Raw genomic sequence first — 72,089 nt, 5'->3', positions numbered from 1 at the left:
TTCACCTTCCTCTTCATTGGTGGCAGGTACCAAACGCTGCAGACGATGGCCCAGCTGCTCATCATCCTCAGAAGGTATCTCACCAAACCAAATTTGCTGCTGTTCCAAAAAGCGTCTCCAAAGCGAGGATCATACTGAAAGACGAAACATGCTCTCGCACGCTAAACTATGAACAACACCGGTGCAGCAGAATACGCAAACAACCATGTATACCTTAATGGCAGCAGGATAGATGGTGCAGCCAATTTCAAAGCTCCCCTTCCTGAACATCATCACCGATGTGTTGTTGACACAAGTACCTGTAAATGAAGTAACAGGAGGAATTAACAAAAATACCAAGTTACTTTGAAAATTGAAAAGTTAAATATTGTAGTTTAATTTTTTTGTCCGTATTTGAAACACATTTCACTGCTTGCCTGAAATAGACTTAAAAAATCCATTCTATCATTGTTTTAAGACATTAGAACACATGACAGAGCTCCCTTTAAAAGTGCTTGCTTTGTCGTGGATATTTTGCGCAGAGACAACAAAGATTATCTACATAATCTACACTCATTGGCTCCTTTATTAGGTACGACTTGATAGTACCAGGTTGAGCCTCTTGCCTTCAGATCTACCTCAGTTCATAGCGGCGGTGATTCAACAAGGTGTCACAACTGTTGCTCAGATATTTTTTGGCCAGATTGACATGATAGCATGCTGCTGCAGATTTGTCTGCTGCATGCATGACACCAAGCTCCTGGTCCCCTGCATCCTAAAAATGCTCCTTTGGATTGAGATCTGGTGACTGTGGAGGCCATGGGAGTACGGTGAACTTAGTGTTGTGTTAAAAAAAAAAACACTGTTGGAGATGATCTGAGCTTTGTGACATGTTACATCATCTTGCTAGAAGACGTCATACATTTTTTTCTGAATTACTTTATTTTGAAAATGACATATGGTTTGAGGGGAGAATGTTTAAATTCCTTTAATAGCCCACACGATCTCTGGTTATGTATCTAGTTAAGTAACAGGATTTCCATTCACACCTTCAGGGAAGATTAGGACAGGATGTTTGTTCTCATCTGCAACATGATCCCTAAGCCTGAAATGACAGAATTAAGAAGATTTTAAAGTATTTTAGTATCATTCATTATACAAACGAATTAGTTCTTGTCAAAGCATGTTTGTATATTTCCTATTTCTATTTTGTGATCCTAGGAAATATTAAGTTGCCAGCTTATTGCATGTGTCATTAAAACATTCTTCATCGGTGAAAGTAACAAATCAGAAAGTCTAATGAGTCTAAAGTCTAAAAATGTTTTTGAAAAATTAAATTAAATTAAATTAAAAACATATTAATGTATTTTTTTTTTTTTTTTTATTTTTTGTCGAATCAGTTTCTGCGGAACTCGAGAGACACTTTCTAACACGGACACTGCATTGTTACCTTTTGGCCACTAGGTGTCGGTCTTTGACTTCAGCTCGCTCAAACCATATGTGAGGAGAGGACTTCACCATGGCTCTCTGGATCATTCCCAGCAAGCCTCCGTGTAACTGGCCAACCTGAGAGAGGATTTCTCTCTTAATTCCCCTCATGCATTCATGAATAGTCTTCCCATGTAAAACAAACTCCCTAAAATTATAAACTACACATTTCATACCAAAGAGTAACAGCAGTCATTAGCCAGGATGATGCCATCTATTGGTGTGGTGTGATTGGCCACACATATGCCATCATTCTTTGGTTTGTTTTCCCTGCAGATAAACAAGACACACACACACAGAAATGATCTGGACGTCTCTGAAAGTAAAAATTTGACAAGAGATCAAGTACACCATGATGCAAGAACTAGCATTTTCCAGTGATATTACCTCATATTATCTCAAACAGGAATATCAAAACCAAGCTTTATCTATTTCTATAGCTGAACCAAGATATTACATTTTATTAAAAAAAAATATAGCTAACCTCTATTTTTACTGTCTGTTTAAAATAAAAGACAAAACCTTTCTTGTTGTAGGTCAGTTAGGATTAACAAAATTATTTCCATTTGCTAAATACCAGTATGATGAGACAGAGAGTTTGAAACGTTCTTCAAATTCATAGTTTCACAGTCTCTTAGTATTCAGAAGCTTTATATTTTAAATGTTTTAACTAAATTGCAAGTGATGGGGTATGTATATATTAAAATGTATGTAAACGCACTACCCTGTGTAGATCATATTAAATTCGAAATAATTTAAAATTCTTGTTTTCGGAAATTGTTAAAGTTGTATGTTGTGTGATGATTCTCCACTGGAAAATGAACAGGTAGGAAAAGCCAGTTAAAGGCCAGAATAAATTAACACAGAGGCCGTTGTTAGATGAACTTCTTACTAGAAACGTTTATCGCTAAAGTATATTTATTGTTAGCACTAATTATCCCATACCTGTTATGATAGGTGATGATTCCAGTCAGCGATCTAACACACAGGCGATAACCCATCAGATGCACCTTGTCGCTGAGGTAGGTTCTTAATCTAGGGTCATACAGGAATGATGCCACAAAGATCAGTTTAGTTGCATCCAGACACATGGTTAACCTTGTTAGGGGGGCAGCTTTGTTATTAACCAACGTTAACATCAACTCTATGCATGTTTGAAGCATAAGTAGAACTGATTGAACTCACTTTGTGCTAGGTAGGAATCCCACCATGGTGCTTAAAACAATAAACAGAAAAATTCCTGCGACTGCCACAGTTACTCTACGAAAAAAAAAGAACAAACTGATTATTTAAGACATACCTAAAAAGCTTTACCCACTTATGTGCTGTTCTGACCTGAAAGGAAGTAGTACACCATAGCGGATTAAAACTCCCACAACCCACAGGGCTAAAAGTTTCACACTTATGTAGCGGAAGTTGTGGTTGCTCCTAGTCAGCAAGTTCCAGCTCTCCAGCTCCTGTGCCGAGAAGCGCTTGGTCACGTCATCGTCGATGATGCTTTCCAAGGCTTTTCGACAGAAGAAGAAGACATCAGCGAGGTCAAACCGTGGCTCCAAACTCAGACGATCAGCACTGTGCCGAAGATCCTGGATCTTTCGCTGCAAAGTTGCATCTGGATTTTTGTCTATGATGCCTTTAGGTAGAAAGATGTTTGTTATGCTTCATAGTTAAAACAACATAAAGTGATTTATTTGTAACCAGTACTGCTAAAACACTGAAATGTCAATATTTTACCACTGGTATAGTGTTTGTAGAGATGATGATTCTTCTCTTTTGCCTTTTGCTCCATTTGTAAGGTTGCCCACTAAATAAAGACAATTAAACAGACTGTTATCTAAAACGTAGCAAGAACCTCTCCAGGTCACCAGAATGGAATCACAGTTCAAGATTTAAGTAGAACATATACAGCAGAAGGCGATAATATGAAATGAAATAAGACAACAAGTTCCCTCTAGAGTACAACTATGTTCCACATAAGGTTTGGAGAGCATGTGCTTTACAGATGAGGAACACTATTGTGGGCCAATTTTAGCTTCACACTCTCACTGCCCAGCTAGGTCATAAACTTGAGGGAGGAGGGTCAGATATAACATTTATGAAGCCATGTGGAGTTAAGCTGCCAGCAGGAATATTTCTCATTTCAAATAATGTGACTACCTGAGAATTTCAGGTCAAAAAACATTTGGGCAAGAATCAAGCCCTGCTTTCTTCAACTGTATTTTCTTTGGCCATGAATCTCTGTTGAAATGGCAGTTAGCCACATGCTAATGTTGTGCAATATTTTGTAGGTTTCTGACAGTTGTGTCTTACATTTTATGTTGTGGATGGTTGAAAGTCTGTTGGGGATCATTGTTAAATGGGTGGAAATTATTTGCAGCGTTATTTCTTGTTTTCTTGTTTGAATATAAAGAGTAATATGTAGCAATATGTCGAAACGTTCTTTCATTAGCTGATTTGAGGTGACAGATGAATTTGGAGCTGAACCCCATCTTTATTATTCTGCCTACATTTTGCCAGTGTACTATACTAGCACTTGCAAAACAGATACATGGTATGATGCTTTAAAGTACAGTATTCTTCAATATTATCATGACTCCACCAGGCATACTTCCTGTCATTGAATCCAAACAGCTTAAATCTTATCATTAAACCTTTAGCCAGAAAATATTTGTCTTGTCCTTGGGCCTTGTTGCTGGCTACAAAAAGTGGAATGCACTAAGGGATATTTCACCAAATTATAGTGGAGGTGTATGTGTATAGATGAGCCTGTGTGTGTATTTTTGTATAGTTAACATTTTTAAGAACAAATGAAGAGTAAACACTGCAACATGATCAAATATTCAAGAATACTCTTTGTTTTGTTTTGTTTTCTGTGTTTCAGTTTTCTTAAACAGAGCTCGGATATCATCTGTCCTGTTATATTTTCTGCTCGTTTGATTCAATCTCACTCCAAGGACTGGGGAAACTAAACTGCAATAGCTCCCTAAAATGACTGGAAATCTCCAAAGCAGCTGGTAGAGAGGACTCCTCCAATCGTCCAAGAATAAAATTTTGCTATGAATTTGTTCACTTTTACTCTAAGTGAAAGAGACCAGGTCAGATTGTATTTAGCTTCCATATATGCAGATATACGACAGGGACTAAGCTCATTAAAGAAACTGCTATGAAAGTGGATCAACCACTAGGAATCTAAGACCGCTCCGATATCAGACCAACTCAGATGGTGATCCTGAGGCTTTAAGCTTTTCTTTCACTTGGGAGGGTGTTCCAAAGACTAAATCCTCGCTGAGAAACATGAAATATATCTAAAATTATATATTGAGATTTGTTGTTTCAAATGTAGTAAGGTGATATTTCAAATTGCAGGCAATTACTTTAAAAAAAATGGCATCATTGCAGTTGAACAAATGAACAACTAAATCTCATAATTTAGATAAAAAAAAACTTTATTATGCAACTATTAAAGATGGCTCTAGTGCCGCCAGAGAGTACTAAGAAGGCTGTGGATAGATTTGTTGAGCATAAAGTTTTTAACTTTCAAAATGCATTTTACCCAGTTTTTTATGCACGCTCTGTTACTCCAAACTTTTTGCTTTTTTATTCAAATAGATATATTTCTCAAAATGTTTCTCTGTATGTTTAACAGCTCTTTTTTTCTCCTTCACTGAACCAACTACATGTGTAGCATAAGCACAAAGGGATTTATTTTATGCCAAAACGTATTGTTGTAAGAAAACTGAACTTGCTAAGTCTAAATGGTGTGATAGATCATGTCCTCAAAGGACTGTTAAAAGCTCATGAGTAAAGATACGGACAGGTTATGTGAAAAAAACAGTGGGACTTTCACCTGCTTCCAGAACTGAAGCAGAAATTAGGTATAGGCCTACCTGAATTTTGCCAGAGTGTTAGTTGTTTTTTTAAACAGATTTACAAACTGCTATTCAAAACTGTGATGAATAGTAAACAACTTGGGCTCTCCACAGAGTAGGCTACTTTTAAATCCTTAGGTGGAGTGCTGGTTTGTTAGACCTAGAAGCTATTTCCCCTAGACAACATTTTACGTGACTTTCTCCCTTTCTGACAAATTGCAATATCAATCTTGCCTTTATGAACACCAAGCTGGTGTTGCAGACTTTGTTATTATCTCATGGCCTTTGTGCTATGCATTGATGCTGTCAGTGTTCAAAATGTAATGTTATCACTTGGTACATTTTCTGCTGCATTATTGGCTTCTTTTTTTCTAAGTTTCTTTGTTTTTATGTAAAAAATAAAACATATTTCTTGCCTCTATACATTCATATGAAAAGAATTCACATGGGCTACAAGCCTGAGCATAATTGAAGAGGAATAATTGGTAAAATAAATTATGATATATGCAACAATAACATTGACATTAACTCCAATATTGTTACACCACAGGTGCGTCAATCTTACCTCAAATACACTGAGAAGCGCCATCATGTAATATTTGTGGATGCCAAAAGAGACTCCAAGTACAGCTGGCACTATTAGGAAGCCAAATACAAGAGTTGACCACACATCGACTGGTAGGCCAAGATATTTAGACAGCAGGTCATCAAAAGCCAACATGAACCAAGCCATATGTTCTGGGAGGAAGGAGAAGAGAGTTAAGATAAAATCCCTCAGCTTTACCAAAACTTTTCTGCTTTGTTTAAAACCATGACGGCTGTGGACGTCGCTGAGTCACACATTTACCATGTAGATCTAGTTAAAAAGAAGAAAATTATCACAGATAAAAAAACACAACACCAGACTTTATGATGTCAAGTCATTGCTTCTAGATTAGTTATCAATTCAATTATCTGATTCAATTATCTGTTAAAGGTGAAGGTCTCTCAAGCCAGCTTAATAAGAAATTAAGATAAACAGCAGCATAACATTATTGAAGATAGCATGATGAATGAAGCAAAATGTGCAAACATAGTGCTTCATATATTAAAGCTATAGTTGGTAATCCTGTTCAGAAACACATTTTTGTTAAAATGGCTAAAATCCATCCAGAAAGTAGTCAATGCATTATGTATTCAGAAAATGGAGGTTAAAAATTTATCTTTGTGGGAGCTGCAGACCAGTAAAAACTCTAATGAATCACTGCCCTTTGGTCCGAAGGGCAGGGATTTGTAAGAGTTTTGGTCCTGCTTTCACCCCCCTATGCCTCTCAGGTTTCGGGGGGTATCGCCTTATCTATTGGTTGTCCCACATGCCAATCACTCTGACACTCTCACATAATGCCAGTGTGCGTGGATGTTCCTTGTTAGTTTCCGCTAGCTGGCTGTGTATGTGCACTTCTAGTGTTTAAGTATCCGGTTAGTTTAGCGGTGAGCTTAGTGGTTAGCTTCGGTGTTAGTTGTTCATTGTTGCTCCGCTGCTTTCACTGTGTACTTTGAACATGTCTGAGAGTCACAAGAAGCAAACCACGTTCATGTTTATGAGAAGAAGAGAAAGGCCAGAGTAGAAAGAAATGAGGCCAGAGTGGATTTGCAAGATTTTTTTTACACGATCCCCCTGAGGAGTGGAAAAGCAGGTAAGATGGTCTTGCGCCTGCGCAGATATTCAAAAAGGGACTTGGGGAAACTTCCGGAAAAAAAAAACCTCTGATTCTACATTTAAAGTATTTTATCCAATTGCAATGGCTGTTATGACATTTCTACACCTGCAACAGATGTGTGATGTTCCTGGTCTGACGCAGATGTAAGGGGCTGGAGGTTGGAGGTGTCCAACAGGATGAAAGCGGCTTCACTGAGGAAGATATGAATCCTTAAACTACATCTCATTATTTTTGTACATTTTAATGTGGTCTTTAGCAAACCATTACCATTTGCAAGAGTAACTGAATGGTGATTTTTGCATTATTCAAACCGGGAAAAGGACTCTTAACCCAGAACCAATTTAAATATTCTCACTGACAAGAGTTGAGCATGAAGCCAAGCAGCTTGCCCAGGGCACCACTGACAACAGTGAATAGATATGGGCACTCACACAATGTGAACCTGCAGGGTGATATCATGGGTTTGCTCCATATTTGTGGTCAGTTGCATGATACAACCACCCAGCATGACATTGAGACTCAAACTCATCAAGAGGGGCTATTTGGACTTATTGACTGACGCTCCTGAGAAACTCATCCACGCATTTATCTTTAGTCGCATTGATTAATGCAACAGTGTCTTCACAGGTCTACCCAAAGAATCATTCAGACAGCTGCAGTTGATCCAGAATGTGTTCTCACTAAAACCAGGAAGGTAGAGCACATCACCCCAGTTCTAATGTCCTTACAATGGATCCTTGTAGCTCAAAGAATAGACTTTAAAATACTTCTGTTAGTTTATAAATAAATAAATGGTTTAGCACAAAAATACATTAAAGACCTGTTGTTGCTGTATCAACCCTCAAAACCACTCAGATCTTCTAGTTCTGGTCTACTCTGCATACCCAGAACCAGAACCAAACATGGAGAAGCAGGATTCAGCTTCTGTGCTCCACAAATCTGGAACAAACTTCAAGAAAACTGCAAATCAGCCGAAACACTGGGTTCCTTTAAACCAAGACTGAAAACCCACCTGTTTAGAGTTGCTTTGGTCCATAATAAAACAGAAACATTGACCAACATATTCAATGAGTATTGATGGTTTCACTTAATACAATTTAATGTTTGTTACTGCTCTCACAACCAGTGACTCTTTTAATGTGTTTATGCTGATTTATGCTTTCATGATGTAAAGCACTTTGAACCATCCTGCTGAAATGTGCTATACAAATAAATTTGACTTAACTTGACTCCTGCAACCGCCTGTAATGCTTCCCCCAAACTGCTTTGATTCCTTGGTGCCCATTTACAGATATACCAGTATGTACAAATCAAGTCCTTGACATACTCAATATTGGCATACAGTGCCTTTCGAAAGTATTCACATCCCATAGATCTTTTTTTCATAAATATAACAAACCCCTGAGGCCATCACAGAAGAGCTACATTTAGCCACAGCTACAATTAAGTAGACATGCATGCCACACTTTTCAGATTTCCATTCATAAAAACATTTAAAAGCTGTGTTGGTCTGTCCTGTTTTGTTTTTTGTCTGAGAAGGGTGCACTGCACTGTGGGATTTGGTCAAGAGAAATAAATGAAACATAAAAAAAAAAAAAATCAAAGAAGAAACGTGGGTTAGGAAAAAGACACTCACAAAAAAGCGAACAATTAAAAATGCACAATAAAAGATGAACTACAAACAGTATAAATAGGTTGTGGAAAATTCATGGAATTATAAAATATAGATCTAAAGGTGTGTGAATACTTTTACAAGACACTGAACATGTGCACCAAATAATAGTCAAATCAGTCCATTCCCTCCTGGCACTGAACCTGGCCGTGAGCTTTTTTTCTGAATTTGGTACTTTTCTAAACATTGTTGTCATAATGACACTTTATAATTTGTTTTATATGAAACATAATAAAAGTGCCATAGATAAAACATAATCATTAACATGTCCATAAAGCCTCCTCAGATCTGTAGGGTGAATTTTTCTCCTCTCTGTTTTATTCAGATGTTCAGTTCAGCAGCCTTAATAGTTATTTTATGTCTTTCTAAATGTCAAATTATATAAAGACACTCAGCACTCCATGCTGAAAAAGTCAGCTTTAAACAATGTTTTACCAGAAAAAGAAAGAAGAGCATTAATATGAACAAATTCATTAATAGTACCTGTTATAAAATATTGTTTCTTTCTGGCCAGGGTAACTATGCTTGGTTTTATAGTTTAATAATCGTTAAATATAGAGAAACAGCACCATACCTTCATTAATCTCAGTTTGATTGGCTCCAACCCATGCAACTCTAATCACATCACTGATCTGATCACGTCTGTTATTAATAAATCTCTTTAGCCTTAATTTTGACCCACAGGTTAACAACTAGGCGTTAAAGAAAAACAAAGTGACCTACACAGCTGTCTCTTACCGTGCTTCGGGTATGATGTTGTACCTGAGAGGATGGCAGGTGATCACGTGGTGCTCCATCTACAAGAACAGTGTCTTCTGACGCAGGGGGAATCTGCGACGCTGTGCTGTTTGCTTTTCCGACAATCAGCTACAAGTCACCGTGTAAACATTTGGTAACAAGTGGCCGACCTGAGCTGCAGTCACTGCGCTGTGGCCTGGGAATAAACCTTAAATCTGATTATGGTGGATTACCTATGCACTGTGGCAGAGCTGTTTGTTAGCACCAAGAAAATTTAGGAAGTTTGTTTCATTTTTGTTTTTTAAATTTAATTGATCAAAAGAAACGTGACAGCAGTGATTAAATGTTTTGCTTTCTAGAATAATTTTGAAGGAATTTGGATGTTTTTTTTTTAAATGCTAAAATGTCAAGATCAAAGTAGCAGTGTTGAGAATAAAGCTGAATGATTTATTCTATAAACAGAAAAACATTATTGCCACACTGTTTATGGCTTTATTTTTCCCTTTTTTTTAAGCCTGTCAAATCGTTTCTGTTTTATCACAGGACACTTTCTTTTTAAAGATGGCCAAACCATGCCTGTACAGCAATTTAGATTTTTTTCGATATAATCTTGAAATATAATTTCTGTCACATGTTATTATCCCCAGGTTTTTGCTATTTTTAGATTGATGTGGATTGTACAGTTTGTTCAGTTTTTCACCTCTTTAGTATTGTTTATTAGTCATTTCCTTCTTGGTCCCTGTCATGATTAGTTAAAATCTTGCCTGCACTTTAATTCACAAACAATAACTGAAAATATGACGCCATATTTGTGTAAGTAATATTATCCTTTTGTTCAACGTTTTAGGTTTGTCCCCATAGGTTTTATGATGTTTTGAAACAACAGTATTTTTAACTTAAATTTTATTTGATACAGGTTGATTTGTCTTGACATCATAACTTTAAAATCTATCTTCAAATATCTTTTTCTATCTTCAAATATATTTTTCCTCTCACAGAAACGCTGGACCATCTAAATTTAGCCAGCTAGCGGTAGCTGGTTAACCCTGCCTGCAAGCTGAGTTATCGCAGTATGTGTGCGTCACAAACGCACAAGAGTCCATCTTGTCAAGCTCCTGCCTCGATCGTTCGACCCAAAATGGGTCAGCCAATCATGTAGCAGTATTATGGTTTAAGGCAGGACATACAGCTGTGATGAAAACAAGAGCTGCCGATGAAAACACATCTGTTTTGTCAGGATCCACAATCGTTACAGGTGTCACTATCCAAATAAGCATCCCTTGAGTTAAGGCAAGGCAAGGCAAGGCAAATTTATTTATATAGCACAATTCAGTACAAGACAATACAAAGTGCTTTACATGATTAAGATATACCAAAATAATAAAATGTAGATAGAAAATAGAATAAAAGCAAGTAGGGATAGAATGTAGTAACAAAAAAGAACATTAAAAACAGTAAAACTGTTTAACTAGAACAGTCAAAGGCAATTTTAAACAGATGTGTTTTTAATCTTGATTTAAAAGAACTCAGGCTTTCCGCACTTTTACAGTTTTCTGGAAGTTTGTTCCAGATAAACGGAGCATAGGAACTAAATGCTGCTTCTCCATGTTTAGTTCTGGTTCTAGGTATGTGGAGTAGACTGGAGCCAGAAGACCTTAGTGGTCTGGAGGGTTGATACACTGATAACAAGTCTGTGATGTATTTAGGTGCTAAGCCATTTAAGGATTTATAGACTAACAGAAGTATTTTAAAGTCTATTCTCTGAGATACAGGGAGCCAGTGTAAGGACTTTAGAACTGGGGTGATGTGCTCTACTTTCTTAGTCTTAGTCAGGACGCGGGCAGCAGCGTTCTGGATCACCTGCAGCGATCTGATCCACTTTTTAGGCAGACCTGTGAAAACACCGTTGCAGTAATCAATTCTACTAAAAATAAACGCATGGATTAGTTTTTCCAGATCCTGCTGAGAAATCAGTCCTTTAATCCTAGAAATGTTCTTCAGGTGATAGAAAGCTGACCTTGTAATTAACATGTTGTGGTTTCGCCCATGTGTTGCGTGGACAATTTTCAACAATAAGTGCCTATTTTTCTAAGCAAGGTTTGCTAAACTGTATTTTGGGTTGTGCACATTATGTTGTTAATCTAAAAAACACCCAACAATGTAGGTGTTTTTCATTCTTTACAAGCACATTCACAACATAAGGGAGACTGTGTGGACTGCTGCAGCTTTCTGTTTTGGCTGTGTTGTGTGACCTGCTCTGCACAGTGCTCAGATTGGTATAGAAGAACGAGCTGAAACATTAGTCATTACATACTGCATTGTGAAATTCAAAGGAAGACGTTCAGTTAATGTAACCATGAAAATAACTTTGTCCACATTTTTTTTTTCAAACTTCCACAGACAACACGCAATATAAAGGTTTAGAAACAAATTATTAAGCTATGCTTGTTTTCACTGACATGTTTTCTGAATACTATAGCAGTTTTTTAAACTGAGTTGACAAAATCCTGAAAGAGCATTTTAAGCCTGTCCTGCAGAAACACATACAGGGACAAAACAAGAAAAAAATCTTATTGTCAAGAAAAGTGCAGCATCCAGGACGTTTTTAGTGAGTTTGTAGGTGTAATGATTATGACGTATACTCTGTGAATAAATAGGAGCGTAAAGCCACTGAGTGATCAAGCCTGTACATGACAATGATTTTATTACCTATTGAATTAGGGTTCAGTAAATGCCTAAACTGTGTACATATCTTTATATTCTGTTTGGGTCATATTTGTCAAGTCATTCAGTTTTCTCTACTCTCTATTACATTGTTTGAACAATTACGTCACAGCTTTTGCAGCATAGGTGCTAAACTAGGTCATCAACCTCCGTCGAACCAATTTTGCAAATCCGTATTTATTTTTTTTCACCATGATTTTGTAGTCCAAGCTCAAGGATGTTAAAGCTACAAGTGGGTAAGTGAAAATTTTCAGTTGTTGGGTGTATCAACCCACACAGTTCATTACACCATCCCCCAACATACTAAAGAACGGCTGAATGGGGTGGAGTTGAATGCTCTGTGACCTGGGGTGGGTGGAGTGTGAAGTGCCTCCTTTGCAATTAAAGAGACAGCTATGAAACAAGTTGCTCAGGGACATACCTGAGAACAGGAGCAAAAGAAGAGCTATGGGGGGACAATAAAAAGGAATTTAGACCAAAGAATTGCAGTTCCACTTTATATAGACCACGAATGAATGATTTAAATGAGAAAAGCAAGGATTGGAAAGCAAATATTGCCTTTAAATATATATGGTCTAACTATATTATACATTTTTCTAATGTTTCTTGAGCTGGACTTAAGTTTTTTTCTTTCACTCTTTTAGTTTTTGCCCAAATGGCGAATTTTGCCAGTCAAACAGAAATTCAATCTCAAAGAAAGGAAGAAAATTAGGTTCCACATGAAACACACATTTTTCAATTGAAATAAATATCTTTATTTTTAAATATTCTGCTACAAATTGCAGTAGTTTTCTGTCATGCATAGTTTCATACAGTTAAGACACATAAAACCACAAAATTGGATTTCCCTTTTCAAAGTATAGCTTAAAGCATGCATATTCTCTAGTGTCCAGTCTTGAACAGTCAATGCTGTCCCAGTGTCACTTATTAAGCTAAATCAGACCACTAAACGTTCTTTGGCTTTTATGCATAAAGAAGCTCACCCTGCTTCCTTACACTTACTGATAATAAAGTAATGCCACAAGTTTTAGAGACTGGAATATGTTTAGGGAAGTGAATGGAGGACATTTATGGTTTAGTTCACTTTGAGTTATTTATTGCTGACCACAGCTGCACTAAAAGGAAAATGTTTAATTTTCAAAATAAGAAAACTTAAATAAAAAAATAAATAAAAATAAATAAAAAAGAATACACATTCAAAACATCTAAAACCATCTGTTATAAACTAATCTGTTAATTGAATCCCTCAATCACAGATTAATGCTCTGATCACATACTCCAGTGTTGTTATTCATGCAAGTAATAATGAGAATTAATAAAACATGAAAAAAGTCATTGTATGCTACTAATGATGTTTTTTTCTTACAGGTGCTTGCAGCTAAACGAGTGTCTTATGCACACTGAAAATAGCACGTTTATGTCACAGAAAAATCTGTGCTACATTTACACATTTACCCAACAAGTATTGGTTTGTCTAAAGCCAATTTGTCTGTGGTCTGCATCGACATTAAACATCAACAGTACATAATGGTAAAAAGAGCAATATTCACAAAACGCACACTGACATGACTAGTTGACATGAATTGTTTCTATATTGCTTGTTTGTATTTGTGCTTAATATAACCTCCGCATTAAAATAGATTGCACTGAACTTTGTGTTGTTTGCTTCGGACAGCTGTATTAAACATAATTAATCTTAATTGCTACCATCAGTGATAAGAGGGTGATCAGGTGTTTGAGGAAAATACTTCAAACATCACATCTGCCTTTACCCAGTGGGTCAGTAAACATATAGAAATGTTGTAATCCGTAAAAGGAAAACATGTTTTAAAAATGTGCTCTGCAAAAGTCACGAGTGCAGCCATTGGTTTTGTTTATGCTCGAAGGAACAACAGCAGCAGTGTGTTATTAACAGTGATGCTCCCGGCTGCACTCGTCAGCCGATGTGCTTCAGCGAGGCAGTTTCGGGGCAAGGTTGATATGTTTTTGCCGTCTTCACAGTTCAGAAAAGTTGGAGACCTGTCGGTTGTCTTCGCCAGACTTGCTCCGTGCTCCTCCAGGCCCAATAAAACGTTGCGGCTCTATGGCAGGAACTCATCGAGACATCATTCGAACAAATTCTGGGTGTTATGGAGAAAAAGAGTGTTTGTTTAGCTTATTCTAAACAAATGAGGTCAAATGATTACAGCATTTTATAACTGCACTATTCGTTAACTGAAAACCTTGACCTTCCCTTCTAAACTTAATTTGGTTATTTTGTTGCCTACAAAAGCATAAGACACCTTTCTTATAACTACTAAAAGCAATCCTAAACAATATTAATGTATTCTTTATTTGGCCACAATAGAAAATATTAAACATTTAATGAAATATGTAAAAGGTTTTGATATAATGTCTTGGGAGTGGAAATAGAAAACAACCTGAATCTGAAAAGTGCATTAGAAACAGTTGCACCTAAAATTATTCAATCCCAACTACAATAACTCTATTTATGAAATATTAAAGTTACACATACAAGTTGAAAAAGTATGTTTATTATTATTATTATTATTATTATTATTATTATTATTATTATTATTATTATTATTATTATTATTATTATTAAGAGAATCATCTAAACAGTTCATAGATGAGGTCAATGTCTTTCACTAACTTAAAATGATTACAGAAAAGTAGAAAAGACCCTGGTATGAAAGATTGAAATTTAGACTAACAGTGGATGCGACATCTGCTGGGAGAAAAAAATAAAGCAACCACCACCTTCCAGAAGAGGCAGGTAGGCAAGAACCCTCGACTGACTTCAAATTTCAGATACCTAAAGCTGAAGGGCTCCTTGTCTGAACGCGAAACACAAGAAAAGTCTTTTTCAGTTTGCTTACACTATGTAAATACATCAAAGAGGTTTTGGTATTTTGTTCTCCAGAGAAGTGCCTCCCAACCCTGGTTCTTGAGTACCTCTGTCCCGCATGTTTTAGGCATCTCCTTGCTGTCAAACTCTTGAGTTAAATGAAGAGATTTCATGCAATCATTTAAATCAGGTGAGCTGGAACAGAGTCACGTCTAAAACATGCAGGGCTGGGGAACTTGAGGACCAGAGTTGGGAACCACTGCTCTTGAGCATCGAATCAAAACAGGGACCTTTCTGGCCTATTGATTAGCTTAATGTCTTAAGGAAAAAGATTGAAGCATACACTGAAAATACACCTTGGTTTAGGGATTCCCAGGGGCTGCTTCGTTTCCTCTGCTACTGGAAACCTGCGGTGCGGGGGACAAGATGGAACTGCACCAGAAGATGGTGTCCGGCAGTGTTTGCAGCCAAGGTCATTCCGCTAAGTGCTAAAGAGGTTTCTCATGTAGGGGTTGGATAATTTTGAGAATGCAGTTGCCATTGAAAGTCAACCTGCAAGCTGAATTCTCACAGTATTTGTGTGTTCACAAACAAATACGAGAATCCATCTTGTCCCTTTCCTGCCTCAACCTTTTGGGACCGAACTAAAAATGGTTCGGGCCAATCACATTGCAGTATTATGGTTTAAGGTGGGCCATACAGCTGTAAGGAAAGCAAGCGCTGCTGAGTCCACAGCCAAACCAAAATAAACATGGCAGTGCACGAGGACGCAAACGTAGCTGATGCTATCATATCTGTTTGCTCAGAATCCACAATTTTTTCTTTGAAAGAAGAACAGCAAGAAGTGCCTTAACTAGCTTATCTTGTCTTTTCTCAAGGCGCCTGCTGCTTACAACATATTCATTTGATATCGTAATTGGCTAAAACCAACCCTTGGTAGGCAAGTTCACTGCTGAATGTCCCTTCTTTCCCCAAAAGGATTCAGTAGAAGCGAACCCAGATTGATGTGCAGAAGGTAGAGTGCTACACATAATTGATCTGGCTGGCCGGGTTCACTGAAAATAGCCTTTTGCATTTAATTTGAAGAAACCACTTGGAATATGTGGAATATATGGTAATGTGAATTTATTTAAAAATTATCTTTTGTGTTAGTATGTGTTCTAATTTTGACAATAACTATAGTTTGCAATGGGGGTTGAATGATTTTTAGTCCAACTGAATGTTTAGTATTCAGTATGACTTTATGAAAATTGAATGCCACTTTAAATGTTCCAGCTGGGTGGAAATATAAAACAGTTTGTGTTTTCAAGGATGGTGTGATGTGCCATTATCCAAAGGAGCTCATGGAGAAAACAAGCTCCTCTCAAACTGTTTGAATTGCTGTTGATTCTGCTAAAGCATGAGGTATATTTTCAATTGCTTACTAAGAGGACAAAAGCTCCAATATCCACAGTCTTCTCACATTAAATGGGTCAAAAACTGCTATTTCATATTTGAGCTCACATGTTGTTGCAGCCGATTCACAGAGATTGTTAAAACTGAGTTAATTCAAGTTTACTAAATCCATGATTAGTATTGCTTTATGCAGTAATTATAACATGAATGTGGTCTGCCTTCAGGTTCTACTTTGTAACCTCTTAAGGCTTTTTCCCCTCCTCACTCTTATTAGAAAACCCCCAATGAGGTCCATATCAGCCCAGTCCAGCATGTCTGCGCTTGCTGTCGATTCCTTCAACTCGTCAGTAACAAACAGAAGATAGAGTGCAGGACATTATTTTTCCAGATGTAGAGCAGATTAGCTGAGAAGAAGTAGCATTTCTTGCTTATTTTCTACCTTCACAGCATGTCTCCATCTTTTTCTCTGCAGCTAATCTTTGAGGTGAAGTAATGTGTTGCCTCAGAGATAAACTGACAGACGCTGATATCATCCCTTAAATCCGACATCAGCATGGTACGAGATATCACCGGACAGACACACCCTTGTATTTAAATACATGTGCATGTGTGTGTAAAGATAAACGTGCAACTGTTGGGAGAAAAAGTGGAACCAGATCATAGCTAGATTTCATGGTACTTGGTGTTTTCCCATGTGCGTATATGGTATATGAGCACCATATTAGCTATTTTACCTTCAAAGTCCACATGTCCATCTCCATTTAGATCAATGTCGCGTAGAATTTCCTCCAGATCTCTGTGTCCCACCTGGGAAAGTTGAGAGGAAAGTGTGAGCTTCTGTGGCATAGAGTCAGACCAAGTTTACACGGCAAAAGAGATGGACAGAAATCAGTCGGACACTGATTGATGGAGAGCTACAGAGAGAAGGGTAGTCTCTTCCGAGCGCCTCTGTACCTGCTGTCCTAATAGTTTTTTCATTGCTTCTCTGAGTTCTGCTGTGCTGATCTGGCCATCTCCATTAGTGTCGAACTGAAAATAAGGAGGATACATTCATTAAAATAAGCATCTGGTGTAGCGCTTGACTGCTATTTTATTTTTATTTATTTTTTTATTCTTTCATCACTGCAGACTAAAAACATTACAAGCAACACTGAAGAAATGCACTTGATTCTGTTTTTATCTCTGACATCCAAACCAGGATCTTGAAATAACATCCAACTTGCAAGTCTGTGGGATTTACTGCTTTTTGCAGTTTTATTAGACAAAATTGAGCTATTTGACCCCAATCCAAAAAAGCATGTCTGATAAAAGTCAATCTAAGAACATGGTAACAACTGTCAATAACTGTGGGTGTGGTATCAGAGGATGTTCCAGTATTTTTTTTTCCTGACTTGTAGTTAAGAAATTACAAATTTGAAATTCAAATGAAGCTTAGCATCCCTTCAGCATCACTTAGCAGTGGGGTCGATTCTCACCTCCTTAAAAGCATCTCTCAGCTCTTTGACTCCAATCATGTCTGCTGTTTCTGCCAGAAGTTTGGGCCCCATAAGTTCAACAAAGTCCTCGAAGTCAACATGTCCTCCCACTGTTAGGAAACAACAGTTAACTTCAACATCGCATCAAATGGAAGATACTTTGGAAATCTGTGATGTGAAACAATTAAAAACTCAGACTTTCTGCTCACTGAGTAGCATCAGAAGAAAATGAACTAAAAACAACAACAAAACAAACAGTTACGGTTCATGTTGATCTGCTGGCTCAGTTCTATCAGCTCCATCTCGGTTGGCATGTATCCCATAGTCCTCATGCAGTTCCCCAGGTCTTTGCAGCCAATAAATCCATCTTTGTCTTTGTCAAACTCCTTGAATGCTTCACGCAACTCTGCAAACAGAAGAGACGTGTTACAACTCATTTGAAAATGCTCTAATAAAGAAAACTGATTTGGAATGATGCTGCTACATATAAAGCGTCCTCCACAATTACTGGCAACACTGGCCAAAATTTGTCAAAAGGCCTTTGATTGATATTTTCTTGCACTAGCATTGTTGCACATTTTGCTTTTGTTATGGTTCTCATGGTTGTGTCACGTGGAGGAAAAACAAACTTGGATCCTTGCCCAGACTTGTTTGTCACATCATCCTGGAGGTAAGGTGATGTTGGGAAGTTAAAGTATCTAAACTGCACATCTTATTACCATGGGGAGTGTCTTTTTACTGGGGAGCTGGAGAGCAGAGCGGCTGAATGCTCTGCTCTCCAGCTCCGGAATTTACTCCCATCTCCGTAACACAGATTCATTACCACATTTCAAATCCAAACTTACTGTTTAAAGTAAAAGCTTTTTCCCTGCTGCCATCAGACTGTTGAACTGCTGAAGCTAAAACTGGACTCTGTACCACATGTGTCCTGCATTGTTTACATTTCAATTGCTGTACTGTGAAATCACTGCTGCACTTTTTACTGAAACTATCCTGCAAAGTAACTTTATTCTGAAATCCACTGCAATTCATTGGAATTCTCAAGCTGTATGCAAACGAAATTTTGTTCTGTACGCAATCTGTACAAACAAAATGACAATAAGGTTTGTCTAAGTCTAAGTCTAAGTCTAAAGTAATCTGCTCACTGGGATTGCAACTGCACTTTCTTATTTTCTACTTATTTTTGATGTGTGTTTTAATATTGTGTCTGTTTTTATGTTAAACTATGTAAGGTGACCTTGCGTGTCAAGAAAGGCGGCCACAAATAAAATGTATTATTATTAAACATGTACTTCGTAGTTGAGTGTCATGTTCTCTCATCTTTCCTATTTTGGTACTCAGCAGAAATAGGCCTGTTTCACATAACATTTTTACATGAAGTTCCCAGACAATCCAGTCAACCTAAAAATTACATGTATAACACATGAAGTATTAAGACAATACATTTTTAACTTCTTTTGATGTGGGATTAAATGTACTCGTGAAAAATGTTGGATTTTCAAAACTTTCCAGTGAAAGGTCATCCCACTACAGTAAAATATTTTTTAAAAGCTTTATTTTCTTTAACAGGGCTGCCAATGCGTGCTGTCGTCTGACATACCATCCAGCTCTTCTGGTCTCAGCTCTCGGTCCTGCAAAGGAATCACAATGCAAGGTTATGGCCCAAAATGCAGCTGACATATGTACAATCTCATGCCAACAGCCATCAGTCCTCACACAACATGACGCTGTAAAGAAACCGAAAATAGACACTTTTGGGTGTGTGCCAGCAGTTGTCACAGGAGGAGCTCATCCGTGAGATCACAAACAGATGAAAACACGCTGAGAGTCTTGGCAGTCGGGTAAAATTTGGCATATGGGACAAAGGGAATTAGACAAACATCAGAAATGTGGGATTTTTAATGTATGTTGTCCAAGAGAGGAATCCGTTATTCTATTACACTTAATTTTCACCATGTGAGGAAGAAATGTTTTGTTTTACAGCTATTAATAGATTGGTATAACTTGTACATACAGTGGCTCTCATAAGTGTAGGCTCCCTTTAAAATGCCGTGCTTTTCAATGCAAGAAAACAATTAAACTGAAAAATGTATCATGTAATAATAATTAAAAAAGGGTTTCATAAGAATTCAAAGGCTTAAATTAATACTTCGTTTAGGTTTTGAGTCAATTTTACAATTTAGTCTTCTTTGTTAGGAGTCTGTCAGCTTCCCAGATCTTAGCTCATTAATATTTGCCCATTCAGTTTTGCTGATGTCCTCCAAATGTATGAGACTGTTAGACTTGGTCACACCCCTACTGAAGGTACCCTGCAGATTTTCTGTCAGATTCAACTTATGTCGTTCAAAACTTTAATTATCCTCTCACGCAGTCATTCTATTGATGCGGATTTATGGTTAGATAACTTCGTTTTTAGCATCCTAGCAAACACCAGAAGATTGTAGGTCAAAACTATCTGGTGCCTAAACCTGTTCATGAATTAATTCACGCAAAAGTCTTGTGCTGTTGTAAAAAAAAAGTAACCCTACAGTTGCTGCTTCATCAGCTTTGGAGAACCGTCCAGGTTCTTGTGTTCTCTCCGTTGTCCCATTTGTCTTCTAGTGACTGCTTTCACAGTGCCATGGGACAAGCGTAGTGTGTGCACAAATTTGAGACAAATTTTATGTTGAATTTTTTTCCCGTTTACAGCTTATACAAAACTCTGCCCCTTGCCTCTTCCCCAACTCATGTAAACAGGAACATATCACTGCTGTCCTTTTATCTCTGCACTGGCTCCTGGTTCAGTCCAGGATACAGTTTCAAATGCTGTTGTTTGTTTTTAAAGCACTAAATGACCTGGCCACATCCTATTTATGTGAACTGTTAGCTTTACGCTCTGCTGGTCACCATCTGCTGGAGGTCCCTCGCTCTAGATGTGAGCAATGGGGGGGGGGGGAGATTGTTCTTTTTCAGTGGCTGCTCCAACATCGTAGATCAGTCTTCCCTATGAGCTACGCTCCATCACTGACCCGCCTCTATTTAAAGCCAAATTCAAGACCCATTTATTTAAAAAGGCTTTTAACTTTTAGTATTTTGATATTTTTCTTTTAACATATTTGTATTTCTAGCTTTTTACTTGATACTATCTATGTTTTAATGTGTTCTGTATTTATTTGTTTTCATGCTGTAAAAAAACCTTGGCCAAAGCATGGTGTTGTTTAAAGGTGCTATATACATAATGTTAGATTTGATACATTTTTTAAATTATTTTTCAAATTCAGGTTTTTCACATGTCAAAAACCTGGCATTTTAACAGGAGTGTGTGTACTTTTGAGAGCCCCTGTAGGTTCTAAGCAAAATATACAGCATTATTTTACTGACTCGGTCAGAATACCTGCATTTCCAACCAATGCTATCTGACAATTTGTAAACCTGTAGACAAATTGTTTTTGTGCAGGCAGGCAAAAAGAAATAATGATGAGTAATAGTGTATTTCTACCATCACCATACCCCCTCTTCTTTACATGTGCATTTTACCTCAAGTGCCCGGCATGTTTATGTCCAAATGTACCCCACATAGACACAAACACACCATTCTGCCTCGTTTTTCAGCAAGCAAGAAAACTCCTTCCATCAGAGAAGACTTTGGGATGCCCCTCAACTACCATCCTCTGAGCAACACAACATTTTGTCAAATGCTTATATGGTTTAAACAGTGATGACTAAACCTTTTGCTGATGGTTATTGTGCATAAACTGCATTTTGTGCTAATCTCCTTTGCAATGCATGCATTTATATGTTCTGGACTTACGTACAGCCACCCGGCTCTCAGCGAAGCCCTTGCGCAGAAAGATGCATGCAGGCCCGAGCACGTTGTGCATGTTGGCTCCGTTCTGGGCCAGGGCTACTAGTGGCTCAAGATAGCCCCCCCCAGATCCCCCTTCCTCACTGGATTGCACTGCTTTGTAGTTCTTCTTCTTGTCCTGGAGCAGCATCCAGGGTGAGGGGCCAGAAATGGGAGCAGAGGCAAAGACAGGGGTAGAGACTGTGACTCAGTTTGTTGATGTGTGGTGTCAACAAGGAGTCGGGGGGAAGTAGAGCGGGGTGAGGGGTTCAAAGGAAGTGCAGGTGGGAGGGGGGGGGGGCTGTAGCCTGACATATGTATGTCAGTCATTGGAAGGTGTGAGTTCAGGTTAGTTATGATGGATGAAAAGCCCAGTCAGACAAAACAAGGTGTAACATATGACAAAGCAACTGATGCCATACTTGAATCTGAAATATACTTCATCATCCTGCCAAGCAGAGCTGTGGTAACTCTTCACATCATGTGGAACTAGTTCAAAATTGTCCAACCCTTTCAGGCTAAAAAAATCTGTCATCTCATGCTCCTAAAACATTTTAAATTGTTGTGCATTCTTAAAAAACAAACAAAAGAAATTCACCAGTTGTTTCAGATTTTAAAATTGGTGCTGCAGTGAACATGGGCGTGAAGACCATGTTTCCATGCAATGGGAAGAATGCTTCAAACAGAAATGGAAAAAAAAAACAAAGCTTAGATTCCTTCATTTGAATGTTGGACCCGGGTGGTTATAGATATGTCATTGTCTGCCCTGAACTGGAATTGTTTGTATTACAAAGAAATGATAGCCACAAATGCAGAATGTTGCAAAGGTATGCATACTCTTTGAGCTTTTTCACATTTTTTTTTACATTATTACCACATATGTAAAGTATTTTCTTAAGATTCTATGTGATATACCAACAAAACGCAGGACACATTTGTGAAATGGAAGAAAAATGATTCTTGCCGTTCAATTCTTTTTTAGCTAATAAAAATCTGAAGTGTATGACATGCAATTGATTTTAGCATATATGAGTCAATTCAAATCTTTTAGTAGAAGTCATCATATCTTGTGTTTTTTGCACATTCTTCTTTGTGAAATAGCTCAAGCTAAGTCAGGTTGGAAATGTAACGTCTAAACTGAAATTTTCAAAGCTTTTCGCAGATGTTTCAATCGTATGTAGTGAATTCACCTTCCAGACCACGCTGGTCTTCAGACTCAAGGCTACTCTGCATTCCCAGAACCAGAATCAAACATGAAGAAGCAGCATTCAGTTCTAATGCTCCACTTATCTGGAATAAACTCCCAGAAGAAAAATTTCTGAAACCCTGAGTTATCTATTAGTTTAGAGTTACCTTTGAATGTTAATGTTAAACTGTTGTTGCTCACTGAAACTTCATTAGATTAAGTTTGTAGTCCAACTTGTCTTAACCCGCTGCTACTTTTCTACTGTAATGTACTTTCCTCTGTATGTTTTCGTTTCTTACGTTCTGTTCATGCAGAGCACTTTAAATTGTGTTGTTACTGAAATTTGCTATACAAATAAACCCGCCTTGCCTTGGGGGATGTGCCGTGTTAGTTTTCCATTTCATTGCTAATTTTGCAAGTAGGTCAAAAAGTTCAGTTTTGGTGACATTGGCCACAGCAATTTTATGTCTCTCTTTCCACAATGACTTTTTTCTTGCGACTCTTCCATTAGGATGAGATTTATGAAAAGCACAACTAATAGCTATCCTATCCACAGATTCTCCCAGCTGAGCTTAGGATCTGTGCAGCTTTTCTAGAGCTATCATGGCAGCTTGGCTGCTCCTCTGATTAATGCTCTTCTTGCCTGGCCGGTCCATTTAGGTCAGCGATCATGTCTCGCTACGTTTGCAGATGTGCCATACTCCTTGCATCTTTGGACGATGAATCAGACAATGCTTTATGAGATGATCACATTGTTTTTCGAATTGCTTTCCTAACCAAACCTGTCTTTAATCATGGACACCTGTCTGCCCAGGTGGACTTTTTTTGTTTTACTAATTAGCTCCAGTGAATCCTATTTGGAGATATCAGTGTACAGGTCCCTTTCTATGTGTTTTTATAATAAAAAAAGAAAGAAAGAAAATAAGAATTTGAAAATGATGTGTCTTTTCCTTTACAATGATGGGTTACCTTGTGAAGCTCTTTCATATGAAGTCCTAATAAGATAAACTGAAGTTTATAGTTGTATGCATACTTTTGCAAGACCTTGCAGTTGCTGCATTTCTTGTATAATTACTGGGACCACGAACCTAAAAAATGCACAAATAATTGTATATGTTTCCAGGCTCACATTAATGTGTTTTATTTTGCCAAGTTGCAATTTGATATTTTTGTCTTGTTTCCTTCTGGGTACGTTGCACACCAATCCTTGTCCTAAAATAGTTCAGCTAGCCATGAAATTATAATTACCAATTAGCCAATAAACCTTCAGGCAAATGTTGTTGTCCCCGCAGCAGTCCCAATTAATGAGAGAACTGCAGGTTAATTAAAAACAATCACGGCCTGCCAGAGCGGAAGCGTCCAGGAGATTAAATCAAACAAACTCCTACCATCATCCAGTTGGAGCTTAAAAACAACATTTTATGTCTTTTATCAAGTTCAAACATGAAATGTTGAGTTCTGCTGTAATAAGTACAGAAGAGGATCATCATGTAACTGTAAAAAGCAACTGACTCAACATCTCAGAGAATAACCAAACATCCATTTAACTGCGGCTTAAACTCTCCCTGACGTGAGCTAGTACGCTCTTTGCACAAACATATAGGCAGCTGAAATATTTCTATGCATATATGATTTACTTGTATGTCATTCAGCAAACAACCTTCACACTCCATCTGTCACCCTGCCATTCCCAATACCAATTTGTGCATTTCTACAGTTCTCGCCACAGGAGCGGATGCCCACTGGGTAATCTGAGCAAGCGATGCATGGAGCAGGGCTGTCTGCGGCTACATGCTGCCAGAAAAGTACTACGAAGCCTCGTGCTAGTTATATAATCTAAAGAGAGAGAGAGAGAAAAAAAGTACAAACACATTAGAAAAGATTGTGAGAAGAAACTCTACAGTGCTTCTCCAATCCAGTTTCGAACAGATGGCATCAACAGTTGCTTGTCATATTGCGCTTCCTCAAGTATGCACAGCTGCAGATACGAAGGAAGTTGCTGCTATGATGAGAGTGTATTCAAGTATAGGGTTGATACGACCGGAGCAGCAAATTGGGAGATGAATTTGTTTTTCGGGAACGCTGTGATTCAGTTCTGGTTGTGCGCAATTCATCTGACAGACTGATAATTGAAAAGCTGATCGCAACACGCCTGATGATTGGTCAAACCCCCTGCAAGGAGGGAATACATGACATGATCCTAATCATGTCATGTAGAGATCTTAGTTTAACATGTAAAACACATGCACCACTTCTCATGTCCTCTGAAAGCAACTCCGCAGCACAAATTCTCCTTTACAACCCCGTGTCAAATATTATAACTAAAAGCTATAGCGTGAGCAAGCTATGATATTAATTGTATCTTTGCAATCCTGCTCCAATTCCCCCGTTAGATTTGACTCAAGACCTACAGCCTGGGACTGAACCGTCGAAAGGAACATGAGGGATCAGTCAGGAGAGATTCAGTCAAATATTACAGCCACTGGTCCGGTTGGTGACACACCGTTACACAAACATGCACTGGGGGTCAAGGGAAGACGACCACAGGGTGAAAAACCTCAGAGCGACGCTTACCTTCTTGGTGAATTTTTTTAGTGACTTTACAGAGTTTCCCATTGCAAAAAGAAAACAAAAAGAGGCAACAAAAACTCCCTTTTCTTTATGTTTTCTCTCTAACTGTCCCACTGTGTCTGTTCGTGAGTGCACATGTCGGCATGCATGTTTGAATGGGCGTCAAGGCGCGCATTGGAATAGAAGGATCAGAAAGGGAAGAAAGGTTCGGTGGATTACTGACTGACATAAAGTGACATTTGGGAAAAGACGGAGGAAATAACAGGGGAAGGGTACGGCAGGACCTGGTGGACGGTACAAGGACAGGGGATGCTGAGAAAAAATAAATAAAAAAGGACAGGTCAGGGAAACAAAGATTACTTGGGAGAGGAAGCATGCATGTGATCTGTGCAAGATGCGAATGCCTGAAGTGGAAAAGCAGGATTGCTTATTCATTCCATCCTCTTTCCTACAGTGTCTTCCCTCCCTCCATCCTTCCCTCCCTCCCCTCTACCCTCTCTATATCTCGTTGTGTGTCCGTCAGTCTTGCTCTTTTTCTCGCACACCCCCTCCGCCTCCCAAACTCCTGCTAACTCCACACTTTTAAACCATCTTTATTTGAATGTGGCCAAAGAAGTTCTTTTGGACAAGCATATTACCTTCTTCTGACCAAGAGGCTGAAGACACTAATCCAAACACACACACACACACACACACACACACACACACACACACACGTACACTTGATTAAACACACTCGGATGTGGGGCTACGAAGCTAAAAATAAAACTCTCTCTCTTTCTGTCTCTCTTCTCCGCCCCTTTTCCTGACTCTGCCCCCCAGCATCCATACCCGACTACATGGAGGCAACACAAAGTCATGATAAGCTTCAAGGGCTGGGATTCAGATCAAAGCCAGAATGGTACAGAAATTACACACGGATGCCGAATTACCCTGACGGAGAGAGGAGCAGAGCAGCACGTGCAAACACAAACACCCACAGACAGGGAAAGATGCTTTCCAGCGGTATCTCTCTCTCCCTCTCTCTCTCTCTCATACACACACACACACACACACACACACACACATACATTTGTCACTGAGCATAAAGGTTATAAGACAAATCCAAATACATGTAAAGAGTTTTATTTCACTCTCGTGTTTCCATTTTTCCTGCTGAGTCTTTCTCAGTTCTGTTCTTTTGTTTGTTTGCGGTCTCTCTCGGCACAGAGATGTAAACTCGTTTTTATTTTTAATGTTATTCTCATTTTCCGTACTGAAATAAAAAGATGGACAGAGTCCTCTTCCATACATTAATATTGGACAGCAATATCATAACACTATTTGTTAAGATAGAATTAACTTTTCTGTATACTTAGAATTTATTTTTCTGTGTTGAATTTATATTTATTGTTTGGGATGTTTAAATTAAATCATCAGGGTAAATCTCTGTTCAAATGTGGTCTAAACATACAGCTGTTGGCCATATAATTAGAATATCATGAAAAAGTAGATTTTTTTTCAGTAATTCCATTCAAAAAGGGAAACTTGTATATTATATTCATTGAAGACTGACACATTTCAAATGTTTATTTCTTTTAATTTTAATGAGTATAACTGACAATTAATGCTGAAGTTGAGCAAAAACAGCCCTTTTAGAGGAATATAGATTATTTAACTCTTGAAAAAGTACTATTTTTCCTGTGTAGAGAGGCTGATGCCTATCTCCGGCGGTCATTGTGAAAGAAGGGAGGGTACCCACTGAACATTGCTCCAGCACAGAGCTACACAGAGACACTCAGGACAAACAACCATGCACATACAAACAGACCTAAGGGAAAATTAGAGAAATTAATAAACTTAAAATGCATGTTTTTAGATTGTGAGAGGACCCAGAGTACCCTGAGGAAACCCACTGCTCAAAGGGAGAACAAGCTAACTTAATGCAGAAAGATCTCAGCCGTTGTCCAAACCACAATCTTTTTGCTGCAATGCAACGGTGGTGGCAATGGTGCTTAAAGGTGACCTATTGTGAAAAATTTCCTTTTTGCACATTTTTGTACATCCGTTTTGGTCTGTGCTGCTTCTAGAAACAGCCCAAGACCTAAAAGAACCCATCCAGCTGTTTATATATATATATATATATATATAAATATATATATATATATATATATATATATATATATATATATATATATATATATATATATATATATATATATATATTTTTTTTTTTTTTTTTTTGCAATAGGTAAATGTTTTGTTGGTGTCTAAAAATGAGGCATTTCAAAAACCTCCTGATTATTGCATCACAGTCAGTGGGCCCTGTTGCCTCACCTAGCCTCACTTCATATTTAGAAGAGGAGCATGTTTACCGGCATATACGCTGCATAATGGAAAGGACAAATGTTTTGTATTTGGCTGCAATAAACAACATGTGGACGTGCACATACTCCCAGTCACGGAGGACAGAGATGTGTGATTTGATTTTATTTTTGACGGCAATCTCCCAGCCATGTTTTTAAAAACTACCAACAGTACACGGCAGGTTTTAACGAAAGGAAAGTAGAGTGCTATCACAGTGGCCGAGCAGACAGAACGAGTTAGCATGTTGCTGTAAGCTGTTATGGTGCTCCTGTTGTAGGAGGGCTGTGTGGCAGCCGCTTCTAAAGAACAAGAAATAAAAGGGCAGAGAGCAAGCTTGTCACCACCGACAGGGAACTGTCCTGTGATATTATGTGCAAATTAATTACTTTTGTTTTGACTGAGCTGATCTTTGCTGGTTTTGCAGGAGGCTACACTTCTGCTTCTGGGTCTCGCTCAGGGTCAAACACTGCAAAAATGGATCTAAAAATAAGTAAAATGTTCTTAAAATGAGTGTATTTGTCCTTGATTTGAGCAAGTGAATAAGATTATTTGCCAATGGAATGAGTATTTTGACCCCTAAAATAAGATTATTAGACATTCTGCACTTGAAATAAGATGATGGAGATGAGTTGTTCCTATTTTAAGTGCAAAAATCTTTTTCCACTGGCAAATCATCTTATTTACCTGCTCAAATCAAGGAAAATAAACTAATTTTAAGAACATTTTTACTTATTTTAAGTTCCGTTTTTGCAGTGAAGATGTACGGTTGTACCGTTGTGCATCTGCTGCTAACCATTCTCATGTGTATAAAGTGCGAGTGTAAACGTTGAGTTGGGGGGGGGCGCAGCCAGCAACAGCTTATTTGCGTATAATAAAAACTGTACATTTTAAATAAGCTCAATTTAGGCAAAACTGGGGAGGTGAAATCTCATTATGTGAGAATGATTTTTTGCAAAAAATGTAATGAACATTTGGTATGGCCCATAGACCTATCCTAAATGTTTGAAGGAGGAATAACAGATCAACTTTTTTTTTTTAACTATCACCTTTAAAACTGGCACTGTGAAGCCCTTACTGTTTCATATTTCCTTCACATGTGGAATTTAATAATTATAAAAATCCCTAAAGGATCCATATACTTTTATTTTCATTCTTTCTGGCTGCACAGTGGAAAAATTTTGGCAAACCTCTGCCTTCAAAATCTCTTGTAATCCTTCCGTTCCTAAAAAGCTCTCACTGACCAAGGTCCGCCTGCAGAAGCAGAGGTATTTCTCTCACTTCAACAATCGCCTGGTCAGACACTCAGTAAGTGAATTTCCACATTGAATTAACCCAGAGGGTTACTCTTTAGGGACAAGAAGTGTCCCTAAAGAGAAAGATTTCTTCTTTCAAGAGCTTAAATAGGACCAAATGTGGAGACGAACTGGACAAGAAAATTTACTGGGCACAGCACAGTGTTGGCACAGAAAACACGAGTTATCCTAAAGCACAGGGAACATCTAGAGTTCTGTATGTTTTTATTTATTTTAATGTTTGATCTTAACTTTGTGGTTGTTCTTTGGTATTAGTTGTGCTTAAGATGATGTCTTTCATCCTTTGTTTAACCCTCAGTCATATCCGTCACACAAGGTCTCATGAACCAGGACAATATTTAAAGAGACATTTAATGTTCCTGTTTCTCTCTAAATCTGTTGCATAAATCCAAATGTCTTGATAAACTAGCATCACAAGTGACCCACCATCTTTGTGATTCCTTTGTTCTAAAGACATATACCGTTTTGTTACAAGATTTGACAAACCATAGCAATAGCAGTAGTTTTGGAAATCTTTCATCTTGGGTTTTGTCTTTGTTGTTGTTTCACACCTGCCCACCACAGACACACCCTACACACAAACTTACATTATGATATCAATGTTGTATTGTAAACAGAATAGTTAGTTGACCATAGTGTTTATTAGGTTGAGTATAGCTGACCGTAATAATTATTCTGACTCTAATAAATTGCATTATACTTTTTATATCATTTGTGTATGAGCCCTGTGGAATCTGCTGGTTGAAAACCCTGAGTTCAAGTCTCTAAACTGCACAAAAGGTGTCATATCTGCACAGCCGGTCCATGGTCTTATAAGGCCTTAAGCATAATTTCTTTCTTGGGTCGATTAAGCACACCTGCCACCACTACATAAATGTTCTCATATTGCTTTCATACTGCCCATGCTTGACCTTTTTGTTTTTTTGGTTTTCTGCATTCATCATAATTACAGCTTTCCCACATTGTGAGCTAATAAGGAATTTAAATTGACTTACAGGGTATGTTTCTTACAAAGATGAATTGATTCACATAAAATGGTGAATGAATAATTTAAAGTGCTCAGTTAAAATATTCTATACATTTTTTGTATTTCATTTTAAAGTGATTCCACAAAAATGTCCAGAGCTCAGAAGAAAACATTAGCCACATGATATGGTTAAAACAAATTAGACTGGATGGTCATTTACTCCTTAATCTTGTAGTGAATTAGGAATTATTCAAACAACCTATGTCCTTTCTTTAGCCCCTTTCAGAGTTTTTAGTGGTGTGTTTTTACTTCTCCAGTTCAGTCAAAGTCCTGCAGCCAGCTAGCAGGCTTTCCAGAGCTGATGCATAATTATCATCAGCTGTACCTGGCCAATAGGATCTCTGCGAATGTCTGCATCCAGGCCAAATTCATGTGACAACATTCACTCTGCATGCTTGCAGTGACAATAAGAGGGCACCAAACCCACTGTAGACGAAGAAGACAATGGGTCAGATCATAAAAAGAAGAAAACAACAACAACAAAGCTTGTTTTAAAGAAATACACATGGAATAGGTCTGCTTTACCCCATTATTGATAGGTTATCTCATAGGCGCAGCAATGATCCACGAACTGCATTGTTTTCACTTATTTTCTTCTTCTGGTCTTTTTGAATAGACGGTGTATTAAACCAGCCCGATATCGCCCCCTTGATTTTCTCATGTGAAAACTGCTGCTCCATCCGAATACCCTTATAGAGTAAGGACTCTTTAGCCAAAGCGTAAGTGTGTCAGCCGTCGCCATTACAAGTGCTGTCCGAGCGGTCAGTAAGGAAGGAGGAAGGAAAAGGAGCCTGTGTGCTTCCTCTTACAGCTAATTTGCCTAGGAACCTCGTGATGGCCCTTACCAGCGCTAAGGAGCTATAGGGTATCCCACAATCCTTTGTGTGACATGACGTGTAACCACAACCCACCTCATGGAAATGAACGAAAATGACCAGAGAGAAGAAAGCATGCGCTTTGTAGTTCATTTTCGAAAGGCTGGAGGCCCGGATTTGACTCGTGTGTTTTCGTTACGTAATGACATCCCAATTAAAGGCTGTCCGAAAGCGGCACAGCAGTCCAAAGCTCCTTTCCTACCCACGAAGGTGCTCTTACTGTTGACCCCATTAAAGGTCAAGGAACAGGAGCTATGATTAAAGGTGTTCAGATGGAGTCTGCAGTTCTCTGGGGGAGCAAGGTTGTTTCCGCTGGGATAAAGATTGTATAAATATGGGGAGATGATTGTCCATAATGACAAAGGTGGCATGTGTCTAGCAATGTATGAACATCATACCGTTTTATGGTATAATATGTTAAAAAAAAATGTGTGTTTACTGTCCTTACTGATCTATTTACAAAAAAATTAAAGTGTGCCTTTTTAGGTTCAGCCACAAGTTGTTGTAACAATTAAATTAGGTTTAAATTATGATCATTGGCATGAGTATGTGTTTTTGTAACGATTGAAAAAACACATGCCAGCATGCGGTTGAGACTACAAAACATGTTAGTTATCAGTTTTTGATTCTTTTCCATGTGATGTCCTAAAAATCCTTCTTTTATTAATGATTTTAATAATAATTAAAGACTTTCTTTAGACACTTCTGAATACTTGTTATCGATTCCTATGCTGAACAACAACACATATCTACCTTACCTGAGATCCTTATCTCTTGTCTTTTGTGTTTGAAAAGTGAACAGTGCCTCTCTCAAGTCATATTCATGCAATACGGTAACTAGAAGTCATGAGTTACTGATGAAGGTTTTTCAGGCTCTATGATCAACTTGAAAGATAACAAGCAACAACTTTGCACATCATTACAAGGTGCCCCAATAAATGTCAAGGACGTTGTATTTCATGCACTGAAAGTCTATGTGGAAGGTAATTTCAAGTCTTCACTTCACATTTGTGTTGAAATTATGACTAGATGTGTGCTTTGGGTGAATTTTTGAATATTCAGAAAATCTTTTTCTTCGTGTAATTTCATGTATTTTTCTTCATTGACGTCAAGAAAGCTTCGTACATTCAAACTTCAGTTGTGACACTTGATCACATGCGGTAAGAGCGATCTATTTTTTCAGAGCCGTCTCCAGCAGCATCAACTCCGGAGGTAACGCCAGCGCCAGTCACCGTGGACGCCTATATTCTCCTCTCCCGCTCGACCTTGTCTGTTCGCTCCTGTTCTAATAAACACATTCACGCCGGAGTCATTTCAGACCTAAGCTCCCATTCAGCGTCCTCTTTGTTGCGCCGCAGATGATTCATCCAGCCTCTCACCGGAGGCTCATTGTGAACTTCAGAACACATCAGACGTCAGATACAGGAGCCGTCAGCTCTTATAATGTCACACCACAGTGTGCATGGGCTTCATTTCCATCTCTCTCGCTTTCTTTCTCTTTTGTACATTTTTTTTTCCTTTTCCTTCATGCATTTACTCACTCGCTCAGAAAATCATAATTACTATTTTTACATAACTCTTTCGACACAGCATGGTAACAGCATCCTGTAATAAAGTCCTTCCAGGATCTAACTTAGACGCTGTTTCTTCATAATATGTTGCAGGGTGGCATCATTCTAGTGAGACAAGAGAAAATAGACTATACAGAAATCTTGCTATAAGAAGAGATATCGAGGATGCTGAGGTTTGTATGAATCTACAAATACAATGCACTGAAAAGGTATTCACACCTACAGAACTTTTTCCTATTTTGTTACAATCAGAGTCCTCTCTGTATTTTATTTGGATTTCATATGATAGACCAAAGCAAAACAATGGATAGATGTGAAGTGGAAGGGAGATGAAACATGGCTCTCTCGTGGACTCCATATATGCAGGAAAACCACGTTTTACATCAGTTACAGTCTTTGGGGTCGTCTCTACCAGCGCTGTACATCTACAGACTAAAATCTTTGCCCATTTTACCTTTCTAAAATAGACCAGAGTGCTGAAACATCTGCGTGTCTGCCTCCACACCCATGTGAACTAGAGGCATATCCCATTCTTAATCTATCAGGTTTACTCTGATATCATTCCACCCTTTGTAACCATAACAGCTACAATTCTTCTAAAAAATACTTTCTTTCTAAGTTTGGGAGTGACTTCATGGGAAGTTTTGACCATTTTTTAGAAGTGCATTTTTGAGGTCAGGCATTGGTGTTGGACAACAAGGCCTGGCTCACAGTCTGCTCTCTAATTCATCATAAAGGTGTTCTGTTGGGTTGAAATCAGGATTCTGTGGAGGTCATTCAAGTTCTTTCACACCAAACTGATTCATCCATGTCTTTGTGGAACTTGCTTTGTGTAATGGTGAAAAGTCGTGTTGGGATTTTTAAGAGGCAATCCCCAAACAATTCCCACAAAGCTGTGAGTATGCCAAGTCCAAATAATTTGTCGCTCCAGAGTTCACATCTCCCCTGATCTTGCGTCCAGTGGCTTGTCCTTCCCTAACATGGCATCTGACTTATTGCAGCTGGTGATGTGATGTTTATATGCAGCTGGGAACCTGCTCCAAGAAACTATCTACAGTGTTAAGCTGATCGGAATATCAGCTAAAGTGTGGGGTTCTGTAGCTAATGACTATGAAGAAAGTTGCCACATTCTGCACACTATGAGCCTCAGGCTTTCGCTGACTCAGCTCTTTGATTTTATGTGGCCTACCACTTTGGAGCTGAGTCGCTGTTATTCTCAGCCACTCCCGTTCTGTTGTAATACCACCAACACGTGGCTGTGGAATATTCAGAGGAGGGAAAATTTCATAACTAGACTTTGCCCTGGGAAGCATCCTATGATGGTACCACACCAGAATTTGCTGAGCTCCTGAGACCGACCCATTCTTTCACAAATCTTTGTAGTAGCAGTCTGCATGAATATGGGCCTGATTGTACCCATTGGTGTCCATGGAAGTGACAGGAACACGTTAGTTCAATTACTTTGATCCCCAGACAGATGGTTTATTCAATATATTGTGGGTCAAACTTAATCAAACTGGATAGATAGCAGTTGTGAGCAGAATTAAAAAGAAATCTCTGATTTAACAATTCATGTTAATGAACGTTTATCTACACCATCCATTGTTGCCCTGGCGGTGCATTTGAGGTCATTGTCCTGCTGAAAAGTGAATCTTCATTTCAGTCTCAAGTATCAATTTAACTTGCAAGTTTGTTGGTCTAAAGCACAAAATCTAAATAAAATAAATTGTAAAGTGTTCACAAGGCACTGATTTACTCTGGTAAATGAATGCTGAATAGCAAAAAGATGTAATGAATTGTGATATAAAGCCATACCTTCAATATTTCTTTCAAATAAAAACATATTTTGCAAATTACATTTCATATTTTGGGTTTATTTGTCCTTCAAATAGAGACAATTTTGTTAAGCTGTGCATCTGGATGCTGAGACAACATAATGAGCTGTGAGCATGAGATCCTTTCTCTCTTTGCATTTCCATCATCAGAAAAGGCAGTAGAAGAAAAAAGAAACACATTTGCGTCATCTTCTTGCGTTTGAAATAAGACGTCACACTTTTATCCGACTGACTCAGTAAAAATCTAATTTGTGCAAAAATATCAGATTTCATTCAGGATGTTGTGGGGTTGTATCGACTGTGTCAGTGAAACCTCTTTTTCTTGTCCTCTGTCTGCCTGTTTTAAACTAATTTTGATGTCTGTCTGATTTCCTGTTTCAGCTTCAGGTCGCCGCAAGCATTCATGTATCAAACAGACCGTGAGTGCATGGGCTCTAATCCTCGTTCCAAAAAGCGGGTTGGATTTTACCAAAGGGTGAATTTTCTTAGCCTCGTGAGACCATCCTGATCTCGCGAGCTTTCAAGGTTTCACTCGCAGATCAGTCTGGATACTCTCCGTTGAAGAAAATTTGGAGCCGTTCACCAAACGAACGTCCAATCAGCGTTGGCTTTGAGGCGGGTTGAGGTGTGACGCAACGGGAAGCGCGTCAGTTCAGTCTTAACAGCATGGCGGCTTCAGCCGATGAAACTAGCGTTAGCGTGGCTATCGAGCAAGTTTTATCGGAATTACAGAGTATTTCTTTGCTGAGCTAACGAGCCTTTACCTGCAGCAGCAAGAGTAGCTTGACTTGTGGTTGTGTTTTCGTCGTCGCTCGTAACAGAGCGACGACGAATCTGATTGGTTCATTTGGCCCGTCTATCACCAACATAGGCCAATCAGCTAACCAGTATTTTCGCCCCTTCCCAAAATTACTTCAACGGAAGGTTTCCAGATGGATATGCGGAGCAAATCTATCTGGCGGAGTCAGGTAAGAATTTTCTGCCTCCATCTTTGGCAGCACAGATATAAAAATACCCATCCGTGTCTAAAAATAGCCCATTACACTCCAGACAAACTGAGAACATACGTAGGGTTGAGAAATTAGCCCCTCCTCTCGCTCTCTTTTAATTTCCATCCTCCTTTGTGGTAATAAGTGGGCTTTGATTCATTTTTTGGCTTCTTTGACATATTCAAGGTCAGTCTGACCAAAGCAGCCGAGATAAAAAGGAAAAAGGCTGGGAGATTTTTGAAGGAGCGGAGAAGTTGAAAGCTTAAAATAAAAACAAGTGTCATCGCTGACAGTAAAACGTAAGGAATTAGAAAATAATCTTCTACTTAAGGGCCTTTAATCTGACCTCAGAGCTTCTCATTGTGAGCAGGCACATATTTTCTCCTGGTTTACTTCCATCTACCCGGCAGCATTTCTACTATTCTGTCACTCACACTCTGAAATACAGTTTGCCAACTCTATCTTAAAGGGGCTTGCACCCTCTGCTGGATAATACATGCTTTCTTCTACATTTTTATTTTCAAACAAACCTCTGACTCTGTGATGCCATGCAAGGTTATAAAGATCTGAGCATTTTCGTGAACAGACAACATTTTCAGGGACATAAACACAATCACTGCTGTTGCCTGAATAATAAAAAAAAGTTGATGCTTTTTTTAATTAAAAAGAAGGACTTACAGTAATAGTCACTTTAACAGCTTATGAGGTCATGGTAAAATTTTAATTGTATGCTGTTTCCTGCTCCTTCAATAGGCAAATTAACACAAGTGGTTCACCCTGGCTTTACTGCATTTAACTTGCTACCAATCGTTACTTGATTCACTAATCTACTACGTTAGTTAGCCACGTTGGCTGAAGTGTTTCCTCCTGGTTCTCTGTGTGTGTTTTTGCTAACACCTCAAAGCAAAACACTGCCCCGCTCCAGTCACATAATCAGGTTTTGATGGGCTATTTTTAGCTTCTCGTTCTCGCGGCAAGGAAGTTCTGCTGGGATTGTACGGAGATCTCGATGTTACATAACAAAATGTGAAATGAAAGAGTTTGCCGAGTTTGACGTCTCACCCTGGATTCTCTGTGATGCTGCTGCATCTCTTCAAGGAGAATGTCGCTTCTTTGTTTTCCAGCTTTGTTCCCGTACATGCATCATTCCCACGGTCCTTCGCTGGAACGCCGATGCAAACTCATGCCCTCTCATGATTTCATTCTGATTATGAGTTGCCTCTGAAATAACGATACTTCACAGCGCATAAAACAAACCACCAGCTCTTTTAATCCGGATGTTTCCGATCCAGAATTTGCCGTAGCATTTTCAAGGGAACATTTGAGGCGAGGTGCTGATAACAGGTCATTGGTGGTTAATATCATACCTGAAGTTTATAACTCTCTTTTTGTCTTTACTTAGATTAAATCCAGATGAGCCATTTCTGGAAGTTGATGGTGACAGGTAGTTTGATATGCCCAAAACACTATTTTATGAACCTTTAAATCGTTGCCATGTTTACATTAGGGAGTTATTTCTATAGAAGATAATTATATTCACAAGAAATGGATTTAAGCAGTGCTGCCCTGACAATGATCTTCCTGTTTGAAACAAGTAACATTAGGGATGAAGCATTTCCAGTTGGACCTTAATAAACAAGTTATTTTGAGCCTTTGGGACCAACTTGTCTAGATTCCTCAAAGAACGTGTTTCACCTTCATTTTTGGCACACTCCCTTCTACCTCTGTTTTCTGTCTAAATAATTGGCTTTCGTGTAAATAACCAAGGCAAAATTGGCAAAGGCTTAAAGGTAAAAATAGAATTTAGATAAACAGCTGTGGCGTTTTTGACTGTGGAGTTGTTTCGTGTAGGTAGAAGTCTGTTTAGATCTTAGACCCTTTCGGACTACAAGCTAGCTTGCAACTAGTCTGAATTTAGATGAAACGAAGAGGCCAAGAAATTTATTTATTACTACTGCTATTCAGGTTGTAGTCAGTTCGGTGCTATTCCGCAACGAAACATGACACAACCTCAAAACCTTTACAGTGGTCTAGGTTAAAAAAAAAAAAAAATATATATATATATATATATATATATATATATATATATATATATATATATATATATATATATATATATATATAGATATATATATAAATAAAATGAACCTTTTAACTCTTCAGGTTTCCAAGACATAAACCGCTTACAACCTTTTGAAAGAAGCTACTTCACAAATTCTGAAATGTGTCTTTAATGACAGCGGCTTACCCAGGATACTCCATGAGGAAAATAATTTAGAGCAATTACATTTCTCTTTGTTCCCAAGATCAAAGCGTTTCAACCATGCATCATTTAGCATCGCAGTTAAACATTCACATACTGATTTACAGATGTGATCAAATAAATGCTAAATTAGCTCTTCTTCCCTCACACTTCAGCAGTTTTGGAGGCTTTATATAGCACACCGTGGCATGGATCTTTCCTCTCTGGAACCGCCTAAGACTGATTGAAGCTTTGGCCTGGATTGAAAGGAGTTATTTCTGGAACACATCAGTGCACAGGGAGGTAATTCTCTCCTCTCGAGCTTTTTAACATCGACACAAAAAGACGGATTTTGATGAAGGAAGAAAAAAGATTGGGCAGGAGATGAAAGGCTGGGGGAGGCGGCCAGGGTGGGACTGGATGGGGAGGGACAAGAAAACTCACGGTGCGGCTGCATGATCTTTCAGGGCAACATAATGTGGGAAATATCCCACATTTAGAAAATGAAAAGTGCGGTGTGGTATGTTTTATCAACAAGTAGATGCATGGCTCTTCACCTTTATGGGTTCTTTGTATACTTGACAAGCTCTCATCCATGCAAACATTTTCCACAGAGCAGGTAAGACGATCTCTCCCTATTCGCTGCTCAGGTGACAGCCTTGATGAAAGCCACTGTATTCATATCGGGACGGATGAGAAAGTAATGGACACCAGACACATGCTGCGGCCAGATTTCGACATTCATTTTTAATCTGCTTTGCCCCGTAGCGGGACGTTTCTTTTATTGTTTCTAGCTTCACCTGCGTCTCACCTGAGAGCCATGTTACCTCTTGCAGAACTTGCCAGCACTTTCACTAACCATCTGGGCTGTACTTAGACAACCAGAGGCCTTAACTGAAACAGCTAATCTGTACAAATGTATCCAGGCTTTAATATTACTATAGCTTTTATATTTAAACCTAATTTTGTATCTAATATGTTAGCATATCACCTTTTATTCTGTTTCGTCACTTTGTACCTTGACCTAATCCTGCAAGGGAAAGTTGTGAGCATCAAATTTCGGTTTCTTGACCCAGATTCTTTTCTTTTAAGAGTCTGTGGCTCTGGTGGCCTTTATTCACAGCAATCAGGCAGGAAAAGGGCAGAGAGGAGGAAGAGACACAGCAAAGGTCGGGAACCAAACCCCAGAAGGGCTGTGCTGAAGACCAACAGCCTCTAGATATGGACAAGTTAACACTTCCACATCACCCACCACATATCGGAAAAGATTTGTGGCTGAATTTAAGACTTTACGGATTTTATGAATATGCTTTGATATACAGTATACCACTCCATTATAGCTCTTTCTGTGAGTTTAGGGCCATTGTCCTGCTGGAAGGGGAAGTCTTTTTTGCGGCCTGTAACAGGTTTCCTTCCAGGATTACCTTGTATTTAACAACATCCATCTCCCCGTCAGCTCTGAACAGCTTCCCAGTCCTTGCTGGGGCGAAAAAAAACACATCCAAGCATCCCCACAACATGATGCTGCCACCAGCATATTTCACAAGGCAGTTGATATGTTCAGGGAAACGTGAATGACAAGTTTTCTGCCACAAATGGCTTTTTGCTTATTATCAAAAAGTTTAATTTTGGTCTCATCTGACTAGACCACCTTCATCCACATATTAGGTGCATCCCATGCATGGCTTTTGGCAAAATGCAAAAGGAAAAAAAATTATATTGCGCGTAAACAATTTTATATGTTTCAGAATGTGACTACAGTGAATAAACAGGGGGAAATGTCTCTGAATTATTAATATGATCTTAGGGAGTTATGTCAAGTGAACACACAGTAGAGTGAGGGAGGAGAGTCCAAGTGTTTTATTGTGCAACCACTAAATGAAAGCTATAGTACACAAGGAGAGGGACAACCCGGTTAGCTTTAGGCTTTTAATTATTGTCTGCTGACATAGCTTTCGAGCTAAATCAGGTTATCTCGGGGTCCATTTATGAGTGGATTGGTCCTGACTGTGAGGCACAGTGGGACCATACTGCACTCATTTTGAATGTCCCTAAAACCATCTTTCTTCAGCAGAGCTTTTTCTAAATGTATACTTTATTTCTAAATTCAATGTCATTTCAATCAAGCAATCAATTGTATTTATTTTTTTTTATTTTTTTTGTCAATTCTGAGTTTAAATTTTCCTCAATGCTGAACAGTTTAAAATGTTGTTCTTCAGGACTTGCCTGAAATTAGGGGGATTCTTTAGCAAGACACCAACCGGTTCATCTGTTAACTGTGAGTTGGGCTTTGACACAATTTGAAAAGTATTTGAAAGTTTTAGTTACCTGCCCGAATACTGACTTCACTATGGGATGCAGATTGGAGTCGCTCTCTGACGCCGAGCCCAGTCTTTTCCCTCTGCGGCTGGATGCGGGCCGGACAGGTGCACTGGCCGCAGGTGCGTCCGAGCTGAGAGTGGAAGTGGACCCGGACACGACTCTCTCGCTCTGCTCGAAGAAGAAATCCGCTTCGTCGGAGTGTTTCGGCTGAGGAGTCGGCGAGGTCCTCCTGTCCTGCCGGGAGTCGCCCTGCTGGACGCGGTGCTCTGCGGGAGGCGAGTCGTGGTGATGATGAGGGTGGTGAGGTTTGGATCTGGAGGACTTGCTGCGCTCTTTCTGGTGAAGCCGGCTCGCCCTGTGCCTCGCATCCTCCTGAGGGTAATCATCCTCCAGCGGGCTCTGTTGTCGGGGACAGTGACTGCTTTGCACCCGGTGATGCTCAACTAAATGCCGAGACTCAGCGTGTCGCGGCTGGCAGAGAGGTCTCCGCGCACTTGCCTCCGAGTCATCCGACCAGGGCGCATCCTCGCTGCTTCCAGCTCTGGAAGGGTGGTGATTCCGATGATGGTGAGCGCGGTGGTGGATCCGGTGAGCAGCGGCGGGATCAGGGTGCGCAAGCCTGCGGCTGAACCCCGACGGCCGCAGCAGAGAGGTGGTCGACTCGCTTTTGGGAAAAGAGGAGCTCATCCTTCGCTTTCTCCTTCTTGATGAGCGACGCGAGGCTGGCGGAGGATACGAGTGGAGAAAAGAAGACAGTCGCAGTGTCCTTGTAGGTGTTCGGCAACATTCAGAGGGTCTCGCGTTATCCCACTCTCACACACCGGATAGCCCCTGGAGGTGCACCTAATCGGTCAGCAGCCGAGTGTGAAGTGTCGCCTGATGTGGCAGCAGGCGCACAGCCAGAAGCTGAGCCAAGTTGGGACGGAAGCAGTGTGCTGAGCTGCAGAGTGGCGCGCACAAAAGTTCATTAAGACGCACGTCACAAGCCTACAGATAATTTCCACGCATGATGAGCTGATGGGATAACTTGTTACGCCCTTTTGTGTTTGATTAGGTGGTGATGGGAGGGAGGGACATGGTGCACGCTTGAACCCAAGACACACACCTGTCACACACTGACATTAATTCTAGTGAACAAAGGTGTGAGGAATTGCTGAGGAATGGACAATTCTCGAAGCCCCTTTCTTACACTTGCGTAAAACGCTTTATATACTTGAGCAAAAACCTTTTTTAAGTGATTTTGGCAGATTTCAACGCAAGAACATTTAACATTTCCTGCAATTTTGTGCACATGTCCCAACATTTCAGTTTTCTGACTTTGTTTCCAAACTGTCCCTCCTGAGCTGTCCGTCTTATCTTCTTATCCTACTCATTTGTAATTTCTAATCATTCCCATTCCAACGTTATTGTCATTTTGACTTGAATCTATTGAATTAAACAATTATATGCATAATTCAAAATAAACATTGTCAATAGTGAATGCCAGATAATCTTAAACGACTGGGAAAGAGGCAGTAGCCTACATTCTTTGTTTTTGAGACAGTTCTATGATCTTTGCGTCCAGAATTGTTCAGATGTGTTATATAGGCATGTTCTGCTGTCATTTTGCCAAGGTATTCTTAGAAAACAACTTTTTAAGCTCAACGAGGCTGTACCTAGTTAAATAAAGGTCACAATAATAATTTTCATCACAATGTATTTTATGTCCAATAAATGTTAAGACAAAAGACGGCATATACATTGTTTCAAAAATCATTGGGCAAACGTACTTGAAATTTCTGGAATTACACACAGCAAATCTAACATGCTCAAATCAACACTGTCAGATTTGATTTTAACACTCTTGAAGTGTCTATATGGGTCCACACCAGAGAGAGTTAATTTGACTCTTTTTGGAGAGTTGGTACAGTAACTCTTATTTAGATTTAAATAATAAATCTTTCTGGAGTTGATAATTTAACACTCAATTACACCAACTAGGTGTTAGAATTGGAATATTAACACTCTCATGGAGTGTTTTCCTAACTACTTAAGAGTTATTCTGTAATACCCAATGCTGAAAATCTTAGTTTTCTGAACATATAAAAATCCCTTGAGAAAAATAAATAAATAAAGAAGCGATGTTAGTTTTTCTCAGCAAATATTTATTTCAAAAGTGCACCACAATTAGAAAATATTTTTCAAAACATGTAGCAATGTGGAACAATATACATGTTCTCACTTTTATTAGAATATTGCCTATCAAAAGGTCTGACATAGGTGAGCTTGCCGATGCAAATAATAACATGCTCATTATTTTTTTTCTTCAATACGGTATGTTCATCAAAGTACAAAGTGTTGGCAGTACAGCTTATTATGAATGCCTGCTGTTCATGTATTATAATATGACAAGTTGTATTAAACACAGGTAGATCATTGAACATTGCAGTACATAAATACAGTCCAAACCTGGTATTCAGTGCCATAATTTCGTACCCAGTTTGTAGTTAAAATATTTCAGCATGAATCCAGATTTAAGGTGTTAGAAAGTAGATCTCCACCTTCCAGGCCATTGGCTGCTCTTGATTTTAAAGGACCATATTCAAATCTTTTGAAACAATAGTTTTGTGTAAAAACTAAATGTGTAAAAACTGCAAAGAGCCTCATCATATGACAGGCTGAAGACAAAGTGTGCTTTGAATAGCCCATCAAAAGCAGCCACTGATGTTGGAGCATCACAGGGGATAGCTCTCTGATCCACAACAATGAAAAATCTCTGAATGTTCTTGCAGAGAAGGAATGGTTGTCTGGTGTCCACTTGCTTCAGGAAAGTAGTAAGGCTGACTCCTTCCTGAAATTTAAATGGCATATATCAGTCAAAAGTAAAATATTCTTTAAAACAGTTAGCTTGACATATGATGACTATGACTATATTCCATCCATCCATCCTCTTCCGCTTATTTGGGTTCAGCTCATAATGTGAGGACTACATTCCTTTTAAAAGACCTTACAGATTTTGTCTCTCCTGTTTTATAATTATAAATACAGCAATATTTAATGTAAAACACACCAAAGGTGACTGTATTTATGCCATCCTACATGTTTATATCTCATGGCATTTAATTTTTACAAACTAGTGTTGAATAAAGAAAAAAACAAAAATCATTAGTTCCAATAAGTGTTAAGGGTGCATACCTTGACAAATCTTAGGAGATGATTGGCTGCCTGTGCAGAGCTAATCTTTGCTGGGTTTTTTTTGTGGCCTCTAGATGTGGGGGGCAGCAGATGCAGCAACAGCAGAAGAGCTGCAATGTCACTATCCCAGCCTTAAAGACAAAAAAGCACATTGGAGACAAAATTCAGTTAAACAGATACAGCTTTTTAAAGCTTATTCAAAAACCAAATATGCATAAATCACTTAAGATATATTTGCTTGCAGTTTACAGTACAGCAAGAGAAAAAGTGAAGAGAAAACACTGGCCAAATTTACCAAAGACAGATGGATGTTCCGGGTCAACAGAAGCTTGTAACTCGTCAACCCAGGGTCTTGATGAAAGACTTTGGCTTTCTGTGAACACTTTTTTGCTTGAAATATGAAAGCCACTTCGTGAGAAATCTTCCAGAAACTTCATCCCCAAACATCATCGAGAAATCCTGATCAATCTTTTAAAAAGAAAAAACAGACACCAAATGGTGCTTACTAACATGTTATTTGCACTATTTATGCAATATATGGAACCATTTTGTTCTTTTTGGATATGAAGGGCTTTTTTGAGAACCTAAACCCTGTGCCCAAAGAATACAGTCATTATTACAGTAACAAATTAAAAATATCTCCAATTTCCACTTCAATACTTTGCTTTGTAGCAAAATTCTGAAGAGAACTAAATTTAAACTAAAACTTATTTTCATGCACTGCAGAGAAGGTTCATTTCTCCATTTAAACCACCGTTTGCTGCATTGATTTTCACTGCAGACCAATTTTCACTGCATTGGTCATAAGATAGCTGGGGATTCACGTAGCACCATGCGTTCAACATTTCCCTAATCATTCTTTCAGCTGTATCGATGTTGATGAGTTTAGCCAACAAATACATAAAATATTCATCTACAAACCTTTTTTCAACACTATAGTTACAAAGATTGCAAGTTAGCTAAACATAATTAGGATATCACCGAAGCAATGTAGCTAATGCAATGTAGCAAATGTCTATCATAGGCTTTCTCTCGACTGAAAAAACGGAATAGAGTTAGAAAGCAAATAAAATATTTAAACCATCTGAGAGAAATTACTTACCAGGCTGGGTAAACGGGTCTTTATAACAGCAAAATGGAGAGTAAAGTTTTCCTCAGCTTCGTTCGGTTCCTGTAGCATTGGAGGCGGAGTCTGTGAATGTACTCTTTGGGTGTCAAATCCACTATAGGAGTTCAGAGTTGATAAACAAAGAGTTGTTTTTTTCCATTTTAACACCCCCAGATTTGTTATGCAACATTATTTTTTAACACTCAATTTTAACTACTAAAATTTGAGACCTCAGAGTTAAATTTGTATAATATAACTCTATTAAGAGCTAAATTAACACTGCCTTTGAGCAAAGTCTACTAACACCACATTATTTAACACTTTTGAATTTGCAATAAGATACGATAAGATATAATAAGATTCTATTATTTTCATTGCATGCACAGAGGACAAAGCAACCCGTTGCAGCTGAATTTATAGTAAAGATGAAGGCTGAGTGTAGTGAAAGAAGCAAGTGTGTATTTGTCCTATTTGAAAGCATTGATAGCGCCATTTAAAACCTTGCAACATGCAATAAAAACCTACCCCACTGAGAAATGGCAGCCTTGAATTTTCACAACTGGTTATGGAATAAACCACCATTTCCTCACAGGTGAGGTTACCAAATTACACCTTCCATCTATATACACATACATGTTAATAAATACAAATATGTGCATTTTACCATGAAGTATTTAATATTTTATATTACATTTAATTTGCTGTCAGAAATGATATACACCTCAGCAGTATTATGAAGACAACACCCAGATACCCATGCATTGACCCCCGCCCCCCCAAGATGTTTGCTTATTTGTTGTTTTAAATACATTCGTAATCTTACTGTACACATGGTCAAGTGTGTCTCCTCATCTGGAGGGTCTCAGCTGTTGCACATGCCGCCTTTGTGAAAACAACTGACACAGCACTCATTACATATATTTGTTTCCCTAGGAAACACAAGTAAAAAGCCTTGAAATCAATGAATTGATAGTATAATCTTAATCCTGCCAAAATGTATTAAGTATAAACAAAAGAAAACAAAAACAAACAAAACTGAAGAAAAATAGTTGGATCAATGGAGGCGCGATCAAGAGGTACCACACAGCTTGAGTTGATTCAGCTAGTAATCACTGATCAGGCCCGAAATATCGGTCTCAGACCTGAACCTTCAAAGGCATCTAAACAAAATATAAAGTCAGCCTTCTATCACCTGAAGAACATTTACAGATAGGTAACCTTTTGACCAATCTGTCTGTAAGATTTGATTGAATTTGACTTTGTAAACTGCCTTGAGATGATCTGTTATGAGTTGGCGCTATATAAAACTCCCAGAAGACTGTAAAAGTGTTAGAATCCTGAGTTCCTTTAAATCAAGACCTAAAAACCTATTTGCTTAGAGTTGCCTTAAAAAGTTAATCTTCTATTTAAAATGTTGTAGTTCACTGAAATATCATTAGATTAAGTCGGTAGTCCCACTTATCTTGATCTACTGTTACCATTCCACTGCAATGTACTTTCCTTTGTATGTTTTCTTTACTTATGCTATGTTCACGTACAACACTTTGAGTTGCCTGGTTACTGAAATATGCAATACTAATAAACCTGCCTTGCCCGCGAGAAACATTTATTATTTTTGACAAAAGTAGTGGTTCCACACTCTTTGTCACTCCAAGCAGTTTTTCATAAAAGGTATGGAACTGAAGCAATTTTTATGATTATAGTTTTAGGTTATTGTTTACCTGGAACATAAATATGATGTGGGCCACTCTTCAAAATGGGAAAGACAAGAGAAAATATATATCAAGTAAAGCGAATGAGTGTTGAACTTCAAAAGTTGGAAGAAGAAAAAAAGACAAGAAAATACAAGAAGAAAAAAACTACTTGCCTAAACTTGCTTATATCTAAAGCCAGATTAATAAAGGGTTAAAAACTAGTGGAATAAGTCTGGATGAGAATATATGTTGCTGGTTTATGTTGCTAGAACACTGCCAGAAACAAAGAATACTGAAAGGTCAGAGAACTGCAGGAAAGCACAGCTTCTTGGGCTTTACTAAGCCTTCATAACAACCATTAGACACTGTCTACAGTATTTTAAAACTCTATTGGAACCTTAACAGGAACTTTAGTTTTAATAAGGAGTCAGCTTTTCAACAACAAACACTTCAGGTAGCAGAGATGTGATCAAAGGATGTTCATGTGGAAATGCAACTAATGTCCACTGCTGCATACGGTGGAGGATCTGTCATCAAGTGTGGCAATTTATCTTCCAAATGTCGTTAGAGTTCATGGTATCACGAGTTCTTTGAAATACTAGGACAGTAGATATCTGGCGGCCTATGATAAATGGCTTGTACAGCACTTTAACTAGTCTAAAGACCCTGAAGCACTTCACATTACAGTTAGTCATTCATAGACATTCACACCCTGACGGTGGTGAGCTATGTTAGTAGTAGTAGTGGGGCAGATTGAGAGAGGCAAGGCTGCCAAACATCAGCGCCACCAGGCCCTCTGACCACTGCCAGCAGGCAATGCAGGTGAAGCAAATTACAGGATGAACTCGCTAACCTCTGCGCCACTGTCACCCACACAGGTGCCTAGGGCCAAAAACTTTAAAATCAGTCATTAACAGGTGTTTCAGCCAGGAAGTGATCCAAAGCCAAAAAAAGAAATGGTTCAACGGACACAAAACGGGTCTTTTTTATGATCCTGTCAATCTCCAGAACAATGTTCCGTAGAAAAACCTGTGGGGTGAGATGAAGGGAATAAAGCAGGAACTGTCTTGACAGATTGCGCAAGGACAAATGTCAACCTTTTGAAATCGCTAAGTGTTGTCCTATTTGCAAAAGAAGTTTCTTCAAAGTATCAACAGCAGGAATACCAATAATTTCTGTACCAGTGATTGGTAAAAAGCAATTAATTCCTTGTGTGATTTCTTATTTCTGCACTTATTACATGCATTCAAACAAAAGGCAAGATTTGGTATGTCTAAAACTTTCAGTGTCACATTATCCTATTGCAGTAAAACCTGAATTTATTTTAAGGCATTTTAAACCTAAAGGTGTGTCAGTAGCGGTGGAAGGAACTCTATGGTACGTTAAGAAAACAAATAACGATGAAAGACACACAGTCTTTCAGTTTATCTCATCAGTGATCTAATGACAAATGCTAAAAGATTAAATTATCGCTGAATCAGATTTCCAGAAACTGCATTTAATCACAAACAAAAAGGAAATTTTAACACACAGCCAAGAGAGAAAATAGAAACAACTTAAAACAGAAACGTGTCTGTCTTCAGTCACATCTGTACACCCAGGGTCATAATTCTCTCAGCAGAAGGAGAATAATGACGTTAATACCTTCAACCAATTAGACCGAACTGTTTTTCTGTGAGTAAGTGGAGAAAAGGAGCAGATTTTGCTCGTCTCTCTCAGGGGAATCTTTGTTCTCTGACATCTGTGTCTCTTCTGCTCCAGGGAGAGGCAAAGTATCATCACTTCATTGCATTAATGCCCTCTTCAGCAGTGGCCTGCTTTAACTACGCTGTCATCTAATAGGGGTTTATTCTACCTTATCAGCACTGACACATACTTTTTCTGTGAAATGTTGATCTTGTGACTGAAGCTGTAAGGGGTTTTTTTTAACTGTAAGTGTTTCAATAATAGCCTTATTCATGGACCACATTAAGTCCACATTTTTTTATTGCTTCATGGCATATATGCCTCTCCATATTGGTCTGGCGCTTGACTTTTGTACATACTGGGTTGCAGCAGGGGACATTCAGGCCTTCGGGTGCATCATGGCCTATTTATTGTCCTCAAAGACAAAAAGAGACACTAAAAACAAACAACTGGAGGAAGTGCATTGAAAAAAAAAGCTGAAACACACAAACCAAAAGAGAAAAAAAACCAACATAAAAATTATTCAAAATTGGACAGCAAAAATAAGGTTTGGTTCAAAGCCACAGTCAAGGGTCAGATTGCCAAGACCTAATATGAAATGCTTCAATGGTCACAGCTGGGGCTCTGCGTTCACAAAGCAGCATTGTTCAGAACGTAAAATATTCTGAATGATGTTCATAAATAATTTAAACTTATTTATGCCCCCATTTACATTCCTGTTCTGGAAATCTTATGAATTCTCAATGCATCTGCAAAACATTTTTGCATTTGAAATATCTTTCTTATTGACTTTTTTTTATTTTTATTCCTTTTTATTTATTTATTTTTTTGCACCACTGGGCTTCACCAGTTCTGAAACGTACAGTTTAAAAATATTCGGACAGGAACAACATTAAAGGATAAAATATCCTTTAATGTTGTTTCTATAATTCCCGAATTATCTGCTTTATTGTTTGTGTCCAAAATGGTTGTCTTACATCTCACTGTAATTTCTGGTCACATCTGCTGTATACTGTACCTCTCCCTTTGCACTATTTAATATTGCTGCAACTTTAATCAGCAGGATAAATGATTAATGATAGAGTTGACTGGAGCCCACCGGATGAAGAATGGGTTTTCTCATGTGAGTCGTCCAAACACGTTGTCCTCTCAGTTGAGGAGCGGGTTCTATGGGATGCAATATCACTGAAACGATTCAAGCAGGAATGCTCAATAGATGAGCAACATTAATTATCAAGTCCGAAACTGATACCTTGAGACAAACACAAGTTAAACTGAAAGCTTTGTTCTCTGTGAAATACTGATATAATAACTGAACTGTTATCACCAGTGGAACAGAATATTTTGGCCATATGTTTATCTGATTATTTGTTTAAAGTGGTTTGATGGTTCTGTGGTTTTGGAAACTGAGCATCAATTATTGCACCAAAGTGTTCTCACCTTTGTACTTGGAGACTGTGTGTAAATGCAAATAGTGTAAGTTGGATAGTTGAATTTAAATTCTAAGAATTAAAATTATGAATTATAATGTGGAAATAAAATTATAATGTAGAAATTATTCTTATATTCTTGACTTAATATACATGATGGCTATGCAGGAGGAGTTAAAGGGTGTAGGATTTAGTAAACCATGGTTTCTTCCTTCTCCATTTCAAATTGAACAAGATGGTCTTATTTTAAGCTTGACTATCATTACGTTGTGATGTTGAGGACTTTAGAGTTTTCTTTGTAAGGTTTCCCAGTTTATTCCGGTGTTCTTTGTATATTTGGGTTTTCTTGTATTTTCGAACAGTTACACTCATGTTATTAGTCTTTCTCCTCCTGCTTCTCACGCTCTGCCACCTTGCAACTAAGCTGATTCAGTTCACCTGTGTCTGCCCGCTATCCCTCATGCCACTCACCTGTTTCTCTCATTATTCAAGCTCCTGTTGGCCTTTGTTTCTTTGATGGATTTTCTGTAGTGATGTTATGAGATTAATTGAGGATTCGAAGTGTGTCTCAAATAATGGAGCATTTTTGTAACGCACGTCACATGAGACGTTCTGGCAGTGAAGTGGATGACTGAGGCTGGTATACGTAAGCAGGTGAGAAGAGTTTATGGTAATTACTGGCAGCAGGTGGAGCTGATCAGAGCTAACTGACTGGATACTGAGGAGTGGATAAAGCTGATTGGCTGGTGACAGATGACTGTTGGTTGAGGGGAAGGGAAACTAATTATTTCAGAACAACTCAAACAAAAACCTAAATCATGACAGTTTTTATGCTGGAAATCAAGTATTCCTTTCCAAATTAGGGTTCTACTTGCGTTCGTCAAGTGCTCTGATAAAAGGCCTCTCCAAACCAGACGCTTGGGCTGATTTTTCAATCATTAATCCATCATGATGTGTTATCAGAGGGAACTGAAGAGAAGTGCCAACATGTGTCTTTTGCATCCTTTGACATTATACACATTGCATTTAATAAAAATTTAAGTTTTTTTTTTTTGGTTTTTAGAAATGGAGATTAAAATTAAAATATAAATAGTTTATTTTCAGTGTCAATAAGGGATAAGCAAAATTTAAAAAAAAATTATTTGAGTTTCCATCTTGGATAACAAAAAATGAAATTACTTTAAAACCGAAACAAAAAAGGCCCCTTTGTTCATATTTCAAGACCAAATGTAATCATTTACGTGACAAGAGTGACAAGTTTGATTGGGTGCTTGTTTTGCAGAATAAAATGTACTTGGGCCTTGTTTTGCACTGTCTAAAATCATAATTCAGTAACGTTCTGTTAACCGAAGAAGTCTCAGCACAGATATCACTAGTAAGATTCAAACATTCTTTATTGTCACTGCACGTTACAGTGGCAAAAATGTTGGGTACAAGCAACAGGCAATAATGTGTAAAAAAAAAAGTTTGTCAGAATCCAAGGGCTTTGATATCAGACCCTTTGCGAGAGATGTGAGCCATGTTACATAGATTAGTCGTCCTAATCTATGTAGTTAGAAATTTGCATTTAGGTATTCCCGAGAGAAAAGTGCACATAGGCAATAACAGTAAAGTGATTGTAACATATGATGGACTTTAGCATATTTAACATTAGATGGATTGTAACATATGATGAATATTTGAACAAACTTTCAGCAGAGGGCGATAACCGCTGCAAAAACCGTGGTGATTTTAATGTGTTGGACCACTGTGTCCCAGCAGGGGGCGATAGCCACTTGCTGTGCAGTGGACTAGAAGTCGCAGGTTTTAGCATAATATAAAACATTGAATTGTGGTATTTGAAGCTGGTGATGTGTCTTCCTCACTGTGAACCTCATGTAGTGAGCTCTTGGAGTAAAGCCAATGTGCTGAAAACACCAGAGGCTTGAAAAAGCTCCAGAGCCTATGCCCCTAAAAGTTTTCAAAGTTAATTTCTTAAATGAACTATATATATATATATATATATATATATATATATATATATATATATATATATATATATATTTCTTGACCATATTTGATTTCCCTGAAATTTCAAATACATAGTAATAGTGACACTCTTTTGTTTTGTGTACAAGAAAACAGCATGCTGCCAGAAGCAAATATAATAAAAAAAAATAATATAGTCTGTTAATAATAATCTTGATCCTGATTATCGTGGTAAGATCACAGCAGCTTCTGCATGATGAGCAACAAATAAAACTCTTTACAACAATCTGTTCCAAACTCCAAAGCTTCAGGGAGTTCCATCAACTTAATCCATTTTCAGTGCAAAATCTTTGCACATTTCTTGTGTAACATCCTCTTGCTAGCCTACACTGACCACATACTAAGTCAGCCCAACTTAATTTGTTTTTGCAAGTAAGTTCAATCCATCCATTTTCTAACACATTATCCCTTGTGGAGTCATGAGGGGTGCTGGTGCCTATCTCCAGCTGTCAGTGGGCGAGGTTGATTGCTATTCAAGTAAATCTAATTTAGAAATACTAAGTCAACCCAACTCTTTTGGTTTTTGCAAGTATGTTGGATTGCAGTTCAAGTAAATCTAATTTAGAAATTTCAAGTCAGCCCAACTTCTTTTGTTTTTGCAAGTAAGTTGGATTGCTGTTCAAGTATATCTAATTTAGAAATACTAAGTCAGCCCAACTTTTTTGGTTTTTGCAAGTAAGCATCAACTAATGCAAGATACAAAGCTCGGTTTAAAATAAGCATTTTTGTCAAGAGTTGCTAAAACTAAGAATAGATTTTCCTCTTCTATAAATACCATCCAAAGTTGATAACCAGATGTTTGGATTTTCTTTACATATAGCCGGGCGTACACTGTACGATATTTTCAATCAATGTACTCAAATACAGCTCAAACTGTAAGGTTTAAAAGTTCACTGCTCACTATATCTGTTCTTAACACTGTACGGCTCGACGCTCTGATGCGATCTGACTGCTTACACTGTACATCCAAAAACCACACGTTGGACTCAGTCCCGTAGATGCCACTCGTCGGACTCGATTATCCGGAAGTCCAATGTAAACAGTAGAAGAAGAAAAAGACAGAAGTGTCAATGCTCACTGTTAAATATGAGGCTCATTAGAACGAAACGCGCTGGCTTGGCAATTCTACGAGTTGTATCTCCGTAGTTTGACTCCATGTCACACGTACCGCTGCCATGCTTCTCTCCACGCCTATCTTCTCGTCTGAGAAGAAGAAGAATTTCCTTGTTTGCATATTCGCAATGCACGTGGTGAGAGTCTAATCGGCCCTCGTTAACCCCTGCATACTGCACGACGCAGGACGCATGATGTAGCTGAAACTTGGCCCAATCCAAAAAATTCTCGCATGACTGGAGAATCGGCCCAAAAAGGGCAAAAACCCACACAATGTATGCCCGGCTTAAACAGATTGCCCCTCTGAAGCACTCTTCTTGTCCCGGTGACCACTTCACTGAATTTTTTTGTACAAATAACATTCATGGATTCACAAAGTGTCTCTCTAGCTTGTGTTCCATCTGATGAATATAGAACAATTACACAAGGTTCGATGTGATCAAGAACAGATTGACAAAAGGAATGAGAAACCTGGTTTCACACCATCAGCCCTCTGATTGGCAGAAAACCAGGGTTCCTGCTGAGTTGAAGCAGTATCTTCCTTCTCTCTGTAAAGCCATGCCTTCATTCACTCAGTCCCCCTTTCAGCTCTATTGTTTCTAAAATACCCAGTTTTATTCCCAGATCAGCTTGCTGAAAGGTAGCCAATCAGAGTCCTTCATTCACCTTCCCACTCAGTCAGTCTTTCAACTCTGAATGTTCTCTTTATTTCCTTGTATGTCGGCTGCAGGCCTCTACGTCCAGTCCCAGGTCTCAGCAAATCCAGCTTAAAGCTTGCCTTTACACGCCTCACTGGCTCCCATTTTGTGTAGCCAACACTGAAAGCAGTTGAAAGTCGCATGAGGAGAGATTCAAAGGAGCGACCAAATAATCTGTTCAGTGAGTTTGGTGAATGGGAGTGAGTGGCTACTGTAACGGATTAGTTCACTGCCAAGAAGACCATTATGAAAGCAAACCGAGATATTCCAAACAGCAATCTTGTTTCCCTGAGGACTCTCATTATGTGTGGTTGATTTTAAGATTTACGTTTAACACATATTACATGACCTCAGAAAACAATTGTAGGTTTGGTAAAGCAGCAATATTATTTCAGTTAGGATTTTCATCAAGGGTCTATAACAAAATTAGCTTAAAAAGAATAGATACATTTAGAAAAAGCTCTTTTTTTTCCTATATGTGTGGCCTATTTTTTATTATTATTTTCATAACTCTTGCTATAGAAGATTCCATAAAATGTAAACTGTTTTCTACATTTCCTTTTCACTTAAAAGGGATCTGTAGAAAAAAATTCAAGAATAGTATTCAACACTTTGATTAAATGCCCGATATGCTTGTTGTTCCCACTAACAACAAACCTGTTTGAACATTATGGAGAATTGCTCTAGAAGTATACGACTTATACTTGAAAAGGGCCTGGCAAACTGGCTGTACTAAAGAATCATCTGCGGAATGATGCATTCCCTGTAACGAGCATCTGCCAAAATAGTTGGCCTCATATAGCCAAAATCAAGAAATGGATCCTAAACAAACCACTGATGTTTGAAGTAATTATTCATGAGGGTTGTACTTTAACTTCCTTTAGCAGCTAGCTATGCTGTTGTTCAAGTGCTTGCCCGAAACAGGAATGCTGGCAATTAGCATTTTGGATATTTTTTTAGATTTACGACACTCGCAAATTTGTTGCTGATTCAGTTTGAACTTTATTTGTTAATAATAACAATCTGACTATCATGAGTTGAGGCTTTCAAAAATCAGTGTTGTGGCAACAAAATTTCCCAAGTACCAATCAGTTAATTTTATATTATCAATCAAACCATTTATCAGTCTGTTTTAATGTATTGTATAATTTATTTCATACCAAAAAAAAACTATAGTTTATTTTTAATTGGGAATAAACGCACCTTTTAGAGAATTTTAGGAAAAAAATCTCTATCACTCATGCTATTTAAATTGATGTGTAATTTTATCATTTATCAAACCAATATACGATTTCCATATTTATCGATCGTAATAAAGTATAACTAAAAACAATTTAGGGTTGAGCTACAAAATATCTATGTGCTTCTACTGAGAAGAATAAAATGCGTCTGAAGCAACGAAGGATCTCATTCAATGATTTAAACTCAAAATTTATCTAGATTAGATTTTTGTAAATCCTTTTCTGAAAATATTTCTGTCTGATCTGATTTAAGAGGAAAGGGGAAAAAAGTTTAAATTCTCTCTTTCACATAGATTAGTATTAATTTTCAGATCGATCAGAGCAAAAATAATCATCCCTCCTCATGTCTGGGAGAGGGCAGCTCTTGCTTTCTGAACAGTGGAATAATTGAAGCCATCATCGGCCAAAAGAAGTCCTCTTTGCAGTTTGATGAAAGCATTGTAGTGGACATGACAAACATGGAAAAGGTGCTATGGTTGCATGAGCGCAAAATGAAATGTGTTGTCTAAGTTCTTTTCGTTTATTTTGTAGTTCTCGTTGCCTTTGTTAATTACTGGCTTGATAGAAAAGAAGGCCAGATACTGGTGGGGGAGGACATGTAGTAGACGACACAGGCAGATATCAAACCCAGGACAGATGGGTCAAGAACTAAAGCCACTGCAAATGTTTCACCTGATCTAACACTGGGCCACATGGCACCCAGGGGAAGATCTATTCCAAAGTTTCCACCGTAAACAGTAGGAGTCAGTTCTTTTGGGGCATGAGAAAACAGGCCCACTGTTGTGAAATGATTTTATGTTTAAGGCAGCTTGCCATTAAAACTAAAGACACACACTGATTTGATCATTTTTTTTCACAGATTATATCCACCAGTTTTATCAGTCATCAAAGGGGAAACACATTGCTGTGGTCTTTTCTTTGAAAATATATCTCACATTAAGCATATGGTGAGTTATTGAACACAGTGTATCATGTAATGGTAACTTGGTTCATCTGCTTTTCATTAGGAGACAAAATAGCCTGCAGCACATTGTTAACTTTTCCAATAAAGTTACGAGTTGTCCATTACATTTTACCGGTGAGTCACGTCTAAAACTTTTGACGTTATCTACCATCCACCCTCTGCATAAAAAAATCAGAGAAAATACTATATTTGTTAGAATGCCCCAGTCAAAGTCCAGACCTTCACCCAATTGAGAATCTGTGGAAAAAACTTGAAAGCTGCTGTTATCACATGCACTCCATCAGAAACTACCATTGTTTAAGCTACTGTATGCATCTTACAAAGAAGAATGGGCAAAAAATGTGTCTCTAGATGTGCAAAGCTGGTAGAGGCATATCTCAAAAGGCTTGTAGCTGTAATTAACATGAAAAATGTCAAAGTATTGAGTCAGGTGTGCTGAATATGAATGCTAACTTTGACAAAAATCAGATTTTTATGTAAACAACAATTTGTATGTATCCTTTTGTTTTCACAGTTATGAAATATTTTGTGTTGGTCTTTCACATAATACTCACATAGCACGCTATGTTCAACATGTTCCAAATTATTACCCAGAAATCTGTATTTGTAACAAGATAACGTGTGCAAAAGTTCAAGAAGCACAGCTTTTGTTTGACAAGGCACTATAAATACCCTCACATTCATACTTCCATTTGATCGAAACCCAAACTGGAGATATTCCCTCGTGTGTTGTTTTAGAGCGATGATTGGTGGACACGCAGGAAACGGGAGCGTAGATTTAAGAACAGCAGTCCACGGTGCTGTCATAGTGGAAATTAATAACCTTTGGAAATGTCCAGTGGAGCTGAACAGACAAAACATCTGCTTGTCTTGGCCAAGAAGTCATGAAGCAAAACCGTAAACAATTTTGACAGAGTGAGGTCAGTGACCTCTCCCTGTCCCTAATCAGCTGGATACTGAGGAGACTCATGATGTAATGGCGGAGTGCAACACAGTGCTAATGTGTCTCGATCCATTCTGCACAGTCATGACCGCAGGCCTAATCCAATCATGCAGAAAACTCTCCATAAACTGAACTCCACATAATCCTATCATACAAAAAAATAAACTTTATTATGATTTTGTTGTTTTGCATGTGACTTTAGTCCTAAAAAGACTTGCAGAAGTATTCATACCCTTTGAACCTTTTGCCATGTATTTTATGCTGTATGCCTCTAGTGACTGAATGTTTTGCCCATTCTTCTAAGAAAAATAGCTCAATTTCAGTTAGACTGGAAAATGGCCTCTATGTACATCTCATTTAGCCTCAGACCCTGAATTCAGTTAGGATTTGGACTTTGACTGGGCCATTCTAGCACATGAATATGCTTTGATATAAACAACTTGGTCATTGCTCTGATATGGTCTCAAGTTTTTTTGTTGTTTATTTTGATGTTTTGTCATTGACTTTACATGTTTCCAGGATTACTCTGCCTTTAGCTCTTCCAATCAACTCTGATCAACTTGTCTGTCCATCTTGAAGACTGAAATTCCCACAGCATGATGCTGCCAACACCATGTTTCACTTTAAGGTTTTTGTTCCATGGTCATTTGCAATGTTAATTTTCCTCCCACACAGAACAGCTGTATTTATATTAACATTAAATTACACTCAGGAGAACTCTAATACTGAGGTGATTTCTGAAGGGAGTTGTTGTATATTATTTTAATTTAGGGGAATCAGAGTATTGGAGGCAGAAGACAAGCACACAACACACTTTTCAGATTTTTTGTCTGTAAAAAGATTTGAACACCATGTAGCATTCTGCTTCTACTTTACAATCCTGTACTATTTAATGTGTCTTTGTCACATTTAATCCTGATAAAAATGCATTGAGGATTGTGGTTCCAACATTTTGTGTATGCTTGTTTTAAACCACAAATGTGACTCTAGGAAAATTTCCTCTAGCTTGTTATTTATTTATTTATTGTTCTGTCTTGTATCGTGGTTTCCCTTTCATTTCTGGGAAAAGGGTAAAGTTGTAGCAAAGTGAAAAGCCTGTTGTTGTTGGCGCTGGTTTCAAAGAAGCCACTTTTATGTTTTATGGCACAGTTTGAAGTTCGCTCCCCATAGGTGCCTGTATTGAAATATGTGAAGCCTTTATTTCCTGAAAACTGACACAAAGCTGGCAGCAAAACTGGAAAAAAAAACAGGAAAAGCTGCAGTGTGACTGTGGTGAGTTAAAGGACACTCACACAGGTTAATGACATTTTACGATGACAAATTTCAAAGCTGACAACTTTGAGCTCTTGTTCACACACAAGCAATGAAGAAACTCCTCTGCTTTGTTTATATAACCCAAACTATGGTGAGGACGATGAACTATAACAGGAGAAGGAAATTTAAAACTATCAAATTGAAATTGTCATAACATGCCTCTTGAAGTTGGCGCTCTGACTTGACAGTTTCTTTTGCATATCTGGGTTTAGCTCAGCCAAAGAAGTTGGGTTTGTGCCATGTTGCTCGCATAAACCCCACATTTGTGAAAACCTCCAGCAGCCGCGGGGTAGATAAAAACAGATTCAGGCACGATTGTTGAATATTTTCAGCAACATTAAAGAGACATGTGTGTCTTTCAGCAAGTAGTGGGGCTTAAGTAAGACCTTACAACCAGCCTATGTGAACATTTTACCCTTTATATCAAGGGAATTATGATGCCTGAGGGCAAACACAGATCAGGCAGATCAGCACATTAGAGGTGGCACACCAGTGCAAGATTGAGTACACCCTGAACAGGTTGGGTGTCCATCACTAGGACACCCAATAAATATATAACTTATTTGTGTCTGTGGGGAACAGACCTCAGACTCACTACATCACCTTAAAACATTAAACTACACTATTTTCTTTTATTTTATGCCCCCATAGCTCAAAATGATCCAGAAATTAGTTGTTATAAATGGCAAAAGGAATGCACTTTTTAATATCTAATAGGGGTAACAATACGTGTGATATAGAAGTACAAAACACTGGGTTGATGAGAAAGACATAAGATTTTAAAAATGGGTTTGTGATAACTAAGAATCACCTACAGCGATAGTCATGGCAGATACATGCTTGTTGCAAGATTAATCCAGGTTTAATTTGTCAACATATTAAAGGTTTTAAGCCTGCGTCGTTTACTTTGGGAGTTTGCTTTTGTACGTTTTGTCCTGTCCTTAAAGTCTTTGGCATATGGTTTAGATTTTGTTTAGTCCCAGTCTTTAGTTTCTATGTTCCTCATTTAAAAGCTATTTTAACACAGTACGATGAGAGAAAAACAACTTTTTGAGATGAGTTTAGATTATCAATTGATCATATTGGCAGAACTCCGCAGTAACAATATAATTGTTGCCCTGAAAAAGGTGGAGAAAAGCAGCTAAAATTAAATTTCTACAACTTGATATGTGGTATCCCTTAATATTTCTATTTTTGAATTTTTACATGGGGATGGTTGTTTTTTTTAAAGTAACCAAATGTTTACTGAAGATTAATCTATGCCAAAAATGTACGGTTCATTAATCACACTCTTGCACATTATAAAACTATTTCCAGCCAATGCATATTAAATTGCTGCACTACTGAATAATTACCATAGGGATGAGGCAGGGATTACTCTCAGTCATTCCTGTCTTTCCCTGTTGCATGTCATTCTTTGTTTTTTTCCAGGTCAATCAGACAGATAAAAATAGTTCTGGGACGATTTATTCAGAAAAGACTGAATCACAATTAGTCTGGTGCTTCATCCATCAGCCTCCGAGCGCTTTGCTGACAATTATATAATCTGAAATATACAAAAGACATGCTGAGAAAACTCCCCTGAAGCATTGAAAAGGTAAAAAGAAACTGAAAGATGCAAATAAAACAGGGAAGAGTGCTTAGAATGGGTGGACTTGAAGCTGTAAAGGCTCAGCACTCTGACAGGATGCTGGATTTGAGTGAACAGGGGCTGGCATTGGTGAGTAGGGGGGCTGCTGGTATGACGCAGGGAGCGCAGAACAAAATGATGCTCTATTTATAGCAAAGGAGCAAGCTACTGTATGATATTCTTGCCGAATCCTCTCCTACACCTTCTTTCTCTCTGCTTACATAGACTCAAATTATGGCAGATTAATTAGTGTGCCTTGATATCTGAGGATGAAATAATCCTCTCAGAGCTGGGGGGGGGGCAGTCCCACTCAGTTATGGAAAAGAGATGGATGTGTTTATGGCTAACCATAAAACAGCAAACATTAATACCAATGAGCACGAGATTTCTGGTTTTCTTAAGGAAAATGCTTGTGAAAGTTGGTGATTTTAACACTGGTTATTTGTCCTGTGAAATAATTCTGTCTGGAAAAGGTGACTGAGGTTTATATTCTTGAAAAAAAATTACAGGTTTTGTTTGTCACTTCATAAATTAAAAACATTATATAGAGGAAGCAAAATGCAATGCAGTTCAAAATAAGGATGTGCATAATTACTTCATTTCTGTCTCACCAGGGTGAAGCTTTGCAGCTGAACATAAGCACACCATCTCCCCCTGGTGTTGAACGCTCCACTGGCCACTGGCACAATTGATACAAAGCAGTTCCTGTTTATCAGGAAATTTAAAATGCTATCTTATTTATTTAGCTCTTATCCATGCACACAGTGATTCGCTGGAAAACAAAGAAGCAGAGATGAGACACGCTACAAATCATCAAATGCATCAAAAACCCAAATTACAAATTAAAAGCACAAAGGATCACATAAAAAGGGATGAATATTTAAATGCAACTAGAAATTATAAACTAATCTTTGACAATTTATGAGTTTTAGCTGCAGTAAAATCATCATGTTTTTAGTTGCTGCACATTTTAGGTTTCCACGCAGTTTCTTACAAAGCTGATGAGAAATGGGAAAAAAATCTGCAAAGTCATTGCAGATTCAGGAAAGCAGTTAACCTGGGACAGGTAGTGATGGATGAGTCGGCTTACCTGCAATATTAAATAAATGATCACTGATTTATTGATAATATATGAGAAATATGATTGCCTCCAGGTTGTAGCTATGAGAAATCTGAAAATATCATAATGAGTCTGCAGTTATACGGTTCTCCTATTAAGGGGTTTATGTGTATGTGGCTTCTATCCAAACCTGTAAACAATAAAGCTTCTATAGGTAAAATAGATTAGGTGTATAAAACTTTTGTATTTGGACCTGTATTGTGACAGCTGATCCCAACTTTGCACATTCAGGACCTTGACCACGATGCTTGCATGCGTTAAGAGCCATGGATGTTTCTGTGACCCTGTAAGCTGGAGTCTTTCTCTGCATTGTTTTTCTTTATTTAAAAACCAAATCACAAAGAAAATCATAGAGAAAAACTGTAACCATGTGCTTGTCTTCCTGTGCCGCTGTTGTTCTTCCCTTTTTGTTTTTGTTTTGATAATTTCATACGCAAATTTCACTCGTACTTATTGTGTGATTATTTTAAACATGATTGTGCTTGTTCTGTTTATCCTATCTTAGTCATCACTTTTGATGAGTGATTTCAAACCCAAGGCAAGGCAAGTTTGTTTATATAGCACATTTCAGTGACAAGACATTACTCAAAGTGCTGAACGTAAACAGAGCATAAGAAAAAAAAACACACAGAGGGAAGTGCACTGTAGTGCAATAATAGCTGCGGGTCATGACAAAATTAAAATTACAATTAAAAGCTGCTTCTCTGTGTTTGGTTCTGGTTCTAGGTATGTAGAGTAGGCTGGAGCCAGAAGAGTGGTCTGGAGGTTTGATACACTGATAACAAGTCTGTGATGTATTTTGGTGCTCAGCCAGGGACTTAAAGACTAACAGAAGTATTTTAAAGTTTATATTATCTGACATACAGGGAGCCAGTGTAAGGACTTTAGGACTGGGGTGATGTGCTCTACTTTCTTAGTCTTAATGAGGGCAGCAGCCTTCTGGATCAGCTGCAGCTGTCTGATCGGCTTTTTAGGCAAAGCTGTGAAGACACTGTTCCAGTAATCAATTTGACTAAAGATAAACACTAGTTTTTCAAGATCCTGCTGAGACATTTGTCCTTTAATCTGAGCATGAATAGGAAGGGGCCCAATATGGACCCTTGGGGAACCCCGCATGTGATTTTTGTCGCCTTTGATGTAAAGTTACCTACTGACACAAAAAAGCCCCTGTCCTTCAATTAGGATTTAAACCAGTTGAGTGCTGAACCAGAAATGTCAACCCAGTATTCCAGATGGTCTAAAAGAATGGAATGATCTACCATGTTGAATGCTGCACTGAGGTCCACTAATACCAGCACAGTGGTTCTTCCACAGTCCACAGCATTTATATGGATGTCATTAAACATCTTGACAGGAGCGGTCTATGTACTGTGGTGAGCGCGGAAACCTGACTGGAAAATGTCAAGGCAGATGGTCATTGATGATCAGGTATTTAATTAGTCAAACTCAAACTCCCAATAAAGTGGGAGTTTGAGATGGGCCCGTAGTTCTGAAGTAGCAACTTGATCTTTTGGCTGGGTCTTTAAGGTGGCTGTCACTTTTTGGAATCAAGGACAGAGTCGTGTCATCTGCATAACCAGTATTTACCTCCACATTCACTTCAATTCAACGGATTTTCATTTCTATAACAGCTATTTTCTGTTGAAGCTTGGCGATGTCTTCTTTGGTGCAGAGAGGCATCTTGTGTTCATTAGCTGGCATCAACTGGTCCTTCTCCATTTTTGCTTCAGCTTAATGGATTACCATTACCATAACAGCGTTTTCTCTGAGAGGTTTGTCTAACTCCTCTGTCGTGTAAAGAAGCATTTTGAGCAGATTTGCTGACGTCAACTGGTCCTTTTCTCAGATGCAATTTGAATGACATAAAAAGGTAAAGTAGTCCACCCAGGGGAAAAAAATTAATCCTTGAGAGTTACTGATCTAAAGTAGTTTAATCCAACTCTTCTGTCATATTGGCTAAGAGTTTAAAAAGTAAGAGTAAAAGAAAGCAAGCAAACAGGGAACAGTAGAAAAAGCGTTGTATATATTTTTCTTTGACTTTTTCCAATTCTTCTAAAACGTTTATTATCAGAAGCATTTTACAGTCAGTAAATACAATTTAAAAAAATATCTGTACTATATTCTTTGTACATATCTCACTTTTTATTCATGGTTATTCAATATTTCATGTATCTGACATGGTTTGCTTAAATGATATAAAGATTACATTACCACGGTTTTCTTAAAATGCCTGTCTTTGAAGTTGTTTTAATTGACAGAACCTTCATATTGTGCACTGATTTCATGAGGGTTTTTTTTTTCAGATCATTCTGTTCAAGCATGGTTGAAAAGCAATGTCTGACTTTCATTTGTTAATTTTCATATCTTTTTTTAATTTATCATTACTTTTGTCAGATTCAAGTTATTTCTGTGACTGTTTCTTTCATTAAATGGGGGCTACCAAGAATTTTTGTCCACGTGTGTATTTGATATTAACAAACACTCCCCTGTCAGCATTTTACTAAGATTGCCTGCTTGGCTAAAGCAGTCGTATTTGACAAAACGACCAAAATAAAATGGAGAACAAAGTTAGAGAAAACTGAGGAGAGGAGCAGCGAGTCTGTCCCGCTCAGCGGAAAGAGAAAAGATGAGGTTTAAAAGCTAAATTGGTCGCTGGATCACGGCTCAAATAGGCGGACTTTGAAGGGTAGATCAATCGTGTCTTGGTGCTTTTACAAACCCGCTTGGAAATTGAGAAACGCTCCATGCAGCAATAAAAAGAGGAGGAGATGACATCACACAAGCAAACTTCATATTACCATTTAGGCTACTGACATCCTCATGTACAATACAGCAAATACTTTTTTACCACTTTTTATCTCCAGAGTGTGTATTTATATATATATATATATATATATATATATATATATATATATATATATATATATATATATATATATATATATATATATATATATAATGTTCTGCGACTTTTTCCATTTCTTCTAAAATATTTATTATTTCTGTAAATAATATAAAAATCCATCTGTACTATATTCTTTGTACATTTCTCCAATTTTTATTCATGATCATTCAATATTTTTCCTATTATTTTACTTTTTATTAGTATTTAACCCATCGGGCCATTGAAACTAATTAATTTCCATCTATGGGCATGATAAAGTTTCTTATTTACAAATGAATAATTGTATGATTGTTAAAGAAGTTTATATGCTCACTTCCTCCACTGTTTAGGTGGAGGATCAGCCAATCAGCTCTCTCTGTTTCCACCATCTTCTCTGCTTATGACAGTGGGCTCGCTAAAAGCCTTCCTCACTACCCCTAAAAAAAATTCCCTTTAGTTTTCTGAAGCCCTAAGATGCATTATGAATAACTTTTATCTTACCGAGGTAAAATTCTAAGAAAACCCTCCTAAAATGACATCACTAAGAGCTACTTTTAGTCTTAGGATTGTTTGTGAAAATAGACACTGTCATTTTATTCCAGTCCCAGTTAAGCTGCTCATGACTCAGCTGCACGGCATTTCAATTAGACATTACATGACTAACCATGACTGTGCACCAATCCATTCAGAATAACAGGAGACACAGATGTTTTGAACATGACACAAGGTGGTAAAAAGCAGCCAATTGATGAAACATTGTTAAATGGATGAATTATAGTGAAACTGAAAAAGCCGTACAAGACTTGGAGTAGCAATAGAGCAGACAACCTGAAATAAAGAGGCTATTTTTCTCAACACCGCTGTAGGGCATTTAACCTCCGACCTCAGATCCCTTGATGCATGCCTTTTCCCCTTCTCTTTCCTTTTCTCTGAAAACTGTGAATACGGGTCACTAGGTCCGCAATAACCTAAAAAAATGTGTTTTTCTGCCATTTTGAATCAAAATAAAACTTAGTATTTCAAGATAGTGTCTTGCTTTGATTTAATTAAAATGTAAAATTTCTACGCAATCAAAAGACGTTAATTGAAATAATATTTCACCCTTTATACAGATGACCTAACTGTAATAGTCCAGATGTAAGTGAGAAAGTAAGCTTTGTTTCTATGACGTTTTTCACAGACACAGTCACAAACATCAAATATAGGACAATAAAAATAGAACAATACAAAAAGTGGCAACATTGGGTCAGTTAGGACTGGAGTGCATGTCTAAACAAGGAGGTTTTAAGGAGCTTTTTAAACACATCTACTGAATCCAGAGAGCGCAGTTTGAGAGAAAATTTGTTCTGTAGTTGAGGAGCAGACATTTTAAAACAACATTTGCCACTAGTTTTGAAACAGGTTTGTGGAAGCATAACAGGTTCTGTCCATGTGACCTCAGACTCCAAGATGAGCTGTAGGGCTTAATTAGGCCACAGATGTAGGCAGGAGCCTGTCCATGTAGGGCTTGAAAAGTCAGTACTAAGATGTTAAATTGTACACGATACACAACAGGGAGCCAGTGGAGAGATTTTAACACGGGTGTGATGTGAGCCCTCCTGTTGGTTCAAGTTTAAAGTCAAACGTTTTCCACTGACTGCAGATGGTTCAGCTCATTCTAATTTGGACAAGAAGAGACTGTTGTAATAGTCCAACCAGCTGCCTAGCATGTAGTGGTGCTGTTTCTGTAGAATGGTGTTTGCGATATCGGGACTGAAACTTTTCTTAGATGTTATATGACTCCAGGAAGGATGTAAGTTGTAGAGAGACCACTTTTTCTAACGATTTGGCCAGAAGGGTGAATTTAGATACTGGCCTAAAGCTAAGATCAGACTCTTAAAATTCTGAAGAAGGCTCCAAAACTAGCATTGTCCACATGTTACATTGTCATCTATAATAGGCTTGGAATATTATCACTATATACAATTGTTAAAAGATAATGATCCGTTACTGACCACAACTGTATGAGCTGTATGAAAAACTGGGCCGCGGAAGGAATAACTCTTTACTTTGATTAAATTATGATGGAAGTTGGATCACGTTGGATCTTTTGCGTAAGAAACACTCTGATGAATATGAATTTTCTCACATCCTACTGGAGCAGATTGTTTACAATAGCTGTCTGACAAGGCCTGTTTACGATACGGTAGACTTAAAAGGCAGTTTATGCAAAGCTGGAGAGCACAACCGTGTGAGAAGTTTTCTTGTGATGTTGAGGATGAAGAAACATTTCTAAATATTATTGCTATCATTATTGGAGCAAGAATTGAAGCGCAGGGCAAACTATGGCAAGCCTTTTTAACATAAATTCGGTTGTACCGCCCTTACATTCCAGATATCTCAAATTGTTTTATGACTAGATGTTTTAGCGAATTAAGATATCTCTAATTACATTCTGACTAATCGAAATGACGTCAGATTTACCATGTATGGAGACGTCAATTCAAGATATCTACAATGAATTACTGACTATCTGAAATACACGTTTCAGATATCTACAATTAAATTACGACTAGTCATAAAGTAAATTCAAGATATCTCGATTTTTTGTTCTGACTATTCATAATTCTAATTAAAGATATCTCAAATACCACCATAATTCAAGATATCTTAAATGTATTTTTGGATACGACATATGCAGTTTTGACTAGTGAAAACTAAATGATAGATATCTTAAAAGCAAATAATGACCAGAGAAAACTAAATTAAGGATATCTTGAATTCTAATTTTGACTAGTCAAAATTCCTTTTAAGATGTCTCTAAATGAATTAGAGATATCTTGAATTATTCAGCTTTTGCATTAAAGATATCTTAAATTGACATTCTGACTAGTCAAAATGACGTTACTGATATCTTGAATAATAAAACAGCTTGCCATATAGGTCACAGATTGACACTGCATTACAGGGTGTAAGGCATTTTTTCAGTGCATTGTGTGTGTCGGCAGAAAGTAAGTCAGAAATTCTTTGCAAATTTCTTAAGCATTCTTCAAGTACATGATTTTCGGGCTCTCTGCATTTCCCATAGTGAAAAAGCTCTTTCTATATTGTGGTATTTTCTTTCAATTTTGTCAAAAACTGCCAGCGCCATTGAATGTTCAGGCAATTGTTTGGACAGCTTAGTACAGCCAAAAAGGGGCATACACGCAATCTCTTACAGATATCAAAAATTGTAATTCTAACTAGTAATAATTACGTTCGAGATATCTTAAATTATAATTATGGATGTGTGACCCTTTCAATGACGAATCTGGTGACGTAATTTGAGATATCTTGAAAGGAATTTTGACTAGTCAAAATGTAATTGAAGATATCTTGAATTATTACTATTCCTAATCAGAATGTAAATACAGATATCTTAAATTATCATTCCAGATAGTCAAAATGTAGTATTGTCTAGTCAAAGTGCATTTTTAGATATCTGGAATGTAATTACGGATAGTCAGATGAAACTGAATTTATGTTAATATGGCTTGCCATAGACAAACTGTTGATGACTTAACACCATCCAGCTGTGGAATCCCAAAGAATAGATGCAGGAAAGAGGAAATTTGTGCATTGTGTATTGAGGGTTTTAGCGACTAGTACCATGCTCGTTATAAACGTGCCCCTGAAGGAGGGGTACGAAACAGAAATAGCTGTTTAGCTAAATATTTTTCTCCCCAGGCAGACTTTGCGTAGGTCCTTTAGGTGAAATCAGAAACTCTAAGAGTGTTTTGTGAACTCACACTTTCTGATGACTGTCCTGGGGCTTTTTAGGCAGCGCAAGCCGTAGCAGGTTTTGATATGGGCCTCGCGGGCAATTTCCCAGTGGGGAATCAGAAAGGGGGGGGGGGTTAGTGATAAGTTCACAAGCAAAACATGAAAAAGATTTAAGTCATCTGTCAGCTGCATCTCAAACAAGTTTTATATTGCCCTTTTTTGTGTGTACAGTCAAATGAGAGTTGTTGTCCCTCTTTTTGCTGCTGAGAAGTGGGAGAAAGTTTAACATGTTAAGTGCAGGACTACACTGCATTTTATCCTCAAAGGTTGGATGATTTTTCTACAATTTTACTGATTCAGGACAGGAGAAGGAACGACTATCTCAGGGCAACATTCATGCAAGGACCACTACTGGGCACAAGATAAAGAAAGGCAACTAAATAAATAAAGCAAAAAAAAAAAAAAAGGTTTCCAATGTGATTTGAAGATGCTTGAGGATTTGGTATGACAAATGCCTGGAGGAAGATAACACCAAAGACAGAATGAATAACAACTGAATCCTTTATCTCCATCGGTAGTTCAGTAGATGGAACAGGGAGCCAAATGGAGAAGGAAGACCTGAGAGTGTTTGTGGGTGGGCTGGACTGGATGGGTTCAAACATGTAGGGCAGAGCGAGGTAATAAAGTAGAAGCTTTTTTATATGGGTGCAAAATGCATTAGAAAGAGAATGACTCAAATGAGCTGTCAGAAATCAAGAGAAAACTCCTAAAAGGTATAAAAAAAACGCCCCTGTCTAGTTAAGTCTAGTTAAAAAAGGCCATCCATCAATATAATCTACACAGAGACTCTGTGCTTTCACCTTAAACATGTCAGACAGCTGTCTGCACAGCCATTCTGCAATTGCTTTATTAAAAGTGACATATCGTGAAAAATCCACTTTTTTTTAGCTCTTGTGTACTTGGAGTCTCTGTGGGTGCAGAAAATATGAATGTGGTCTGTCCTGGTGCTGCATAGTTCTATTCTTTTTGGGGGTCCTATTTTTCAGGGTCATGGATTCCCGGTTTACCGACTTTGCGAATCTGTCCTTTTCTTTTCTCAGAGCGAAGTGGTAGACCAAGGTGAAGGAATACCGAAGCTACAAGTGGATCAGTGAAAATGTTCGACAGTTCATTACACCAACACCTCCAGCATACTACAGAATTGGCCAAACGGGACGGAATGGATGCTCTACACCTTGGTGGGGTGTGGGGTGTGAAGTGCCTCCTTTACATTTGAAGAGTTTCCATTTTCCTGTGTGTTATTTTGTTTAAATTTTCCTACATTTCATTCCAAGTGTTCTTGCTTGCTTTTATTTTCCTATGTTTTATTCACATAAAGCACTCTGCATTGCCCTTGTACTGAAATGTGCTATACAAACAAACTTGCCTTGCCTTGCCTAAAGAGATGGCACCAAAACGAGTCGCTCTCAGACGCACCTCAGAACAAGGGTAAAACAAAAAAGGAATGTGGGGGTAAATTGACAAGGGATTCAGACCAAAGCACTGCAGTTCCACTTTCTACAGATCACAACTCAATGATTTAATGTGAAAAGGAAGAATTGAAAACAATGTTATGTCCTCTTTAAATCCTTCAATCTCAACAAAGATGTACTTTTTCATATGTCAGCCATAAGGGACTGCAGCAAGTTGACTTCAATCCCCTCGCTGCCCTGCTCCTTTTACAAAACACATTAGGATTGCATAAAGACAACTCAATCCTGCCTTGAAGTGTTTTGTGAAAGGAGCTAGAGAAGGAGCTAGGTGGAAGGAGGTAGGCTTAGAGGAAACGTTGGACCTTTTTTTCCCAGGAATTTGTGTAATAAAATAAAAAATAATTAAAGGTACTGCTGTAATGTAATGACAAACATTTATTCAGGTTTAATGCTGTTGAGCTACTTAACTTTTCTTTATAGACAAGCTTGTTTCTTTTAAAGCATCTTTATGCTTCATTTATTTTTACAGCATACTCTTTAAAACTGTTTAACTTCTGAGAGAGTAACCTAGCAGTCAACCAGGAAGAGGAAATCCCTGTTTCCAAAGTTAAAACAAAATATAGTGTAATGTGTTTTATCATTAGAAGTAATGTAAAGATATAATCTTTTGCACCAAAATAATGTGTATAACAAATTATTAATATAGAGTCTGATTTATTAATATTGATATTTCAGTCCATTATCAGGCTTTATTAATATAAAGCCTGATAATGGACTGAAATATCAATATTAAAAGAAGAATTTTTTTTAAACTAGAAGTTATGAACTCAGTATGCTTACATGACAGGTAAGGGCACTGTGAAGGTATTTGCCACTCAGATATTTCTTGTTTTCAGCTTTTTGTCACGTAGTTTCAGATCAGCAAACAGATTTTTAGTACCATGCAATGATATACTGAGTAAGTTCAAAAAGCAGTTTTCAAATGATGTTTTTGTTTTTTTAAGGAAATAAATATCTAAACCCACGTGGCCCTTGATGAAAATATAATTCCCCCTTCAAACGTATTCACTGGTTATGCCACCCATGGAGAACACACAATCCAGGAATGTTGGCCCACTCTTCTCGGCAGTTCTTTAGATTCGGCCACATTGAGGGTTTTCTGAACATAAGCAATCTGATGAAGGTCATGCCACAACATCTAAGATTCAAATCCAGACTTTTAGCTGTGCTTCACTCCATTGTCCTGCTGCATAACCCGAATTTACTTGGATTACAGGTCACAAAATGAAGGCTGAATGTTCTCCTTTGGGATTTTCTTGTAAAGTGCTGATTACATTTTTGACTGTAGGTATGTTTTTTTATTGCTGTGTTTGTTTAATACTAGATATAACAGAACCCACAACTTTAACAGCTTCCACTTTTGCATAGTCAGTGTTTTCTAGAGAACTGCCACAATGTTGTTGTTTGTTTAGCAAATGGGAGACAAACCTCTGATTTTCTACTTTTCTCTTCTTTCTTTTTTCCTTTCTGTGGAATAATGAGGCCTGGGTGAGGCTATCAGATCAGCTTTCCAAAAATTGCACTTAAACACACAGTATTTAAACTATGATTTAACAAGGGGGCAATTACTGTTTTCGTCTAGGCTTGTTTGTCTGTAATTACAGGTACACCTAAAACAAAGGATATTGTGGGAATTAGTCAATATTTTTTTCAACTTAAAAATTATACATCATATAGATTCATTACACAAGGAGTGAAATATTTAAGCCCTTTCATTTCTTTTGATTTTGATGATATTGGCTCACAATTATTAAAACCCAAAATTCAGTGGTTCAGAGAATTAGAATATTTGGAAAAAGCTAAATATGGGAAGAACTTGGTGTCATCTAAAGAACTGAAAAAAAAACTTTAAAGGTTTCATAAACCTTTCAAAGGCCCCTTTCTCTGAGTCAGTAGGTTACACAATCACAGGGAAGACTGCTGACTGGACAGATGTCTAGAAGACAGTCATTGGGCACCCTATAGAAGGAGGATAAGCCAAAAAAAAAAAAAAAGGTCATTGCCAATGAAGCTGGTTGTATCCAAGCATGAGTCATAGAAAGATAAGTGGAATGAAAAAGTGTGGTGGGAAAAGGGACACCAGCAACAAGGATAACCATAATCTTGAGAAGACTGCCAAGAAAACCCATTTGGGGGAATTTGGGTGACTTTCACAAGGAGCAGACTGAGGCTGGAGTCGGCACATTAGCCCAGACAAATACTTCTCTAAACCAGAGACAACTCAGAAGCATCTTGTCTGGACTTAAAAGAAAAAAAAGTTGACTGTTACTCAGATTAAAGCAAAGTTATTTCCAAATCAAGGTCCCAGTATCAGATGGAAGAGTGAAGAGGCCCAGAATCCACCTTGCTTGAAGTCCATTGGGAAGTGTCCACAATAGATGATGATTTGAGGTGCCATGTCGTCTGCTGGTGTTGGTCCACTGTGTTTTCTGAAGTCAAACAGTCAGTGCTGTCAATTAGCAGGAATTCCAAGAGCCCTTCATGCTTCTCTCTGCTCACATGCTTCATGGAGATGCTGATATTATTTTCCAGCTGGACTTGGCACCGGCCCACACTGTCAAAGGCTCCATAGCAAGTTGATCGACCATGGGGTTACTATGCTTGACTGGCCAGGAAACTCGCCTGACCAGAAACATATAGATAATCTATACATGGAGTATTGTCTTGTGGAAGATGAGACACTAGAACCAACAATGCAATTGAAGGTCTCTAGCAAAGCAACCCGGGCTTCCATTACACCTCAGCAGAACCACAGGCTGATCGCCTCCATGCCATGAAGCAGTAATAAGTATTAAGTGCATTGAAATAAAAATACTTTTCAAAAGCCAGATTTTTCTATTTAGAATATTGTTTTTATTGATTTTATATAATCATCTAATTTTCTGAAACACTGAATTTTGGGTTTTTTCTTTCTGCAAGCCATAATCATGGTAAATGGTAGATGGCTTGTACATGTATAGTGCTTCATTCACCCATTTACACACACATTCACACCATAATCATCAAAGTTTACCAGAAGTAAAGGCATTTTTTCACTGTGTGTAATGAATTTATATGTTTGTTACATTTTCTGAACTTTGTGACAAAAATGTTTTGAATTTGCTGTAGGATTTAGACTCAACCGGTTTGAAATCCTACTGAAAGGGCAGGGATTTTTTTGTTTCAGTACGTAGCTTTACATCTAAGATGACAAAAATCACATGCGGGGTTTCCCAAGGGTCCATCCTGTGTCCCCTCCTATTCAACATCTACATGTTCCCTCTACCTCAGATCAAAACACCATAAATTATCATACCTATGCAGACGACACACAGGTCTACATCAGCATGTCACCGGGTGACTATGAACCTATTCAAGCATTGAGTAAATGCTTAGAAGAAATTAATGTATGGATGTGCCAAAATTTTCTTCAAAAGAATAAAAACAAACCTCAAGTAATAATTTTTGGGCAGGTGGAGGAACGATCAAGAGTACACAACTTCAGTTACTTCAGCTAGTAAACACTAATCAGGCACGAAATCTGGGTGTAGTGATGGACTCTGACCTGAACCTACAAAAACATTTCCAGGATTAAAGGACTAATGTCTCGGCAGGATCTTGAAAAACGTATCCCTCCGTTTATTTTTAGTCGAATAGATTACTGCAACAGTGTTTTCACAGGTCTGCCTGAAAAGTGGATCAGACAGCTGCAGCTGATCCAGAACGCTGCTGCCCGCGTCCTCACTAAGACTAAGAAAGTAGAGCACATAACCCCAGTTCTAAAGTCCTTACACTGGCTCCCTGTATCTCAGAGAATAGACT

General features: G+C 38.1%; 2 protein-coding genes and 1 long non-coding RNA gene across 7 annotated transcripts in view; all 3 read right to left on the bottom strand.

Moving 5' to 3' along the window:
• LOC105924171 (glycerol-3-phosphate acyltransferase 4) overlaps positions 1–9,747 on the bottom strand; it is a 12,244-nt gene extending 2,497 nt beyond the window's left edge. The window contains exons 1-11 of one of the 2 annotated variants that reach the window (XM_036130267.1): positions 9,447–9,747; positions 5,902–6,074; positions 3,202–3,271; positions 2,803–2,974; positions 2,653–2,727; positions 2,413–2,502; positions 1,644–1,737; positions 1,430–1,545; positions 1,029–1,084; positions 214–299; positions 6–134 (exon numbers count right to left, since the gene is read on the bottom strand). In XM_036130267.1, the coding sequence (XP_035986160.1) occupies positions 6–134; positions 214–299; positions 1,029–1,084; positions 1,430–1,545; positions 1,644–1,737; positions 2,413–2,502; positions 2,653–2,727; positions 2,803–2,974; positions 3,202–3,271; positions 5,902–6,069 (1,056 nt within the window). In that variant the 5' untranslated portion in view covers positions 6,070–6,074; positions 9,447–9,747. Of the gene's footprint in view, positions 1–5; positions 135–213; positions 300–1,028; positions 1,085–1,429; positions 1,546–1,643; positions 1,738–2,412; positions 2,503–2,652; positions 2,728–2,802; positions 3,101–3,201; positions 3,272–5,901; positions 6,075–9,446 lie in introns of both variants that reach the window. The other variant, XM_036130266.1, reaches the window with a different exon arrangement.
• A 3,162-nt stretch (positions 9,748–12,909) lies between these two features.
• Positions 12,910–40,957, bottom strand: cabp1b (calcium binding protein 1b). 4 transcript variants are annotated; one of them, XM_036130262.1, is made up of 8 exons: positions 39,995–40,956; positions 21,683–21,850; positions 19,489–19,519; positions 18,151–18,294; positions 17,889–17,998; positions 17,368–17,442; positions 17,148–17,220; positions 12,910–14,290 (listed from the first exon to the last, which is right to left on the bottom strand). In XM_036130262.1, the coding sequence occupies exons 1-8, from the start codon at positions 40,673–40,675 to the stop codon at positions 14,265–14,267; spliced, it is 1,308 nt and encodes a 435-aa protein (XP_035986155.1). In that variant the 5' UTR covers positions 40,676–40,956; the 3' UTR covers positions 12,910–14,264. The 4 variants fall into 4 exon arrangements, with proteins under 4 accessions (XP_035986155.1, XP_035986157.1, XP_035986156.1 ...); XM_036130264.1 differs by lacking the exon at positions 39,995–40,956 and adding an exon at positions 25,472–25,938; XM_036130263.1 differs by lacking the exon at positions 21,683–21,850 and having other exon boundaries at positions 39,995–40,957.
• Positions 40,958–42,111: 1,154 nt separating this feature from the next.
• Positions 42,112–44,597, bottom strand: LOC118559549. The gene is made up of 4 exons (XR_004928925.1): positions 44,265–44,597; positions 43,458–43,630; positions 43,163–43,293; positions 42,112–42,818 (listed from the first exon to the last, which is right to left on the bottom strand). It is a non-coding gene; the product is annotated as an uncharacterized LOC118559549 (long non-coding RNA).
• Positions 44,598–72,089: the final 27,492 nt, after the last annotated feature.

This window comes from Fundulus heteroclitus, unplaced genomic scaffold, assembly GCF_011125445.2.
Source record: "Fundulus heteroclitus isolate FHET01 unplaced genomic scaffold, MU-UCD_Fhet_4.1 scaffold_319, whole genome shotgun sequence".
Classification (NCBI taxonomy): Eukaryota; Metazoa; Chordata; class Actinopteri; order Cyprinodontiformes; family Fundulidae; genus Fundulus; species Fundulus heteroclitus.
This window is presented reverse-complemented; position numbering and strand designations above follow the sequence as displayed.

Excerpts from the sequence above, each read along its gene's own strand:
- cabp1b (XM_036130262.1), bottom strand. The coding sequence starts at position 40,675 with ATGAGCTCCTCTTTTCCCAAAAGCGAGTCGACCACCTCTCTGCTGCGG. Across the intron at positions 18,295-19,488 it reads GAGACCAGAAGAGCTGGATG|AGTTGCGTGAAGCATTCAAG; the intron begins GTATGTCAGACG and ends TTCTGTTTGCAG. Across the intron at positions 17,221-17,367 it reads AAAAACTATTAGGACAGCAG|GTGGGACACAGAGATCTGGA; the intron begins GTACAGAGGCGC and ends CAACTTTCCCAG.